Source organism: Carcharodon carcharias, chromosome 19 (genome assembly GCF_017639515.1).
Source record: "Carcharodon carcharias isolate sCarCar2 chromosome 19, sCarCar2.pri, whole genome shotgun sequence".
In the NCBI taxonomy this organism is placed as follows: domain Eukaryota; kingdom Metazoa; phylum Chordata; class Chondrichthyes; order Lamniformes; family Lamnidae; genus Carcharodon; species Carcharodon carcharias.
Window position 1 is genome coordinate 13302558 of NC_054485.1, and position 67513 is coordinate 13370070.

General features: G+C 42.3%; 1 protein-coding gene across 1 annotated transcript; it reads left to right on the plus strand.

Annotated features, from left to right (window-relative positions):
• The first annotated feature begins 26901 nt into the window (after positions 1 to 26901).
• zmpste24 (zinc metallopeptidase, STE24 homolog) lies at positions 26902 to 59207 on the plus strand. Its single transcript, XM_041213446.1, has 10 exons — positions 26902 to 27147; positions 32153 to 32299; positions 39463 to 39549; positions 41433 to 41549; positions 45090 to 45242; positions 48912 to 49053; positions 52244 to 52437; positions 53832 to 53936; positions 56782 to 56925; positions 57202 to 59207. The coding sequence occupies exons 1-10, from the start codon at positions 27040 to 27042 to the stop codon at positions 57424 to 57426; spliced, it is 1422 nt and encodes a 473-aa protein (XP_041069380.1). The 5' UTR covers positions 26902 to 27039; the 3' UTR covers positions 57427 to 59207.
• Positions 59208 to 67513: the final 8306 nt, after the last annotated feature.

The window sequence follows — 67513 nt, forward strand, 5'->3', positions numbered from 1 at the left end:
ATCTGAATGGCAGTACCTCTGGCATTTGGCATTCCCTCAGTATGGCACTGGAGTGTCAGCCTTGATTTTTGTGCTCTGGAATGGGAACTCTCAATGTTTTGACTAGTCTAGAGAGCCACTGCTGACCTATGCAGGCAACACTGGTAAGACCATGTGCCTGGGTGTCCATGGAGACGGAGCACATGGTGTCCTTCAGAAGGCTTGAGGCTTTGGGGTGCTGGAGTGCACCATTACACCTGGAAGTATCACTTTATTTTTTATTCATTCATGGGCTGTGGGTGTCATTGGCTAGGCCAACATTTATTGCCCATCCAGAATTGCCCTTGCATTTAAGAGTCAACCACATTGCTGTGGGTCTGGAGTCACATGTAGGCCAGACCAGGTAAGGATGGCAGATTTCCTTCCCTAAAGAACATTAGTGAACCAGATGGGTTTTTACAACAGCTGGCAAAGGTTTTGTGGCCATCACCAGACTTTTAATTCCAGATTTTTTTTATTGAATTCAGATGTCACCATCTGCCATGGTGGGATTTGAACCCAGGTCCCCAGAGAATTACCCTGGGTCTCTGGAATACTCATCCAGTGATAAAACCACTATGCCACCACCTCCCCTTATTTGATCAGCTAAGCCTCCTGTAAAGATTTTGGGATTTTTTTTGTTAGTGTATTAGTGTTATCCCTTATATTTTTTTTAAAAATTCTCTAATCATTATCACACTACTGCTTGTGGGGAGGTTGCCATGTACAAAATGGCTGCTGTGTTTTCTACATTACAAAGGTAACTATACTTCAAAGGTGCTTAACTGGCTGTCCTGTGTTAGTGACGGCGCTATGTAAGTGCAAGTCTTTCTTTCACCCTGAGTCTTCTCCCTTCTTGGGGTAGACTCCAGGTTGTTGGAGTATGTCCAAGCTGTAAGTGACTTCCTTTGCCTTTTCTGGATCTTCTCATGACTGAAGTGTCCAGTGTGAGGTCGGCACAGACATCCACAGAACTGAGAGATCATGTTGTTGTTGGTGCTTGGTGGAACCCTGACTACAGATAACAAAAATGCTGTTTGATTAGCTTATTTAATCAAATGTAAGAATTTCAAGTTAAACAGGTTAGAAACAGTACTATTCAGGTCCCTGCACCAAGTTCATTTCAAAACAAAGTTGCAGGTTTCATCAGGGGAGCAGTTTTCAGTTTGTACAGAACTGACAAATCTCTTTTTAAATTTGTGTGGTTAAGTGTTCAGTATGTAAAAACCCCTTTCCTGGGATAGGGAAATAAAGAGGGTCCTGGTTAAGAGTCAACTTGGAGTTTCATTGAGAAAATTAACCAACATGTTTGAAAATTGAAGAAAGAGAGACCTGTTTGTCTGTCCCAGAAATGGTTCAGATGGACTCACAACTCTGGCCCCACAACAGTTTTAGAGAAGTATTGGCCTGGTCAACATTCATCCCTTATTCAACATCAAAACAGGTTATCTGGTCATTATCAAATTATGGGATCTTGCTGTGCACAAATTGGCTGCTATGTTTCCTACGTTACTGCAATGACTACACTTTAAAAGTCCTTCATTGATTCATGATGTCATTGGCCAGATTGCAGTCACATGGTTACCAGCGAGCAATGACAACCCCTCTTTGTTACATTGTTGCCATGGAGCAAACCAGGAAATTGCATTCCAACGTTATACACATGGATGGTCAGCTGATTACTGTTGGCTAATGAGATTACCCGAAAGTGATATTTACATCAGAAAGAATTCCATGATTACTACTGACAAGTGAAATTTCTAGAAAGTAAAACTAATATTTGGAAAAGTCATGTGATTGTTGTTAGATTTCTGGAATCTGCATTGGCATGCAGCCAATGAGAGTGCTGAAACGGAGACTTTGATTTTTTTTATGTAATACCTAGACAAATATTGTTTATTACACAAGGTCCTTCAAGATCAATTCTGAAATCATTTTGGAAAATGGTGGAATTACAGATAACATCTGCAAGAGTAATCTAGAGAAACTATAAGATCAAAATCATGAGGGGTCTGGATAGAGCGGATAGGGAGAAACTACTCCCATTGCCAGAAGGGTTGAAGACACATTTAAGGTCATTAGGCAACATGAGGAAACAATGTTTTTTTTACAGCAAGTGGTTAGGATCTGGAATGCACTGCCTGAGAGTGTGCTGGAGGCAGATTCAGTTGAGACTTTTAAAAGGAAATTGGATAATTAACTGAAGAGAAAAAAAGTTGCAGGGCTACTGGGAAATGACAGAAGGGTGGTGATGGCTGAGTGGCTCCTACAGGGAGCTGGCATGGACACGATGAGCCAAATGGCCTCCTCCTGTGCTGGTACCAATCTTTGATTCCTTTAACACTATTCCCTCATTGTCATTGGGCTGGAATCCTGGGACTCCTCACCAATCTGCGCTGTGAGTGCGCGGTCACCAGCTAGAGACAGCAGCGGCTCAAGGAGGCAGATTGGTGCAACCTTCTCAAGGGCAACCCAGGGGGCTGGGCAATGCTGTTCTTGCGAATGACACCCACGTTCCTTTGAAATTCACAGTGTGTGCCATTTTGTCTTTCGCTCAGCGATTAGATCGATTCCTTCTTGCAGTCACGTTTTCGGGCTGCAGATCAGCCATGGCTGATGTGCATTTTGTGACACCGGCCTACGTGCACAAAAAAAAACTGCTTTCCTATTTGGCTAACCAATGGTGCGGAGCTCCCACACGAGAGATAAAGGGCCAGCCAAGTTTTGCATTGTTAGGAGACTGAAAAGCTCACACGATGAGATAGATTTTACTCAGATCAGACAGAGCAAGCCTGAATGAATGTGCTGCCCCTCCAGCCCGATTCAGTTTGCGTGCCTGCCTCCTGTGCAGCCTGGGAGCTGCCTTGGGGATTTGACTCCTGCGGTTGCTGTGGTAACATGCTGCAAGTTACCAAGCTGCAGTGAAATTCAAGTCACCCTTAGACGACTCTGAAGCAATGAGCTGAGGAGGGGGGGGGTGGGGTGGGGGGGTTGGGTTTGTTTGCTGATTAAGTGGGCTCTCTGAAGGGACATTGCAGCCAATCAAAATGCCCTGAGAAACATTTCTCTTTTGATCAGTCAAAGCCAGAAGGCCCCTTGGCTGCTCATCTTTCAGGATTTCACTAACAAATTCCCAGCCTGATGCACACACACTCTGCCTTTCTCTTCTGTTGCAGTTTTAAAGGGAAGAAAATGGCCAGAGGATTCACTCGGCGGTTCCCAGAGGCACAGCAGCCTTATTCAATAGAAACCTGAAATGCTTCTTCCTCCCTCAGATTTGCCCGTGTTACGTGGGGGTCACCCCAATGCCGGGTGGTCATCCATCGGCTTTTGGATTTGGCTGCTAGAGTCAGATGAGATGCCGGGGACTGGCAAGTATGCCTGCACCAGTCTGGGCTCTTCCGTGGCCAACAAAGCCAGTTTGAATGGGACTCAAACCCAGGGTCTTCTGGTTCAGAGGCAGAACACTACCAACTATGCCCCTCGGGCAATCTAAACTGAAATGATAAAACACCTGGAAACACTCAGCAGGTCAGGCAGCATCTGTGGAGAGGGCAACTTAGGACTCAGAGGCCCTCCTCCCTGGGCGCAACAGGCCACCCCTGGTGGAGGGGTTTCTCCCCCCACAGCGGTGGCCTGGCTGCAAAGGCCACTTTTTATTGCAAATTGAAGAATGTGGAAAGAGGGCGCCTCCATTTTGATGCACCCTCTCCCTCACTTACCTGCGTGGCTCCCTGACTCTGCTTTTCAAGCTGGAAGGCCTCTGACCGGCCCTCCAGCTTCGGGTGTCTGTCCACCATCTTTACCTGGATGATGAGTCAACCCCTTGGCCATTTTAATTGGGCTTCTGAAGCCTCTTTGATTTCAGAAGATCCAGCCCAGAGAGCTGTTCTCTTCATGCTGACTGACTGCTGTACACTTCCAATGTTTTTTGTTTCCATAGGAAGAGGAAGAGGTCATTCAGCCTCAGAAACCTGTTCCGCCATTCAATTAGATCACGGTTGATCTATAACTTAACTTCACCTTTGCTCCAGAGCCCTTAATACCCCTGCCCATCAATATTACATTTTAAATTTTCAGTTGTGCCCTCGTCACTACAGCTTTTTGGGACAGAGCATAAGAACATAAGAAATAGGAGCAGAAGACCATTCGACTGCTTGAGCCTGTTCCACCATTAAATAAGATCACGGCTCATTCGATCATGGTCGTAACTCTACTTTCCTGCCTGCCCTCCTCAGAGAGTTCCAGCTTTTCACGCCCTTTGTGTGAAGACCTTCCTGACATCACCCGTGAATAGGCTAGCTCTAATCTTTACGGTTTTAAGGAGATACAGTTCGAGGGCCCGGTCTGTCCTCTCGGGTGAATGAGAAAGATCGCCTGGCACTGATCTGAAGAAGAGCTGGAGTGTCGTGTCCCCCCACCAGTGTCCTGGTCCTGGTCAATACATATCGACGATCCAACACCTAAAAACCAAGGATTTGGCCATTATCACATTGCCGCTTGTGGGATCTTTCTGTGCATAAACTGGCCGCTACGTTTCCTGTCTTACAACAGGGACTACATTTCACAAGCAGCTCACTGGCTGGATAAGCGCTTTGGGACGTCCTACGATTGTGAAAGGCGCTATATAAATGCAAGTTCTTTCGGCAAAACTGGGAAAAACAACCCACCCATATGTGCATCGGAAGCTGCATGAACAATCGTCAACGAATGCAATCGCTGCATTTTGTGTTTCGTATCTGCTCTCTCCATGCCCTCCTTTCCCCCCTTGAGTGCTGCTGGAGACACAAACTGCTACTATGGTGGATTGGGTTTCAGGAGCCACCTATTCGCAAGCAGCTATCCTTCATAAACAAGCTGACCGTGGAGACATCCGCAGCCTTCGCTAACCCTGTACACTTTTCAGTAAAGGTTGCAGGTTAGCGCCCAGGAATGGGAAGCCTGACTAATTTCCCACTCCTTAGCCTAGGGCTATTAAGGCCAATTTTAGATGCCCACCACTGCAATCCTACTAAGATATTTTTAAAAAACTTACTTTTATATAGCACCCTTCATACCTTCAATGTCACCCCAAAGGACTTTACAGCCAGTGAAGTACTGTTATGAAGTGTGGTCACTCTTGTAATGTAGGAATCATGGCAACCAATTTGCACACAGCAAGCTCCCACAAACAGCAATGAACGACCAGATAATCTGCCTTTTTTTTTCAGTGCCGGTGGCTGAGGGTTAAATATTGGCCAGGAGACCGGGCAGAATTCACCTGCTCTTCTTCAACGTGGCGCGATGGGATCTTTTACATCCACCTTAGAAGGCAGACGGGGCCTCAGTTTAATATGACATTTGAAAGACAGCACCTCCAACAGTGCAGCGCTCCCTCTGTACTGCTCTGGAGTGTCAGTCTAAATTTTGTGTTAAAATCCCTGGAGCGTGACTCGAACCGTGTGACTCAGAGGCAAGCGTGCTACCTACTGGGCCACAGCTAGCGCAGCACAGACTTGAGATATAGTTCCTTCCTGCCTGTATTGCTCAATCCACACCAGACTGTGCTTTGCATTTTATTTTTTATCATCTGCACCTGTGAATTTAAATTCTCTTATATATGAGTTTAAAACGAGCCCTATGTTTTTGTAAATGTCACATGCTGTGGAACGACTGGAATTGGCTTACTGCTTGGCTTCCTTTGGGGGATTTGCATAGAAGCACTTTTCAAAATGGATTTCTCTCCTTTCTTCTGCTTTAGTGTGGGTGCTGGCCTGGGAGGTGCTTCCAACTTCCCAGAGGAGGTGGTTGCTCATGCAAAACCTTCCCAACTCACCATTCTTCATGTGCGAGGCAATGTAATGCATCCATAGGTATTTTAACTTTGAAGGACATCAGCGCTGTTAATGAATACAAAACCCTTCTGGCTCAAAGGCAGGTGTGCTACCCCTCAGCCAAAGACTTATTCCAGAGGGAAAATCAGGAGCATGGTGACCTCCATACCTGATTCTTGGATCCATGTTTTTATCGAGTGAGACTGTAAACCTACCTCTTCAACTGAGTTTTCCATCACCTGCCCTAATGTCTCCATCTGTGGTTCAATGTCAAGTTTTGTTTGGCAATTACTCACGGGAAGCACCTTGGGACATAGTTACTACATTAAAGGAGCTTTATAAATACAAGTTGTTGTTGTTGCCTCTGCACTCAGACAGAAGCCTCAAAACATTTCACCCAATAGCTTAGGAGAAAGGAAAAGAAATGAACAGCTGACAGTCACAGACACAGGGCTGGATTTTCAAATAGCAGCAGGTTGGGGCCTACTGCATGCCGTATTTGAAAATTGAAGTCTTGGAGGTCACTCAGGATCCTGACACCTCTGAGATGGTTTGGAATTTTCAAATAGCTGCTAGGGTTGGGGGAGGGAAGAAGGAGGAAGGGAATGGGAAACCTCCTCACTGCCAATTAACAGCCCCTTAAGCTCCTTAAAGTGTTTGCTAAGGGACCTTTGTGTTTACGATTGCAATTTTCAAGCTTTAATTCAACGGATCCAAACAATCTGGAGCATATTAGCGCATTGCAGTCGAGTTTGCTGCAGAGCCATCAGAAACCTTCTCTTCATTGCTTTAAAGCTGATTTTTTTCCTGGAACTTGCGCCACTCAGTGCTCTACCATCATCTAGCCTGTATGGCCTTGCAAGGAGCTGCCTGATCTCTTTGGCAAAGCAGCAGCAGCCCCCAACATGGCTGCCATCTGCCTTTGCCACTGGCACCAGGCAGGCAGCTCTCGCTCAGTGCCGAGCTGTCTTCCTGCCAAAGTAGGGCATTTCAATTTAAATTTAAATTAAAATTACATCTCAGGGATGGGGTTGGGGCCTGCTACCCTGCATTGAAAATTTGGCTCACACAGACACAGTCGCACAAACACACAGACACAAACATACAATCACACACACACACACACACACACACACACACACACACACACACACACACAATCACACACACACATACACTCATATGCGGATATACACGCAGAAACACATGCTCACACACACACACATACTCATATGTAAACAATTACACACACACACACACACACACACACACACACACACACACACACACACACCAACACTCACAAACAGCACATTCTCACTCACGGATATACACAAACACACAGACACTTTCTAGTTACTCATTTCGAGTCACCAGTTCATAATTACAAGTAGGAGCCCTGGCTAATTTATTTCCCCACACTTTGTAACTCATAAGTGATGCAAATGGTAATAATCATACAGCTGCACTGACAGAATGTGGATGGAAACATATTTCAAATGTATTCATTGCTGCTCTGAAGGAATTTTGCACAAAGGTATAGATGTTTGTGGTTCAGGATAATAGATTCTATTCCTTATGACTTTGGCAAATCAGGCCCATGTCACACTTGAATGAGTCTCTCTCTTCTGTCTCTGTTCATATTACTGGCAGGGAGAGGAGTGTTCAGAGCACAGACGGTGCAATCCATTATGCGAGAGCTCTTTCTTCAACATTACACACGGGGGGCATGGAATCTCTCCAAAGCTGTCAGCTTGAGGGATAAGGTGCCTTCTTCCCAGCTGTCACTCCCCCTCCTAATGTCACAGGGTCACCTCTAGGATGTGGCTGTTACCATTCTCTGCTCACTAACTTTATAGATTTGCTTACACGAGTTGAAAATGTAAACGAGAGCTTTACTGCAGCCGTCTGTCGCTTCATTGCACACTATCATTTTCAGCTTAATTTGCAGTTACAAAATATTTATGTCTTACCAGATAATACTAAGCATATAATAAGTGCCATGTAACAAAGACACACAGCTTTTTCGAACCCAAGGACTGGAATGTTGCTCTCTCAACCCACTAAGGGCTGACTGAATACATCATTCATTCTCAGTCGGAATGGCAATCAGGAGAAAAATCATTCATTGCCAGTCCTGAAGAGTTGTTTGCAGATTTTCACACTTGTCCCTCATAGAATAGTGTGAGGAAATGGAAGGATTCGCAAGCTGATTAACAGTCTAACATGCTGCAACATGAACACTCGGCCTGTGGCTGTGACCTTCTCTATACCAGCTGACAGAGTTTTCAGTGGGAGGATTGTATGGGCTCCCACAACCCACACAGTGAAGGGTAGGGGCACCCCACATTCTGCAGACACAAATGGCCCACTGGATGTCAGCTCAGAATTCAGAGCTGGATCTCCAAACAGCACTCACTGGGACGGTCTGTAAGGGGATTCCAACCCTGTGACTGATTGAAGGAGGTCTTGTGGGGGCAGTGTCAGCAGTTCTGGGTCCAAATCCCATTCCAGGACTTGTTGGCCAAGGAAGGAGTGCTCGTGATGTTGGTCAATGGGCTGATAATCAGCCTGGGAATCATTCCACTGTTTCCCAAAGGGAAAAAAGTAGGTGTGAAAATATGCTTTCAAAAAAATCTCAATTAAGATTTGAGTTGGCTATTTAACTGTCTGGGGTAAGCTGTCCAGCAAGCTGTTGATACTAAAAATCTGTTTTTAAATGGAGTAAGGGGACACACAGAGAGTAGACTACGTGGAGTGAGACTTAGACAGGGTATGTAGTTGGGAGTTTGGTTCAGGTGGAAATTTGGTGCACAGGCACCAAGAGGTGCTCCTTTTTCTACTTTATTTTCACCCTCCACCCAATAGTTGGTGAGTTTTATCCCTTTGTCTCCAAGTTAGGTGAGTGCAACTTTCTATTGCTTTACCTGTGTAAATCAATAACTAACTGACTGATTAAATAAATAAGATTGGATAGAAATGGCAGGTCTGGTGGTGTGCCATGACTGCAGCATGTGGGAATCTGTGGAATGCACTGCAATCCCGGACAGTCATAGCTGCAGAAAGTGTCTGCAGTTTAGGCAACCTCAACTCAGAGTTGCTGACGTTGTGTGGCACCAGGGAGGGGGAGAGTTACCTGGACACTTTGTTCCAGGAGGATGTCACTGCCCTTAGGTTAGGCAGAACCTTAGATTTGGTCAGGGACGAGAGGGTGTGACTGTGAATCAGGCAGGTATTGGAAACCAGCATGTAGTGAAGGAGGAGCTTCAACCCCTGACTTTGTCCAACAGGTACGAGGTGCTTGCTGCCTGTGTGGATCAGGAGAAGGACTGAAAGTTGGATGAGCAGACTGACCATGTGCCACTGGTGAAGGATGCCATTCAAGTGTGGAGAACAAAGAGGAAAGTGATAGTGATAGAAGACAGTATAGTCATGGGGATAGATACTGGTCTCTGCAGCCATGACTGGGAGCTACAAAGGTTGTGTTGCCCTGTCTGGTGCCAGGGTTAAGGACATCTCCTCACGGCTGAAGTGGAACCTGGAGTGGGAGGAAGAGGATTCAGTTGTTGTGGTCCAGGTGGGAACTGATAATGTCAGTAGAACCAGGGAATGAGGTTTTGTTAAGAGAATTTGAGGAGTTTGGGTTCAAATTGAAATGCAGACTGTCAAAGACAATCATCTCTGGATTGTTACCTGAGCCACATGCCAATTGGCATGGGTTAAACACATTAGAGAATTAAACATGTGGCTCAAAAAATGGTGCAGGAAGAAAGGGTTTCATGGGGCACTGGCATCAGTACTCAGGGAAGAGTGAGCTATTGGGATGGGCTGGGGCCAGTGTCCTGGCTAATTGTACAACTAGGGCTATGGATAAGGCTTTAAACTTATGGGGGGAGGGTGCGGAGAGTTTGGGTGAAGGGAGATTTAGAAATCCAAAGAGAAAGGTCGAGGCATCAGAACAATATAGCATTGCGGGTAAAGACAAGCAGAGTGGGACAGGAAGGGACAGAGAATTTAACAAAAATTGTACATCAATGAATAAGATAATTAAAGATAATAGAAGTAAAAGAATAAAAGTAAAGATTCTTTACCTGAATGCATGAAGCACCTGCAATAAGATATATGAACTGGTGGCACAAATGAGAGGTAAATGATTTAGATCTAATCACCATTACGGAGATATGGTTACAAGGTGATCACAGTTGGGAAATAAATATTCCAGGGTACACAATATTTTGGAAAGACAGACAGAATCGCATAGGAGAAAGAGTAGCCCTGGTAGTAAATGATGACATAAGGACTTTAGTGAGAAAGGATCTGGCCTTGGGAGATCATGAAGTTGAATCAGTATGGGTGGAAATTAGGAATAAAAGAATAGCAAGAGTCAGAAAAAAACTGATGGGAGTAGTTTATAGACTCCCTAACAGTGATTATACCATTGGGTAGAGCATTAAGCAAGAATTATTGGATCTTGTAACAAAGGAAGTGTAATAATTGTGGGGGCTTTAATCTTCACATAAACTAGGACCATCAATTGGACAATAGTGATCTAGAAGATGAATTTGTAGAATGTTTTTGTGACAGTTTCTTGGAGCAAAACTTTTTTAGATCTACTTTTGTGTAATGAAGCAAGGATAATTAATAATGTCTTAGCAAAGATCCAGTGGGAAATAGTGATCATAATACCATTAAATTTCATATTAAGTTTGAAACTGACATACTCCGATCACAAACAAGAGTTTTAAACTTAAGCAAAACCAATTATATAGGTATGAGGGGAGAACTGGCTGAGGTAAATTGGGTAAACAGACTAAAAGATATGGAGGTAACTGAAGAGTGGGAAACATTTAAAGGAACAATTCAAAATATTCAACAAAATACATTCCATTGAAAAACAAAAACTCAATAAGAAAGGCCCATTTGTGGCTCACTCAAGAAGTTAAGGATATTATTAGATTAAAAGAAGAACCTTACTATGTTGCATAAAAACAGAAGCAAGTCTGTGGATTGGGATTGTTTTAGAAACCAGCAGAGGGCTACCAAAAAAATGATAAAAAGGGAAAAAATGGAATATGAGGGTAAACTAGCCTGAAATTTAAAAACAAATTGTAAAAGTATATAAAAAGGAAGAGAGTAGCTAAAGTAAACATTGGCCCCTTAGAAGCAGAGACAGGAGAAATTATCATGGGGAATGAAGAAACGGCAGAAACATATGCACAAAATATTTGTTCAGTCTTCACAGTAGAAGACACAAATTTCATACCAGAAATAGACACTAATCTAGGGGCTAAAAAGAGTGAGGAAATTAAGGCAATTAATATCAGCAGGGAAAAAGCATTGTAGAAGCTAAAGGGACAAAAATCTCTGGGGCCTGATGGCCTACACCTTAGCGTTCCAAAGGAGATAGCTGCAGAGATAGTGGATGCACTAGCTGTGATTTTCCAAAATTTCTTAGGTTTAGGAATGGTTCCATCAGATTGGAAGTTGGCAAATGTTACACTGCTTTTCAAGAAAGGAGGGATGGGAAAAAAAGGGGATTAAAGACTAGCTATCCTAACATCAGTTGTTGGGAAAATCCTGGAATCTATTATTAAGGAAGTCTTAAAAATGCACTTAGAAAAACATAGTATGATTAGAACAAGTCAACATGGTTTTACTAAAGGGAAATCTTATTTGATGAATTTATTGGAATTTTTTGAGGATGTAACTAATGGGGTGGATAAAGGGGAACCAGCAGATGTAGTATGCCTGGATATCCAAAAGGCATTTTATAAGGCGCCACACAAAATGTTAATAGGTAAGATAAGGGCTCATGGAGTTGGCAGTAATATATTAGCATGGATAATTGGTTAACGGATAGAAAACAGTGAGTGGCCATAAATGGGACCTTTTCAAGTTGGCAGATAGTAAATAGTTGAGTGCCACAAGGATCAATGCTGGGGTCTCAGCTATTTACAATCTATATTAATGACTTAGATGAAGAGACAGAGAGTAAAGTATCAAAATTTGTTGTTGATATCAAGCTCAGTGGGAAGGTAAGCTGTGAGGAGGACATATAGAGGCTGCAAAGAAATATAGACAGGCAGTCTTGGAGAACAAGATAGCAGATGGAGTACAGTGTAAGGAAGTGTGAAGTTGTTCATTTCGGTTGTAAGAATAGAAAAGCAGAATTTTTTTTAAAAGGTGAGAAACCTGTAAGTGTTGATGTTCAAAGAGACTTGGGTGTGCTCATACAAGGAACACAGAAAGTTAGCATGCAGGTGCAGCAAACAATTAGGAAAGCAAATAGCATGTTGGACTTTATTGCAATGAGATTGGAGTACAGGAATAAAGAAGTCTTGCTGCAATTGTACAGGGTTTTGGTGAGACCACATCTGGAATATTTTGTGCATTTTGGACTTCACATTTAAGAAAGAATATACTTGCATTGGAGGCGATACAGCAATGGTTCACTAAATTGGTTCCTGGAATGAGGGGGTTGTGCTATGATGAGAGGGTGAGTAAATTGAGCCTATATTCTCTGGAGTTTAGAAGAATGAGAGGTGATCTCATTGAAACATACAAAATTCTGAAGGGATAAAATCAAAAGAGATAAAAACAAAAAAACTGCGGATGCTGGAAATCCAAAACAAAAACAGAATTACCTGGAAAAACTCAGCAGGTCTGGCAGCATCGGCGGAGAAGAAAAGAGTTGACATTTCGAGTCCTCATGACCCTTCGAACCGAACTGAGATCGGTCGAAGGGTCATGAGGACTCGAGACTTCAACTCTTTTCTTCTCCGCCGATACTGCCAGACCTGCTGAGTTTTTCCAGGTAATTCTGTTTTTGTTTTAAAATTCTGAAGGGGTTTGATAGGGTAGACCCTGAGATATTGTTTCCGCTGGTCGGGGAGTCTAAAACATGGGGGCACAGTCTCAGGATAAGGGGCTGATCATTTAGGACTGAGATGAGGAGAAATTACTTCATTCAAAGTATGTGAATCTTTGGAATTCTCTACCCTGGAGGGTTGTGGATGTTCCATCGCTGAATATATTTAAGGCTGGGATAGACAGATCTTTGGTTTCTCAGGGAATCAAGGGATATGAGGAGCAGGTAGGAAGATGGATTTGAAGCCCAAGATCAGCCATGATTGTATTGAATGACGGAGAAGGATCAACAGATCATATGGTCTACTCCTGCTGCAATTTCTTAATTTTGTATTCTTGTGTTCTTGTGACTCAGAGGTGACAATGTTACCAAACGAAAGACTCCTTGGAGTCATGCAGAGTGATCAAGGTGGCATTCATGTCTGATTCTCAGATCTGTGCTTTTGCAGAGTGAGACTGCACTAGGAGCGATACCTTGAAACAATTAACTCAATACCTTAAGAGAAAGGAAATGAAATAATTAGCTCAAGCTAAGCTGCAAGCAGAGCACAGGATTAACAATTGGGGTCTACAGGAGTCCAGTCCCTTAAGCCCAAAGCCCAGCTGGGATGATAAAGGAAGCATCCTGTTTGACAGAATTACAAGGTCTTGTAAGAATAGCTAGCTAGTGTTATCATGGCTAAGTAGTGGCTAATACCTAGCGTTAAATGGGATACTCAAATTGAAGCATCGTCACAGATCCTGAACTTGTAAATGTGGTATTACCTCTTGATGCTAATTAATAACACAACAGAAGAGGAGGACATTGGTGGGAGTGCAGTGAAATTGTGATGAGTCAAATTGGAATAACACAAAATTCTGGCTATGTCGATGTTGTCAACCATTCCTGCTGGCAGAATAGCAAAACCCATATAATGATCTTATTGAATGGCAGAGCAGGCTCAAGGGGCTGAATGGCCTACTCCTTCACCTAAGTCCTATGTTCTGAGAATAGACGAACATTTTTCTTTCCAGATTCAAAGACCAATGATATATTCAGATCCAGATGAATCGAGTGCCTCTGATAAGCCAAAATTCCGCACTGGTAACTCCGGATTAGCCAAACTCATCTAAGCTTATCATATGACCGTGCTGACCAATCAGAGTGAAGTTAGACCAAACAAGAGCGTGATATCATGGACTGCTGGGATAGCCATCATTTGTCATCAAGATCTCCCTGTGAAAGGATGTGCAAAACCTTCGAGTATGGCTAAACCTGTGAGAAAATTAAAAGTCTTGTCGATTGGAGAGAAGGTGAAGTTGATACAATAAGGGGCAAACGGACATCGCGAAGGAGTGGGAGATTCCACCATTAACTTTGTCCATGATTATGAAACACAAGGCAAACATCTTGGAACTGTTCACCAAGCAGGCATTCTCTCCAGCAAGGAAGAGGGTGAGAAATGGCTGCCTATTGTAGATGCAGTAAGTTGTTCAACTGAGCAGCCCGTGAAGGCCGCTGTCCCAGAAGAGTCTGATGATTGCCCACTCACTCGCCCTGTTTCCCTAGCCAATGCCCTAAAGCACCCATGGAGGTGCTCCAGGATTGCACACTGCAGCACGCGAATACCAAACACATATTTGACTGCAGTGACAACATGGTGGACTGTATCACACTTGTCCGAAGACAGCACGCTAAGCAGAGAAAAATTACCGAGTTTTCCCGGACCTAACTCCTGAAATTTTTAATGCAAAGCTCCAACCTTTTACAAGGTGAGGTGCGAACAAATTGAATAAAGACTTTCTCACACATTTACTGCTTTATCGTGTTTGAAACTTTTGTTTTTGCCAATAGACCGCGTTTGCAGGCATATCGGGTGACATAGAGATGCTATAAAAAATCTGGAATTAAAAGTCTAATGAATACCATGAAACCATTGTCGACTGTCTTGGTACCAGGTAAGAAGCCTTTTAGTTCTCAAGGGCAACTAGGGATGGGCAATAAATGCTGACCCAGCCAGCGACACCCACATCCAATGAATGAATTTAAAAAATTCATGTGGGAATGAGGACTCCTCAGCCACCCCGAAGATCTGCTTATCACAAATTTGTGGCTTGATCCCCTGGGATTCCACTCATCAGGATTTTACTGTATTAGAAAATGCCAAAATTAGCTAAAGTAGATATCGGGATGGAATTTAATACACAGAAGTATAGGGTGATGCAATTTGGCAGAAGGGTTGGGAAGAAGCTATATTGACTTAAGAGTGTGCAGAGACAGAGAGACCTTGGGGTTCATGTGTACACATCTTTGAAGGTGTCAGGACATATTGAGAGAGTGGGTAGCAAAGCATATGGGGTCTTGGGCTTTATGGTGAATCTTTATAAAGCTCTGGTTAGACCAGAACTAGAGTATTGCTTCCTGTTCTGGTCACTATACTTAAGGAAAGATCTGAGGATCCTTGAGCGGGTCCTTGAGAGGATGTAGAGAAGATCCACCCTTGGATCCTATGGTTTGGGTGGATCAGTTTGATACCAGGCATTGCCCTTACTACCTGAGGCAAAGTGGTTGGGTGGCTGGGACCAGGGTTTATTAGGATCATACCATTGGCCATGACATAACCTCTCTAGTTATATAATTCTTATGTCACAATTGTCCATTGAAAATGGGGGTGGGGTGGAAGAGGATCCAATCAGACTTTAGTATTGATGAGGGGCAGGGAATACAATATACTGATGGTGCATCACAAATAGCACTTGTTACCTCATAATTCACTACTGCTTGTACTGTTATCCCCAGAGCTTTCTTGGTCAGTGGCAGGATCTTACTCATGCAGCACATACAGTTGCTGCTTACTGTTTCTCCAGGTTTCAATGGCCGCACTGCTTTCTGAGTTTTTCTCCTCCAGGCGGAATGCTCATCCTGACCACTGTGAAACTACTGGATGCCGAGCCTGGCAAAGGGTTCGGACAGAAACCATCCCAAATGACTTCACTAGCACATCCTCCAAGTCCTGGTGTGCACCCCATATTTCACAGGAAACTGATTTAAGCTTTATCCTCGATAATTTCCTAGCCCGAGCCTTCCTGGTTGCCTGCCTAATTGTCTTGATATGTTTCTTCATTAACTTTATTAAGAAACGTAGGATCCAGGCTATGTTAATGGTTAGTTATATAATTAAAGAAGCATGCATTATATTTAAAAATAGCTTTGTTAAGTAGATAGTTAAATATATTGAGTAATGGTATCGCAGGTAAGACTTTTTATATGTAGCATTTCTTTATGTAGATTATTATACTATATACCTGTGTTTATACAGATTACTCCCTTGCTCTTGCATTCATGGAGTCACAGTCATGTATAGTCTTCAGGTGACGTGACATTAAAAGATGTACATATATTATCCGGTCACCATTTCAAAATCCTACTATGTCTTTATTGTTATAATGTTAAAAATTCCAATCTTCAAATCTATAATGGAAACTGCCTGTGTAAACCTGCTGTGTTGTAATTACATCTTCCTGCCAGTGATGGTGCTGCAGCCACCACTGGCAGGAAGCTGGAACAAGAGTGTGACTGGTTTACATTGGTTTGTATATTACAGACAGATGAAAATTTGGAATTACATATATTTTATATGCAAAATGCCTGGAACTGCCAGATCATGATTGATTTCTGAGAACTTTAAACCAAAGGCTACATTTCTCCACTGTCACTGAGCACAAAATTTCCTTTCCCAGGGTCAAAAGTATTCGCCAGAACTGCAGACCCTCCAACTCAATGTGGCCGATGTCACCAAAAATTCACCAGTTGTTTTATATAGACATTGGAGAAATAATCACAATTTTTTTGTTTCTCTCAAACAACATAGCGCAAAACAAAACTATTATTCTGATATGGCCTGACTTTGTGCTTAAAAGAGGGGAAGAACTAATTGTGTTGAGTTTCAGAAAAAATGTTCCTATGTGAAAAGCATAGATGCATTTAAGAGGAAACGCAATAAACACAAGAGTGAGAAAGAATAGCAAGGTTGAGATGAAGAAGGGTGGAAGGAGGCTTGTGTGTATTGTAAACACTGGCATGGACCTGTTGGGTCAAATGGCATGTTTCTAGGCTTGAAATTGTATGTAATTGCATGTAATTTAGGAACATGTTTTTCAAATGCCTAGTCATATAGAGGAAAGTCTGATACCAACAGACTACATAAATTCCTCTTTAGTATATTTTTTTTGTCCTCCCCTCCTGAATGTGCTGGCTGTTGCTGGAGTATAGCTCCACATGAATCAGCATCTCACCCAAATGGTCATCCTTCCTATGTGAGCCTAAACACAATCTACACACTATTCAATCTTGGGGGTGGTGGTGGTTGGTGGTGTGGGTTTGTGTGGGTGTGGGGGAGCAGGGCTGAACCTGATCCTATTTTTCCCTGATGTCCACCTACTTTCAGCAGGGGGTTGCTGAGCAGCCATGGGGACTGTGAGAACCCTGGCTGCTTTCTTTTTAAAGGTCACTAAGGCCAATTGCAGTGGTCCAACTATTGCCCTGAATGAGATCAGCCTAGGGAAGAGGTTTCAACCTGGGACTTCAGTGTTGTGTGGCTTATTACCACTACACTACAGTGCTTACCTAGTGAGTCATTGGGGAGCCAGTCACATGGGTTCTGTCCATCATCAGCTTGAGCTGTACTACAATCTTTTGCTACTGACATTGCCCTCTCCTGACTGAAGAAAGGTCTTTGAGTGGATTTCTTTGTGATCTACTAGACAAGTTCCTTATGTGATCCGGAGGCTGCTCCCTGTTAACTATTGATGTGTTTGTTGCAGAAAATGTGGGAGAAATATGCATGCATTTTGAAAATAGGATCCACCTCCAGCAAAAAATACTTGAAAAGCGAGAAAAAGAGGAAAGAAATCAAACGCTTCCGCAGAGGTCTTGCCATCCAAGAAAAGATCATGAGGAAGCTCCAGCAGATGGAGATGAAAATCCGAGATATGGAAGAGATGATTATGAAATTTGCAAAGAAGATGACTCGCCGAGTAACTGGCTCAGAATGTACCAGCCGTTCCTCCAGCTGTGTCTGTTCACGTTGTCACACACCCAGTGTCTTCAGCACTGAGCTGGACTCTCACCACACAATCTGAAACAAACTCCAGTAAAACAAATAATTAAAAAAAAGAAATCACCTTGAATAAAACTTTCACCCCAATCCATCAAGGTGTAACGCAACGAAGCACTAAACAACCTACGATGTATTGTATTAACACAGTAAAGAGCTTCATATTTGAACATGCAAAATGTTGTATCTTGTTTGTTATCGACATTGCTTCTCAGCGCTCTCTGTAATGGGTCTGACTTTTACTCATTCAAAACTCATTCAGTTAGAGTTGAAATCGGGCCCAGACAGGAAGTAAACCGCCAAATGTGACTTGGCCATTGACCTTTCTTGGCCCTTCTACAGGGAAACATCTTCTGTGCATTCAGCCTCTTCCTCCTCCCCTCGCCCTTTTTTTTTCAAGAATTTTCTCGCTTCCTTAGCATGAAAGTGGGCTGCACTCAGCCATTCAGCACTGGAGAAAGCCATTCAGCCTATCCCCCCTGTGCTGGCTCTTCAAAGGAGCTCTCTAATTATATGCCCTCCACTGCTTTTTCCCTACAGCCTTGCAATGTTTTCCCACCTTCCACAAGCCTTTCAGGCAATACATTCCCAATTAGCATTCACTGCGCAAAAAAAAAACTCTCCATTTCCCCTCTTTTCTGCCAAATACCTTAAATCTGTCTCCTCTGGTTACTGACCCTCCTGCCAACTAGTGGAAGCACTTTCTCCCTATATACTCAATTACATCTCTCCTTAACTTTCTCTGCTCTAGGGGAATAACCCTAGCTAATTCCATCTCTCCACATAACTGAAAGTCCTTCATCCCTAGTGCAACTCTGATAAATTTCCTCTGCATCTTCTCGAAGGCCTTGACAATATACAGGTGGAGTCTTCACCCACATAATAAGAACTTGGTTTCCTGTACCCTTGTGCCTCTACCTTGTTGCAAATGGGGAGTCAAGACCAAGGGCTGAATATTACAGGAGGTGGAGGGTGGTGGATGGATCACCCCCGCCAGAAGCAAAGTCAGCTTAAAGCCAACCTGCTCCACACCAGTCTGCCCCGCTGCCATAACATGCTGTGCATGCTGTGGGCTGGCTAAGCAGGGGACAGTGTGGGATCTTCTGCCTTTAACTGGGGAGCAAGTCTCACCCTCGGGAGTTGTTGGTCAATTGGATTGACCAGCAGCTCCATCAGTCCCAGCAGTGCCAACTCATTAGTTGCCGGGACTGCAGAGGAAGCAAAAGGAGGCCCAATGGAACCTGGAAACAGCTAAACCCCGGGTCTTGGGCAGGGAGGGTTTGGGTTTAGGGGGGCGATGGGTGAGGATGGTGGTTCTAAGGCAGCAGGTGAGTAGGAAGAAAGGAGGGCATTCTATCTGTGAGGGTTGCCCTCCAATCCCCAAAGGACAGCCCCCAAAGATAGAACCTTTCCATTTCTTCCCACTCTTTGAACAATTTATTTAAAATATCAGGCCCAACTGCCCATGCCAAACATTTTATCGGGGTCAGCTGGCTTGTTAACAAGCCTAATTGACCCTTGATTATCTACTTAAAACAGGTGGGCTGCTAATTTTGTACCACCAACTGAGCCATGTCATGGCATGGGATTTCTTTTACAAATATAATGGACAGATAACATCACATTCAAAAGATGATGTCTTCAGTGGTGAAACCAGTATTGCACACAAAATACCTGCCTAGATTACGTAGACTTGAATCTCTAGCCTTCCAATTCAGAGATGAAGGTGCTATCAACTCAACCAAGCTGATGTTGGATATCAGGTGGTCATTGACCATGTGCTATCAGTGGCAATGAAGGTGATGGCTGAACTCATGTTCGAAGTTGTTGGCATATTTACACTGACCAAAGAAGCCTTGGAGAGTTGTTAGTCAGCAATATTTGATCATTTCTCAATTCTCTGTCGAATCGCTGGAGAAAATATGTCACTTTCTAACACCTTTGTAACAGCCATTGAAAACATAAAAGGCAACATAATCTTAAGGCCAGTGCCGATTTTACCAATATCTCAGGCTCCCTTTATTATATCCATCTATAAATTTTTGAGAATGTACACATCTGCCTTTAGAAAGAAGGCATAATTCTGCTAATGTGTAAACAGGAAGTGATGCCAAGTATATAATCTGGTGGCTGTGCCAGCCAGTTACCCTTGCAACAGCCTCATTTTATGCATCTATGCCAAATGCTAGACTTGGCAAGAGGTTTAGGAAAGAATTAACTGACAAATGGTTGCCAGCTAAGACATTAGCACACTGGTCTCTGTGTCTCTACTCAGCATCTTGTTAATTTTACTCCATGGAATATAGAGATGAGCACAGTGAAATCAAAATGGACCGATATTGTCCTTTGAGTGAAGAAAATGATGATACTTGACTCAGGTGAAAATATTGATCTGTATAATGATAAGCTGAAATTCCAAACCCATCGGAACCCGAACATGTGGAATGATGGTATAAAAGAATCTCCTGTGGCTTGCTTTGGCAGCAGGTAATAGGCTGGTGACAAGTACATAAGAATGAATACTCGGGAGTTATAGTTCTGTGTAATTTAATCAAGAGTTTCAAGAGACATCAAAAAATGTGAACCTGCCATGTTACAAGTGTCTGGGTAGATAGGAAGTAAGATGTGGGTTGATTGGGTAAGCATAGGACAGTGACCTCCATGGTGAATGGCCTACCAAAATGAAATGTCTAACCTCACCACAATGAATGACCATTTGGGTTATCGAGGAGGGGAGGGCAAGAAATAATAAAAACACAACCAGGTGGTGTGTGAAGCCAATTGCACTAATCACAATATCAGATCTCCTACATCCCAGACCTGTTAACATTACTAAAATCAAAGAAGGCTTGTTGCTTATATACTAGAATCATAGATAATTTATACCTTTTTCTGTCTGTCATCTTATAGAGGAAGTGGATACACATGCTATGGCTGATCACCCACCTTTGAGAGTCTTGATTCCTTGTCCAGGTTAAGTATAGTTAATTAAAATGTCATTGGGTAAATTTATATATTGTGCAAAGACCACTCAACTAAAGGAGTACCCTCTGTGCATCTGCTACTGCATTATGATATGCCCCAGACAAGTACTGCGGGGAATTGCTGGAATATCGTGCCCTTTTTACATTTTATTTTTATTTATTCATTTACTGGATGCAGGCATCACTGGCAAGGCCAACATTCACAGCCCAATCCTAGTTGTCCTTCAGAAGGTGGTAGGGAACCACCTACAGTCTATGTGGTGATGATATTGCCACTGTACTGTTAGGTAGGAAGTTCTGGGATTTCCGGGCACAACTACTATCAGATATGGAATAGAGGCAAACTTGGAACAGTGGAAGGATCTGAATGGGATGGAAATACTACTGACTAACCAGTGAATGCCATCAGACCCAGGACCTATTAGAAACATCAAGGAGTAATTGATATTACAGAAAAAATGAATAATGAAATGATGGGGTGTGCAACAGAAAACGGGGCAAACATATTGATTTTTACCATCAACCTGTAAGTCTAGAGAGAAACTCTAGACATTGGTTATTTTACTCTCTTCCTGAGGGAAACTTGAAAAAAAAACATTAAACACATAGGTAGGAGGAAAGGAAGAACAGCCAAAATCGCCGACTGCATTTGACTGCAAGTCCTTATTGTGAAATTGAAACTAGAGACATCTTTATCTTTGAAGGGGCTGAATCAGAGAGGTCAGATTATCAGAAATTATCCAACTGGCTTCTGGAAAGCCAAAGGTAAATATCCTCCTATATGTTTTTTTTCTGGCACAGGTTGGGGAACACGGAGGAACAAGATTATTTTTTGGGAGATCTGCTGGACGCGTTGCAAACCTGCACTGGCACCGACTGTCAGTTTATCATTTGTTCCATTGCCTTCAAATGCCGCTCCATGTGTAGACTCGCCTCAACAGAAAGTACAGGTGTGTTTCTACGTTCCGTACAGACTTCATCTGAAGAAAATTTGGTATTTCTGGGTGATGCAGAAAGTAACTTTCTCAGATCTCTTTTCAACTTCTCTACCTTACTCTCCAAAGGCACATTATCAATGGAATCTATCAGAAAAGATACGAGGAGAAGAATTTTACAGAAATACCTTAGCAATACATATTCTTCAGGGACGTTACACTGTTATTGGTGTTTTCACTTTCTAATGCCAGCAATGCCCACTTCCCATGAAAGAATAAAAATACATGAAATGAATGAGTGTTTAGATCCAAAATATCAGCACAATATTAGATATTTTAATGAGATTGTCTTACTTGACTTGCATATAATCAATGATAAAAAGCATTCCTCCAATATTTGTCAATAATGCATTAAAATTGTACATCGATGCACACTTCATGTGAATGTTCCCATTATATAAACTTCTTTGTCTATATGTATACCAGACTACCCCCAGCGTGCACAAAATATTGGGATAGACAGATAGCACTAGTGTACAGAATACTAAGTTAATAGGTGGAGTTGGAGTAAGGGAGAAAGTCGTGAAGTCTAAATCAGGGTTACTGTTACCAGGTGCATGTATGTGATTGCACGGAGTGTAGTAAATAAGATTGGGGAGTTACAGGCGCAGACTGCCTTGTGGAAATATGATGTTGTGGCGATAACAGAGACCTGGCTCAAGGAAGGGCAGGACTGGGCATTAAATAATCCCAGCTACAAGGTGTTTAGAAAAGATAAGAAAGGAAGAAAAGGAGGATGGGCGGTAGTATTAGTTAAGAGGAGCATTGCAGTGCTGGAGAAAGAGGATGTCCCAGATGGTTCAAGGACAGAATCAATTTGGCTACAGCTAAGGAACAAAAAGGCTGCAATTACATTGCTCTGTGTAGTCTATAGGCCGCCAAATAGTGAAAACGATGTAGAGGAACAAATCTGCAGGGAAATTACAGAGAGATGCAAGCATTATAGAGTAGTTATAATGGGGGACTTTAATTATCCAAATGTAGACTAGGCAGTCATAGTGTAAAAGGTGGAGAGGAGAAAGAGTTCCTAGATTGTGTTCAGGAGAATTTTCTACAACAGTGTGTGTCCTGTTCAACAACAAAGGATGCACTGTTAGACCTGTTCCTTGGAAATGAGGTGGGCCAAGCAGATCAAGTGTCAGTGAGGTAACATTCAGGAGGCAGTGATCATTGTATTGTAAGGTTCAGGATGATGGTAGAAAAGGACAATGTGCAATCCAGAGTTAAAATAATTAACTTGGGGAGAGCCGACTTCAATGGAGCAAGAACAGAGCTGGGCTGGATAGACTGGAACCAAAGGCTGGTGGGAAAATCTGTAGCTGAACAATGGGCTACCTTCAAAGAAGAAATGGTTCGGGCACAGTCAAGGTATGTTCCCTCAAAAGGGAAAGGTAGGGAAAACAAATCCAGAGCTCTATGGATGAAAACTTTGATACAAATTAAGATAAAGAAGAAAAAGTGTGCTTATGGCAGGTGTCAGGTAGAAAATACAACTGAGAACCAAGAGGATTACAGAAGGCAAATACAGAAGAAAAAACAAATAAGTAAAGCGAAGGGGGATCATGAGAAAATATTGACAGCCAACATAAAGGGGAATCCCAAAGTCTTCTATTGGCACATAAGTAGTAAGAGGGTGGTAAAAGGAGAAGTAGGGCCGATTAAAGATCAGAAAGGGGATTTACAATTGGAGGCGGGGGGCATGGCTGAGGTGTTAAGTGAATATTTTGCATCTGTCTTTAACAGGGAAGCAGATGCCACCAAAGCCACAGTGACAGAGGAGGAAACTCTGTCACTAAAAATGTTCAAAATTGATAAGGAGGAGGTGTTGAATAAACTGTCAGTACTTAAAGTTGACAAAGTATCAGGCCTGGATGAAATGCATCCAAGGATATTGAAGGAAGTGAGAGTAGAAATTGCAAGGGCACTGGCTATAATCTTTCAATCTTTCCTAGACTCAGGGGAGGTACCAGAGGACTGGAGAATTGCAAACATTATGCCCTTGTTCAAAAAAGGTTGTAAAGATAAGCCCAACAATTACAGACCAGTCAGTTTAACTTCAGTGGCGGGGAAGCTTCTAGAGAAAATTATTCGGGATAGAATTAGTAGTCACATAGAAAAATGTGGGTTGACTATGAAGAGCCAGCATGGATTTCTAAAGGGGAAATTGTATTTAACTAAATAGCTGGAGTTTTTTGAAGAGGTAACAGAAGGGGTCGATGAGGGTATTGCTGTTGTTGTGGTGTCATGGACTTTCAAAAGGCATTTGATACAGTGACACATGTGAGAAAAGTTATAGCTCATGGAATAAAAGGGACAGTAGCAACATGGTACAAAATTGGCTGAGTGATAGGATACAGAGGGTAATGTTGAATAGATATTTTTTGGGCAGGAGGAAAATTTGTAGTGGAGTTCCCCAGGAGTTGGTATTGGGACCTTTGCTTTTCCTGATCTAGATCTTGGTGTGCAGAGCACAATTTCTAAGTTTCCAGATGATACAAAACTTGGAAGCATTGTAAACTGTGTGGAGGACAGTATAGAGCTTCAAAAGGACATACATAAGTTGGTGGAGTGGGCAGATAGGTGGCAGATGAAGTTCATTGCAGAGAAGTGTGAGGTGATTTATTTTGGTAGGAAGAACATGGAGTGACAATATAAAATAAGGGTACAATTCTTAAGCATTTGCAGGTGCAGAGAGACCTGGGTGTCTTTGTGCATAGATCATTGAAGGTGGCAAGACAGGTGGAGTGAGCAGTTAATAAAGCATGCTGGGATTTATTAATAGGGGCACAGAGTACAAGGGCAGGGAGGTTATGCTGAATTTATATAAGACACTAGTTAGAAACACTGCAGTTACGCACGGCACACCAAGATCTAGATCATTAATATATATCAGGAAAAGCAAAGGTCCCAATACCGGCCCCTGGGGAACTCCAGTACAAATTTTCCTCCAGCCCAAAAAATATCCATTCAGCATTACCCTCTGTTTCCTATTACTCAGCCAATTTTGTATCCATGTTGCTACTGTCCTTTTTATTCCATGAGCTATAACTTTTCTCACAAGTCTGTTGTGTGGCACTATATCAAATGCCTTTTGAAAGTCCATGCACACCACATCAACAGCAATATCCTTATCGATCCTCTCTGTTACCTCTCAGCTGGAATATTGTGTACAGTTCTGGGCGCCACACCATAGGAAGGATGTGATTGCTTTGGAGAGAGTGCAGAAGAGGTTTACAAGAATGGTGCCTGGGATGAGAAACTTGAGTTATGAAAATAAATTGGAGAGGTTGGGATTGTTCTGCTTGGAGAGGAGAAGGCTAAGAGGTAATTTTATAGAGGTCTTCAAAATCATGAGGATGTTGGACAGAGTGGATAGGGAAGAACTGTTCCTGCTCGACAAGGGATCGAAATGAGAAGACACAGATTTAAAGTGATTTGCAAAAGAAGCAAATGTGAAGAGAGAAGAAACTTTTCCACGCAGCGAGTGGTTCGAGTCTGGTGTGTACTGCCTGGAAGTGTGATGGAGGCAGGTTAGATCGAGGCATTCAAGAGGTCAACAGATGATCATTTGAATAGGAACAATGTGCAAAGGTACCAGGATAAAATCAGGAGGATGGCACTAATGCTCATTTGGAGAACTGGTGCAGACATGGTGAGCTGAATGGCCTCCCTCTGTGCCATTACAATCTTAAAAAATTCATTCACAGGACGTGGGCTTTGCTGGCTGGGTAACATTTATTGACCATTCCTAATTGCTCTTGTTCAGAGGGCATTTTAAGAGCCAGTTACATTGCTGTAGGTCTGGAGTCATATGCAGACCAGGTAAGGACAGCAGATTTCCTTCCCTGAAGGACATTAGTGAACCTGATGGGTTTTTACAACAATCGACAATGGTTTCATGGTCGTTATTAGGCTTTTAATTCCAGATTTTTATTGAATTCAAATTCCACCATCTGCTGTAGTGGGGTTCAAACCCAGGGTCCCCAGAGCATTACCCTGGGTCTCTGGGTTACTACTCCAGTGACAATACCACTATGCCATCGCCTCCCTGATTCTGTACAGTAGAATCTGCCAATGAAAACTTGTCACACTGTGACTATGGCCTCCTACCAGTCACGGTGCTTTAGCACTTCAGTTTTATATCTCCAACATCCTCAACCCATGGTGGTCCAGCTAATTCTACTTCCCAAATTGCTATTTTGTCTGTCTTATATAACAATAACAGCTATATGACTTCCAGATAGAGTCTTACATCCGCTCTGCTCTAATTATCCTCTGCCTTCTGATTTTCTGCACTAATCTTCTTCACCGCACTAATCGTCACTTCCAGTGAGTAATGCCATGTAAGATTGTCTGGTAACATGTTGCACATGGGGGGAATTTTTCACATTTACCCTGCCCCATCACGCTTTTCCCATAGCAGCCCTAAAGGTATAAAACAGAGCATTCACACTTCACCATGAACACTGACACAGGAGATCTGTTAGCAACCCATATATTTACACCGGAACAGAAAGCAGAACTTGAACGGGAGCAGTTCTGTGTCTGCTGACCCCAGCAAATGGTTTAGTTTATCTTGAAGGATGAATAAGGTGAAACACTTGGGGTGTTTTGTCCAGCTCATCCCTGCCCCTTGCTGCATATGTTCCCTCCCTTTCCTTTAGTGTGGCGCACCTGGGGGACCCTGGAGAAGGAAGGCGTGGAGTCCAACAGCACCCTTGAGTCCTTTCCACTACTGCTGGCACCACAGGGTATATTGGACCACAGCTGGCAATATTTAATTTGTTTAAGTTTCCTTTTGATTTATGATTTAGGCTTCCCCTCTGAAAAGGTGGCATTTTTCTTCGTTTAGTTTGGTTTGGATGACTTTTAAGGTAACCCCACTGTCTGCTTCTGCGTCCCTTTTGTGTGCAAGGGCAAACTCTTGCCTCTGCAATGGAACAAAATTTCACAGCGCACCAACTTCCTGTCCACCCGGACCCATTTAAGTGTAACTCAGCCGGCAGTAAGGTCTGGATCAGTGAGTGAGGTGCAGAGAGAGAGGGAAAAAAATACAATAAAAATCCAATTAACAAACCGGGGCAAAACAGCGAGTAAAATAATTCCGGGAGGGAGGGAGGGAGGGAGAGAGAGAGAGAAGAGCTGTTTCTGTAGAGACTGACTTTTATTTTCTCTAGTAAGGATCGAGCTCTTGTCAAAAGGGGAATTTAAAGAAAAGTAAACAGTTTTCTCAGTGCCAGTGACAGTCGGAAGTGGCAGGGGAATCATGATTCACTTTATTGCACAGTTAAGCACCGAAAACCAAATCTTTTACTCGGTGCTGCTCTTTTCCTGGACCGTGTATGTATGGGAGGCCTACCTGGCCCAGAGACAGGTAAGTGGGAGTCACATTAACCACCACCACCCCCCTTTCCCACTCCCCCAGTAATGGAGACACATGGGTGGGGTGGGGTGGGGAGAGTCAGACACCAAACGAAGAGCAATCCCTCACTTTGGAGGATCTCAGCGCATTGCTTCCACGCCCTGTTTTATGTGGAAACAAATCCCCCCCCCCTCCCCACCCTTCGGTGAAACAATGTGTCAGGCAGTTTGATACATTGTATCAGGCAGTTTGAAACAATGTAACAGTGCACCAATCCTGTAAGAAAAATGGATCTTCAATTTTAACATCTCCTTACCAAATCAGTTTTGGTCCTCCATTGTACATTTGCCCCTTTTGTTCTTAAACATGTAAAGACTTGGTTACAAGCTTTTGTTTTAAATTTGAACACTTATAAGTTTGAAATTAACATTCCCCCTCCCTGCCTTTTGACTTTTGAATAAGCTGGAAAGTGAGAGATTGGTCTTTGCCCCTCTTTCTCTCCACACACACACACACACCCATCCCCAACTCCTTTCTGTATGCTTCAAGTAAAGTCAATTTTGTGTCAAAAGCATTCCACTGCTGTGCTATCGGAAAACATTTGAAGGGTGAGAAAGGATGGTGGGGGGAGGGGGTGTGTGTGTGCTTAAAGGGAATATATTGTGTGTGATCAGAGAGTTATGGTACAGAAAGAGGCCACTTGGCTCATCAAGTCCATGCCAGATCTCTATAGAGCTATCCGGTCAGTCCCATTCCCCTGCTCCATCCCCGTAGCCCTGCAAGTTTATTTCCTTCAAATGCCCATCCATTTTCCTTTTGAAATCATTGATTGTCTTTGCTTCCACCATCCTCCAAGGCAGTGAGTTCCGGCTCATTAGCATTCCCTGTGTAAGAGAGGTTCTTCCTCACATTCCCCCTGCATCTGTTGCCCAAAACTATAAACCTGTGACCCCACCCCTGTCCTTGTACGAGCAGCTGTTAATAACTGAAGCTTCAGCCTTACATGAATGTGTGTCAGGTTTAGGATCACTGAGGTTTGGTAATCTCTTAATGACATCTTTCATTACAATCGGTTGTGGTACTTTGAATGCAATTTTGTGCTAGTTTCCATGAATGCATACATCTGATCGGGAAATTAAGACACTTGTGTTAAATATCTAAAGAAAACATTGTTAAATCAATGATGTAATATCTGACACATGTAGTTGGTGACGCTGTGGGAAAGGGGAGAAGCCCCCCAGTTATAAGAGAGTTGTAGTGAGGGGGCTGGTGATGGCGGAGAAAGATTTATTTTGGCTGACTTATATCATATGCACCCTGAAGTGGGATATCAGAGACTGCAATTCCAGTCAAAATGATAGTTTGTCAGACAGATGATTTACATGATGCACTGGCAGTCTGTTAGACACAGATGTCTGTCTGCAGTCTTCAACGTTCCAATGGAGAAGTGAAGTCCATCAGTATGGGTGCATTTTGGGTGACTTATGTTTCAAACTGACTTTTCTCCATCTTCAGAGCTCTGAAGAAGAGTCATACAGACTTGAAACGTTAACTCTGTTAATCTCTCTACAGATGCTGCCAGACCTGCTAAGTTTTTCCAGCATTTTCTGTTTTATTTCAGATTTCCAGCATCCACAGTATTTTGCTTTTAGCTTGTCTGTAAAGCCTTTTGCACAGTCAAAGTACATGATACACTTCCCATCTTGTCTTGTATATTTTTTAAAAGGTGTGAAACTTCTGCATGTTGATGTTCAGAGAGATTTGGGTGCTCTTGTACAAGGACCACAAAGTTAGCATGCAGGTACAGCAAGCAATTGGGAAGGTGTTATGGCACAGCAGTTGGTAAAGGCTGAGTAGTTTAAATTCCAGAGAGAAACTTGAAACAACTGTCATAACCTATATATTCAATTGGTATGTTTGAAATGCAGCTCTGAATTCAGGAATAAGACCACTGAGCCTCAATAGGTTTTTTTTATATAAAACTAAATTAAACGTTTATTTACAACAAATTAAACAGATACACATGTCTACAAATTACTGTCATAAAAACTTTTAAACAAATCCCCAAATTAATCACTCCCAGATAAATCTCCACCAATGCAATGGACACCAGGCAAAGCACGTTTGATCATACAAATTCAAAATGAGTTTCCTTGCAATTTGGTTCCTTTGCAGACACAGTTGGAGGCTTACCAGGCTGGTTAGATCTTAAACACCTCTACCTCACACACAATCTCCCTTCCCTCTTTATATCTAGCTTCCCTTTTGAATGTAAATTTTCCATGGTATCACTAGGTTTTTAACTTCAGATCTAACAATAACATTTTCATCCCACTAATTTTATTAGTAATATAAACATATTGCTTGGCATCTCCCAGCTAGGTGCAAGATTTTACTCCCACTCTTGAATGCTTTATTTAACAAATGCAAATGTACACTTTGCCTTTTAACTTCCTTACTGTTTACCCAATTAACATCTCAAACTACTATACATAAAGCACCCAGACTAGCTGGCTTTAATCCAATTAAGACACACACAGTCAAACACATAGACACAGACCCCACTACAGTTCAATTTTAAAAATAATTTTCAATAACATGACATTAATATCTCTTCATGACTGAAGGCAAATGGCATTTATTGCAAGAGGATTGGAAACAAGAATAAGGACGTCTTGCTACAATTGTATAGGGCTTTGGTGAGACCACAACTAGAGTATTGTGCAATGTTTTGTTCTCCATATCTAAGGAAGGATATACTTTTATTGGAGGTGGTACAGCGAAGGTTCACTAGATTGGTTTGGGGATGAAAGTGTTGTCCTATGATGAGAGGCTGAGTAAATTGGGCTTATTCTCTGGAGTCTAGAATAATGAAAGGAGATCTCATTGAAACATGCAAGATTCTGAAGAGGCTTGATAGGGTAAACAGCGCAAGATTGTTTCCCTGTTTGGTGAATTTAGAATAGGGGGCGCAATCTCAGATAAGGGTGGTGATCATTTAGACCTGAGGTGAGAAGATTCCTCCCCAGAGGGTTGTGAATGCTTCATCGTTCAGTATGTTTTCAGCAACTTGTATTTATAAAGCCTCTTTAATGTAATGAGATATCTAAAGGCACTTCACAGGAGTATTATAAAACAAAGTATGACATGAGCCACATAAGGAGATATTAGGGCAGATGGTCAAAAGCTTGTTCAAAGAGGTACGTTTTAAGGAGTGAATTAAAGGAGAGGTATAGGGAAGGAATTCCAGAGCTTGGGGCCTGAACATTGAAGGCACAACCACTAATGGTGGAACGGTTAAAACTGGGGATGCAGAGGAGGCCAGAATTAGAGGAGCACAGATATTCCTGATGGTGTAAGGTTGGAGGGGGTTACATAGATGGGGATGGACCAGGCCATGGAGGGATTTGAAAACAAGGGTAGGAATTTTAGAACCAAGACAAGAGAGGCAATGAAGGTCAGTGAGCACAGGGGTGATAAGGCAACAGGACCTGCTGCAAGCTAAGAAATGGGCAGCAGAGTTTTGGATGACCTCACGTTTACAGCGAGTAGAATATGGGAGAACAGCCTGGAGTGTGTTGGAATAGTCAAGTCTAGGGCTAATGAAGGCACGAATGAGGGTTTCAGCAGCAAATGAGCTGAGACAGGCGAAGTCACGCAATATTATTGAGGTGGAAATAGGTGATCATAGTGATGGCACAAATATAAGCTCGAAAGCTCATCTTGGGATCAAATGTGACACCAAAGTTATGAAAAGAACCAAAGACATTGGCTTCAGTCTTACTAATGTTTAATTGGAGGAAACTTCTGCTCATCCAGTATTTGATGTTGGATAAGCCATCTGATAATTTAGCAATGGTAGGGAGTTGAGAGAGCTGGTGCTGAGGTAGGACAGGTTGTCATCAGCATTCATGTAAAAACTAACACTGCTTTTGGATGATGTCGCCAAGGGGCAGCATGTAGATGAGCAATAGGAGGGGGCTAAGGATAGATTTTTGGGGGGGGGGGGGGGGTGGGGGGTGCGGCCAGAGGTAAAGATGCAGGAGCAGGAAGAGAAGCCATTGCAAGTCATTCTCCAGCTAGGATTAGATCGCTGAGTATGAAACCAGTGTATGTAAGGAAGAGAGACAGATTTTTGATCTCTCAGGGAATCGAAGGATGTGAAGAGCAGGTGGGAAAGTGGAGTTGAGGCAGAAGATCAGCCATGATCGTAGTGAGTGGCGGAGCAAACATGATGGGCTGTAAAGCCTATTCCTGCTCCTATTTCTTATGTTCTTGTACCTGTAAAGGCTAAAAGCAGAGCCACTGCTTGAGAAGGAGATCTTCCCCCACAATCGGAGAGCATGCTACTTGTCCTCCACTGCTGATTCTATTCGGTCCAACATGGGTTTGGTTATGACACCAAGTCTCCATAAACAAACTGTTACATATTTCTTTTTGTAGCTCATGTCACAATTAGAAATTAACCCGATCTTTTTAAGTTGATTATGAGTTACCTAATTTCAATCATTGGGTGTTGAGGACACTTTAATATTGGAAATCCTGAGTGAATATATAGTGAAAAAACAAATGTAAAGCATTTGATGTGTATCGGTCAATTTAAAAATGTCTTTCCTAATGTTCAGTGAATGATTGCATTGATTGTTGTTGTCCTGAGTCACAACAAATCAGAAATATCCCAGATTCCCAGAATCTCGCTGAGTTAACTGATCTTAGCCAAGGTACAGTTGTCTGCTGCATCCATGGGTGAGGGAAAGGGGAAATAGTCAGGATTTCTGCTCTTGAATACTATCGAACGATCCCTGCTGAAAAGTGGGTTGGACTTGTGTCTCTGTGGTTGATGGGCCTGCTCACACTCAGCATCCAGGCTTATGAATGACCACTTTAGTAAAGCATGGAATTCTATATCAGTATTAGTCACAGAGAGAAAGGGATGAAACTGGAGGACGGAGGGGGATTTAATACGTTTCTACTGCAAACATACATGTGAATTGTGTCTTCCTTTCCTGCTCTTTAGCGCAAGACGTACAGAGACACCACACTGGTCCCTGAAGAATTGGGGAAGATCATGGACTCTGAAACTTTTGAGAAATCTCGTCTGTACCAGCTGGATAAAAGTACTTTTGGATTCTGGTCTGGTCTTTATTCTGAAACTGAGGGAACAGTGAGTAGTGCCTAGTATCCCTGAAACTATTGCAGATACATTTGTAAATTGAAATTTTAGTGGCTGATTTCAAAGGTAAAATGAAAGATAGTTTCTTTCATGTGAGGTCTTAATTTCCTGATGTCAATTATCTCTCTTTGTCCTCACACTTTTTAAAAAATAACTTCATTTGCGCTGTCCATTATTCCTGGAACCCAGGGTATAGGAAAGGCATGGGAAATTAGTGCCACTCAAAATGGATCATTAAATCTGGAATGAGGTACCTATGTGCTTTAAAGTATTTATATTTAGCAGTTGTAGCTGTCAAGTGTTTGGTAAAACAACTTAACTTGAGGTTTTTCACATAATAGAATGCTTTTCTCTTTTTGTAGTACAGTAGGAGTTGAGTTTGATGGGCAAAGTGTGGTGTGTGTGTGCGTGTGGTGTGTGTGTGTGTGTGTGGTGTGGTGTGTGCGTGTGGTGTGTGTGTGCGTGTGGTGTGTGTGTGTGCGTGTGGTGTGTGTGTGTGCGTGTGGTGTGTGTGTGTGCGTGTGGTGTGTGTGTGTGCGTGTGGTGTGTGTGTGTGCGTGTGGTGTGTGTGTGTGCGTGTGGTGTGTGTGTGTGCGTGTGGTGTGTGTGTGTGCGTGTGGTGTGTGTGTGTGCGTGTGGTGTGTGTGTGTGCGTGTGGTGTGTGTGCGTGTGCGTGTGGTGTGTGCGTGTGGTGTGTGTGTGTGTGCGTGTGGTGTGTGTGCGTGTGGTGTGTGTGCGTGTGGTGTGTGTGTGTGCGTGTGGTGTGTGTGTGTGCGTGTGGTGTGTGTGTGTGCGTGTGGTGTGTGTGTGTGCGTGTGGTGTGTGTGTGTGCGTGTGGTGTGTGTGTGTGCGTGTGGTATGTGTGTGTGCGTGTGGTGTGTGTGTGTGCGTGTGGTGTGTGTGTGTGCGTGTGGTGTGTTTGCGTGCGTGTGGTGTGTGTGCGCGCGTGTGGTGTGTGTATGCGCGCGCGTGCGCGCGTGGTGTGTGCGTGCGCGCATGGTGTGCGCGCGCACGCGCGTGTGTATGCGTGTGGTGTATGGTGCATGTATGCGTGTGGTGTGTGGTGTATGGTGCGTGTATGCGTGTGGTGTATGGTGCGTGTATGCGTGTGGTGTATGGTGCGTGTATGCGTGTGGTGTATGGTGCGTGTATGCGTGTGGTGTATGGTGCGTGTATGTGTGTGGTGTATGGTGCGTGTATGTGTGTGTTGTATGGTGCATGTATGCGTGTGGTGTATGGTGCGTGTATGCATGTGGTGTATGGTGCGTGTGGTGTATGGTGCGTGTGGTGTATGGTGCGTGTGGTGTATGGTGCGTGTGGTGTATGGTGCGTGTGGTGTATGGTGCGTGTGGTGTATGGTGCGTGTGGTGTATGGTGCGTGTGGTGTATGGTGCGTGTGGTGTATGGTGCGTGTATGCGTATGGTGCGTGTATGCGTGTGGTGTGTGGTGTATGGTGCATGTGTGGTGTGTGGTGTGTGTGTGTGGTGTATGGTGTGTGTATGCGTGTGGTGTATGGTGCGTGTATGCATGTGGTGTGTGGTGTATGGTGCGTGTGGTGTATGGTGCGTGTTTGCGTGTGGTGTATGGTGTGTGTGGTGTATGGTGCGTGTATGCGTGTGGTGTGTGGTGTATGGTGTGTGTGTGTGTGGTGTATGGTGTGTGTGTGTGTGTGTGGTGTATGGTGTGTGTGTGTGTGGTGTATGGTGTGTGCGTGTGGTGTATGGTGTGTGCGTGTGGTGTATGGTGTGTGCGTGTGGTGTATGGTGTGTGCGTGTGGTGTATGGTGTGTGCGTGTGGTGTATGGTGTGTGCGTGTGGTGTATGGTGTGTGCGTGTGGTGTATGGTGTGTGCGTGTGGTGTGTGGTGTGTGCGTGTGGTGTGTGGTGTGTGCGTGTGGTGTGTGGTGTGTGCGTGTGGTGTGTGGTGTGTGCGTGTGGTGTATGGTGTGTGCGTGTGGTGTATGGTGTGTGCGTGTGGTGTATGGTGCGTGTGGTGTATGGTGCGTGTGGTGTATGGTGCGTGTGGTGTATGGTGCGTGTGGTGTAGGGTGCGTGTGGTGTAGGGTGCGTGTGGTGTAGGGTGCGTGCGTGTGGTGTAGGGTGCGTGCGTGTGGTGTAGGGTGCGTGCGTGTGGTGTAGGGTGCGTGCGTGTGGTGTAGGGTGCGTGCGTGTGGTGTAGGGTGCGTGCGTGTGGTGTAGGGTGCGTGCGTGTGGTGTAGGGTGCGTGCGTGTGGTGTAGGGTGCGTGCGTGTGGTGTAGGGTGCGTGCGTGTGGTGTAGGGTGCGTGCGTGTGGTGTAGGGTGCGTGCGTGTGGTGTAGGGTGCGTGCGTGTGGTGTAGGGTGCGTGCGTGTGGTGTAGGGTGCGTGCGTGTGGTGTAGGGTGCGTGCGTGTGGTGTAGGGTGCGTGCGTGTGGTGTAGGGTGCGTGCGTGTGGTGTAGGGTGCGTGCGTGTGGTGTATGGTGCGTGTGGTGTATGGTGCTTGTGGTGTATGCTGTGTGTGTGTGTAGATTGGAATTTGCAGTGGTGAGTTGCCTGGCTGACTGTCAGTCAGAGTAGTGTTTCCTATAGGACTAGGCGGGAGAGTGATTGGACAGAAGGCACACTTACAGATAGGTAATATTTCTCTGCTACCCTCCCAGTCTCATGTTTGCCTAAAGACAAAATATAAAAACATATCCTGCCCCTTCAGAAAATGTGAAATTTGTGCCTTTGTCCCCATACACTTTTCAAAAAAATTAATTACTTTGATTAAAAAAAAATTGCAGTGCAGATAACTTGTCTTTTTGAAATGTGGGCAGGTTGTGAAATTTGATCAAAAATTCCATGGAAAATGGGGAGTGGGAGGAATAATCTAGGTATGAATTCATGGAACTCCTTGCTGTGTGTGGATGTGAAGGAGAAATGCCACTGAAGGGGCCTTGGAAACCACAGTTGTCATAGTTAAGAAAAGAGGTTGACAGTGGGATCTCTTCATACAGAGCAACAAAGATTTAACTTAAAGACATTAAATCTATTTTCATTGGGGGAAATATCTGCAGGGGAGAGGACATGGTTTTTTTAAACTGAAATAAATTTATAATGAAGCAAAGTATTTTGCACTCCATACGGGAGAGAGAAACCAAAGGATTTGATTCCAAGCCATACCTTGAGCAACAGCCTTGAGGGAGGATGTTCTTTTTGCTAGTCATTGCAGAATTGTAACTTTGTTCTTATATTCAAATTTACAATTTCACTGCAAATAGCGAGCCATTGGTCTTCCTAAAGCAGTTCAGAATTTTGCTACAAAGATAGGAAGTTGACAGTCTTCTTTGGAATGAGCCAAACTCTATTGAAACCGGCCCCAAGTATGCTAATTTGGAGCGATTCGTAACGGGTTAGAAACACAAACCAACTCGATAAGGTTCTTTAGGAACTTCTGATAAAGCAAACGCTTTTCAGGCAGAAAACAAGTAGAATAGTCATGGCAAGATTTACATAAATGTATACCTAGGCCATTATGTCCCAACTTCATGCTTCCATGGTCAAATCAAAGCTCTCTGTGTATATTTTTCAGATGTGGGTGTTGCTGGCTAGGCTGATATGTATTACACTTGTTACAACTGAGTGGCATGCAATAAGTGTCAACCACATGTTGTCCTGTTTAGGCCAGACCAGGTGTGAGGAACATGAATGAACCATTTCGCTGAGACAGAAGGTGGCAGTGGTATTGTCGCTGAGCTAGCAATCTAGAGGTCCAGGCTAACGTCCTGAGGACATGAGTTCAAATCCCACCAAGGCAGCTGGTGGAATTTAAATTCAGTTAATAAAATATGGAATTAATAGTGACCATGAGATTATCATTGATTGTCATAAAAACTCATCTGGTTTAGGGAAGTTAATCTATACCTGTGACTCCAGACCTACAACAATATGGTTGGCTCTTAACTGCCCTCTGAGCAAGCCACTTAAAGTAATGGAAGGGGAATTAGGGATGGGCACCAAGTGCTGGCCTTGACAGTGATGTCCACATCCCATGAAGAATAAAAAAAAATTTGGGTTTTATCACAATTTCTACACCACCTCCCCTCCCAGGGCCAGCCCCACAAATGATCTGTTTTGCTGGATTCAGTTTTGCAATTTGGGAGGGATTTGAACCCATCATCTCAAACCATCACACAAGCCTGAGATGAGAGCTGAGCTACCTGAATCTTCAAAGTATTAAGTTATTTGTGCTGAATATTTCTTGTGGATCGGAAACCTATCTAGTTAATTCCCAGCAAGCTGTCCTATTGTGTTATACAAGGCAAAACATTGTTTACAAAACACTCCAACAAGATGACAAGCTAACAGTCTGGCCAACAGCAAACGCTTGAATTGTAAGCTGGAAGTGCTCAAGTTGGAAATTGGCACTTAGTAGATTTGCAATTAGAATCTGCCTACAATGATCACTCTCTACATTACAGAATTGCCTGGGCTTAGAACATACTTCATTGTCTGTGAAGTGTTTTGTGATATTCTTGAGGTAGTGAAAGGTGATTATATAAATGCAAACCTTTCCTCTTTCTTCCTTCGAATGGTCCCTCATGTCTGAGGCTAATATATTGGCCTTTAAATGAACAGTAACTTCCATTTTGAGTGTGACATTCTGAAATCTATTTTACAAACAGTAAAGGAGCAAATGTGAAACCGCAGACAAAATGTTAAGTGCTTGCACACATTGCTCCCAAAATAACACAATATTGAAACGATAGTCAACCAATAGAAACAAAAACAAAAAATGCCGGAAAAGCTCAGCAGGCCTGACAGCATCTGTGGAGAGAGAGAGACAGAGATAATGTTTCAAGTCTGTATGACTCTTCTTCAGATCTGCAGAAGAGTCATATGGACTCGAAACGTTAACTCTGTCTCTCTCTCCACTAATGCTGTCAGACCTGCTGAGTTTTTTCAGCATTTTTTTGTTTTTGTTTCAGATTTCCAGCATCTGCAGTATTTTGCTGTCAATAGAAGATGGATATAACTGTGGTATACGTTTTGGTTGGTTTATTTGGTTTGAATCCTGTCTAATGCAAAGTGCAGTATAAGCAAAACTATCCCACTCACTACAGTATGTGGAAAATTGCCCAGGTATGTCCTGTACACAAAAAGCAGGACAAATCCAACCCAGCCAATTATCAGTCTACTCTCCATCATCAGTAAAGTAATGGAAGGGGTCATCAACAGTGCTGTCAAGCGGTACTTGCTTAGCAATAACTTGCTCACTGACACCCAGTTTGGGTTCCGCCAGGGCCACTCAACTCCTGACCTCATTACAGCTTTGGTTCAAACATGGACAAAAGGGCTGAACTCCCAAGGTGAAATGAGAGTGACTGCCCTTGACATCAAGGCCGCATTTGACCGAGTGGCATCAAGGAGCCCTCGCAAAACTGGAGTCAATGGGAATTGGGGAAAGCCCTCAGCTGGCTGGAAGATGGTTGTGGTTGTTGGAGGTCAGTCATCTCGGCTCCAGGACATCACTGCAGGAGTTCCTCTGGGTAGTGTCCTCAGCCCAACCATCTTCAGCTGCTTCATTAATGACCTTCCTTCCATCACAAGGTCAGAAGTGGGGATGTTTGCTGATGATTGCATAATATTCAGCACCATTCATAACTCCTCAGATACTGAAGCAGTCCATGTCCAAGTCCATCAAGACCTAGATAATATCCAGGCTTGGGCTGACAAGCCCAAGTGTCAGGCAATGACCATCTCCAACAAGAGAGAATCTAACCATCACTTCTTGATGTTCAAAGGCATTGCCATCACTGAATCCCCCGCCATCAATATCATGGGGGGTTACCATTGACCAGAAACTGAACTTGGCTATCCATATTAACACTGCGGCTACATGAGCAGGTCAGAGGCTAGGAATCGTGTGATGAGTAACTCACCTCCTGACTCCCCAAAGCCTGTCCACCATCTACAAGGCGCAAATCAGGAGTGTGATGGAATACTGCCCACTTGCCAGGATGAGTGCAGCTCCCACAACACTCAAAGCTTGACACCATTCAGGTTAAAGCAGCCTGCTGGATCGGCACCACATCCACAAACATTCACTCCCTCCACCACCGACGCACAGTAGCAGCAGTGTGTACCATCTACAAGATGCACTGCAGGAATTCACCAAGGCTCCTTCGACAGCACCTTCCAAATCCATGACCACTACCATCTAGAAGGTCAAGGGCAGCAGATAACTGGGAACACCACCACCTGGAAGTTCCCCTCCAAGTCACTCACCATCCTGACTTGGGAATATATTGTCCTGGAACTCCCTCCCTAACAGCCCTGTGGGTGTACTTACGCCACATGGACTGTAGCGGTTCAAGAAGGCAGCTCACCACCACCTTCTCAAGGGCAACTAGGGATGGGCAATAAATGCTGGCCCAGCCTGTGAATTAATTAAAACGAATTTGATAATGAGTAATGATTGGTATTCAAATTTGCCCACTTGATCCAATGGGATGTTTTTTCCCACCCATGTAAATAATATTTTCGCTTCTCCTGAATGTGTGCTTTCTCATGCTGTAAGATATTGATCTTGCTGATCATTCTTCAGCCAGGAAGTGTGATCACCAACGATATTCAACCCTGAAAGGAGGGCATTGCAACTGAATCTGTTATTATCTATCCCCAACTTGCATTCTGGCAGCAGACCTGATGGGAGGCATGAGAGGGAACCCTGGTTGCTTTTTCACTCTCTTGCCTAGAGACGCGGATACTGAGTGCAGTTGTGGCACTGTTGCTCCATTTGAGGGCAGCTGATTAATGTTGTATTTTGATGAAGAATTTACCCTCCCTTAATACCAAATGTGAAGACATTACATATTCTCTTGGGTTTGACCCCAGAATAGGTCAGTTTGCATGCTGACTGAAAATTGAATCTTGGAGCTTCTGGTCCCTGTGGATCTGTTACATGTTGCTCTTACTAACAGCCCTCAGGGAACTCTAGCTTTATTTCAAATAATTTTGCACTTGTACTGTTAGAATGTTCTGTAAGCCTCCACGTCTGAGCACAGTGAACTTGTAACCATGGCTCGTTTGCTACACGTGTTATACCGAGGTTGTACTTGGTACCAAACCATCACCGGTAATAAACATTCGCTTTAAAGCCATTCTTATAAATGTGCTGCTCCCTTTACAGCTTATCCTCTTGCTGGGTGGAATTCCCTTTCTATGGAAAATATCTGGACACATCATAGGACGTTTCAGCCTAGGACCCGAGTATGAGGTAAGTGCTCTGTATCTTAGAATAACAGTTTTCCATTGTTGAATCATTTTGTGATGATTCCAGCAAGTAACATGAACCAAAATGAAATGTCGTCTATATCTAGTTTGTATAATGTGATTTTGACACTGATTTATTTTCTTTTTCTCCTTAAGTATTGCATGCAGATAGCTTGCAGCAATCATTTTAATTATTTTCAGGACTGTAAACTTAAGTTTCCTTGCCAGAAAAGGAACAAAGATTAACACTGATGCTGTTCAGTCAGGTTGTTTTGTAAATTCCTTTTTTGAGTTTTATTTTTCTCTCTTCACTCCCTCTCCTTCCCAGTGCTCTCTTCAATTTCTCCATTAGTTAGGAATGAGCAAGTGCGTGAACATCCAGCTATTTATATTGCTCAGTTTTAACTAACAGCATCTCTGGACAAAGAAGGGTGAGATCATTCTATTTGGTGGTCTCGAGTGAGGTGGGGGTGTTGGGTGGGGAGGGGGTGCAGTGTGTTAGGAGGGAGGTGGGTGGACACGGTAGTCTGAAGATTTTTTTTTATTATGGGATGTGGGAGTCCCTGGCAAGGCCAGCATTTGTTACCCATCCCTAATTGCCCTATGAACTGAGTGACTTGCTAGACCAATCCAGAGGGCAGTTATGAATTAACCATATTGTTGTGCATCTGGAGTCACGTGTAGGCCAGACCAGGTAAAGATGCCAGATGTGTTTTTACAACAATTGATGATAGTTTCATGGCCACCATTACTGAGACTAGCTTATTAGCAGATATTTTTATTATTAATTGAATTTAAATTCCACCAGCTGCCATGGTGGGATTTGAACCTTTGTCCCCAGCATGGCTATACCACAATGCCACTGCCTCCCCTATACATAAAACATAGTTTCTATAACTTCAGTTCCAATGACTGATTTCCTATTCCAGGTTAGGTTAGAGAATTTGTAAATTCTTAACATTTAGCACAGGCTTCTTTGCCAAAGCACCACTTTTAATTGCAATTTATTTTATTTTTAACTCAGCAAAGCCACAACTTTTATACTATCCTTTCATTCAGAAGATTAAAATTGAAGTTGTGCCAATCATGTTTTACACTCAAGCTACAGTGGCCACCACTGCTCCTCATCTCCACCTGAGGTGAAATAGAATGATCTTTCCTCCTTGCTTAAAGATCTAGTTGACCAAAAACGGGCAATATGAATAGCTGGATGGTCACAGCCGATTTATCATGTCATCTGCTTCATTGTAATTTGTGAGATCCTGTTATGTGCAAATTGGCTGCAAGTTGTGAATCTCCAGAACAGAAAGTTGGGGCTGGACCTTAACACATACTTGCGATAATTGTTAATGCAATGCAATCAACCGCTATTCCAGGAAGTGAGTAATTTAAACTGGTCGGTCTCATTCCTACATGTAATAAATTGTGAAACATTTTAAAATTGTCACATTTTGCATTTTTTCCTTCGTCTTTTTTCTCTCAATCTAAACTGCCTTTCTCTTTCTGCAGTCGATTTGACTCGACTTCATCCACTTTCCGTCATCTTTCTTAATCCTTAAATCCGAGATGCCACTTGGCCCTCGTTGCATTGTTATAAGTCCACACATCCAGCAAGTTCCAAAACATTTTAGCTGAAGGGTGCAGGAAATAGCCAAACTAACGATGTGTACTAGTGAGATGGCCTACTGCAACAACATCCAGCCTATTGTTAGTACCATCTAGTGAAAACATATGGAAACACATGCAGCATAAAATGGTCTTTTCCTAAAGTTGTGTACAGATTGTGGAGTATTTCGTATTAGGAACACTTCCTTCTTTCATCATTGTGGTACAACTTGTGCTTTTTAAAAAAAAAGTTGCCTTTATATTTTTCTTTTCTGTTAACAGATAACTCAGTCCTTGGCATTCCTATTTCTGGCAACCTTATTCAGTGCAGTCACAGGTCTCCCCTGGAGTATCTACAACACCTTTATCATTGAGGAGAAACATGGTTTTAATCAACAGGTTTGTAGTTTCCCGAATTTCTTTAAGAGCATGAAAAATAATTCTTGGAACAGGCTGCAAATGGCGCATTTGGATTATAGTGCAGCAACGTATTAAGCATTAAAGTTTTTCAAATGAAATAAATAGTAGGATGGATACTGTCTGTTCTTCCAATCCACCGAAAAGGGGGCCAAAATATGATCTGTATTAAAATCATTTTTTTAAAAATCACTAACTACAAGTTACAGATTTTTAATCTTAATATTTCTTTGGGGTTTGGTGTCACTCCTGTAACAGCAACTGAAAACCAGGATGAGCCTTTTCCAACTAGATATCTGGGGGGTGCATGTAGAAGATTCAGGGTTTGAATGCCCAACCCTCCCACTGTGCTGCAACTTATTGCAATATTTCACATACTGCTATGTGAGCCATTCAAGGTGGAAGAATATACTCTCAGACCAAACATTAAACTATAATCCACCAAAGTAAGTGAATATAATAAACAGGTAAATGATCTGACATTAGTATAGATTATTTACTTACAACAGTTACTTCATTCCTACCAGTAACAAAAAGAACAAATGTGCCTCCCCTACCCTAACTCTGAACATGTAACTAACCTGTGAAAAAATGATTGTTTTCTCCATGTTTATCCACGATTGTGAAATCCTTCAATAGTTCCACACTGTCTCTGCTATTCATGCAATGCTGCCCAAGAGTATTCAAATATCCCTGAAGATAACCTCGAATGCTGGACATTAGCACTCATTTAGCTGGTTAGCCATTTGGGGGATTCAAAAAATGTTTGCGCTCACAAAAACGGCTGCCAAAGAAGCACGCGTGGCGAACAACCTCTGATGATACTTGTAATTGAATAGAACGGCTCCTCCCTGGAAGACAGATTTGATTTCTCCCAAACGCTTCAGTTTCCATCTCATGGTCACCGAAGCAACTGAGAGGACGCTTACTAATCCGTGCTGACAAGCAAACTGCTGCATTTCAGTGCTTTTGACATGTTATGTAAAGCTGTAATGTATATGCAGAGACAACTAACAGTAAGCAATTTTAATTCTGTGTTTGCTGTGGCCAGCAAAACAAAAACTAAGATAATCCATAAAAACAACAACTTACATTTATTTACCAGCGTGTGAATTAGGAGCAGGAGTAGGCCACTCGGCCCCTCGAGCCTGCTCCACCATTCACTAAGGTCATGACTGATCTGATTGTGGCCTCAACCCCACATTCCCAGCTACCCTGTTAGTGCCTTTAATGTAATGAAATGTTCCATGGATTTTCACAGGAGTGTTATCAAGCACAACTTGACTTTGAGCCACATAAGGAGATACTGTGCTAGGCCAGTCAACCAAAAACTTGGCAAAGAGGTAGGTTTAAAGAGTCTTAAGGAAGAGAGGGAGGAAATTCCAGAGCTTAGGGCTAAGGTAGCTGAAAGCTTCATTGTACCACAGCATGAATAGTGTATCCATTATTAATTGAACTTGTTAATTTAGAAAGTAAACCTGCTCTGTCCCAGTAACTGTTGAGGTCAAGGTTTTTTTTTAAGAGGAGGAGTTTAACATTTTTCCTTCCATTGCTTTTTTTCAATAGCTGTGAACTCACCTAGAAAATACTTCCATGACTGGCAGCCTTCTGGTACCCAATACTGGCTATTTTGTCTAAGCTTAAATTAGTTGAGCATCAGGCCATTCACCATGGGTGTGCTGATGTTGAGCCTGATTCTGTCCGCACTGTCGGGGAAGAACCCCTCTCACTGTCTTTTAGTTCCCTCCCTAGTCAGGGGCCACTGAAGCTAATTGCATTCACTCCATCACTGCTCTAACCAATGGCCAACCCTGCATGTTACAGGGATTGAACTGGGAACTCTCTTGCCATACCAAAGCATATTACAATAGGTGCTGGAAATCTTAAGTAAAAACAGAAAATGCTGGAAATATTCAGCAAGTCAGGTAGCATCCATGGAGAGAGAAGTAGAGCTAACGTTTCAGGTCTGTGAACTTTCACAACTGGTCTTCATGGCTTAGTGACACGCTTGGATAATCCATTTATCCATTGAGCCATTAACGGAACTTGTTTCTTTTCTTATTAAAATGTTTTAATTGTAATTTTCATTTAAGTTTGCTAATTTACTCTGCCTTTCTGAATGAAATATTTCTCTTCCCATATATCCAGCCTGTAGAAGCTGAACGAAAATAGCCACCATGTCTCCTTTACCTACCTTCCTGGCCCCTCAATGCCCCTCTGGGAGAGCATCCGACCATGATGGCATGGGGGAAACCTTGCCAAATGGGGAATAAAATGTATGAAAACTCGATTCTGTAACTCTCTGGTGCTACGTGTGGCAATCGATGGTTTTTATGTTGCAGCCTGGATCTTGAGAGATTGATCTAGATAGTTCAGATGTTTTCCCTGTAAACTGGTTGCAATACAGGCCTCATTATTTCACAGTCGCAGATTGGCTGTGACCCTTTGGCTCACCTGCATGTGCTATGTACTGTAATGTAAATATGCTAGAGCAGTTCTCAGGGTTACTGGTGACAGCCTGGCACAAAATGCTATCAATCCTTTTTTTTCAGAAGCACCACCAACATGTTTAGCTTTTGGCTTCTCCTGGCTGTAAAAAAATAATAAAAAGCAGCTTTAAGTTCAATGGCCAGGACTTTTGACTGAACTTCTAAATTAAGTTAATTGCGGTTAAGATTTTGTCCATCACTGGGTACGGTAAGTTTCCTGAGGGTATTTTTAATACTTGGTCTTGGTTACCTTATAGAAGTCATAGAAAATTTATAGCACAGAAAGAGGCCATTCAGCCCATCATGCCAATTGGTGAAGAGCCTAATCTGGCCTTTCTGCACCAGATCTGTAGCCTTGCAGGTCATGGCTTTTCAAGTAAACATCAGGCAGTGAGATCCATTTTCCTGCCACCCTCTCTGTGTGAAGAAAGGTTTCCTCATCTATCTAATCCTTCTATCAATTACTTTAAATTTGTACTCCCTGGTTTTTGACCCCCTCTGCTGATGTAAATAGGTTGTCCCTATTTACTCTATCTAGGCCTCTTATAGTTTTATCCAAACATTATCTAAATTAGCCAGGTACTGTGAAAAGTCTGAGTATTTGGGGACACTGAAACCAAAATGAAAGTATGCAGAATAGGGGGGTTAATGGGGTGGCTGGGATTAGGGTGGTCATGATTTGATCTGTGAAGCTGCCCTGTTGCTAATTATATCAGAGGAGTCAGAATTCCTTCCCCAGCTTTCTAAATCAAAAACTCCCAAGGGTTTTCAGGTTGGATTGTGTGGAATTCTGGGACCACTATGGCTCTCTTTGATCCGGACAGGAAAGACTAATTCTTTTAAGGCCTGTCTCAGCATTGCTGCAACCATATACATTTCTTTCATTTTTCCCCTAAACTTTAAATGCTGATAAATATTCCTAAATGGGCAATAATGTACCCAATTGTGTGACAGTGTAACATGTGTTTTAATAGACTTTCTATGCTCAGTGTGGTAATGCTGACATGTAACAAGTTGCCTTTAATTTTTGCAGACTATGGGATTCTTTTTTAAGGATGCCTTGAAGAAATTCGCAGTAACACAGTGTATTTTACTCCCTGTGACCTCGCTCCTGTTGTACATCATTAAAATTGGTGGGGATTATTTCTTCATCTATGCCTGGCTTTTCACATTAATTGTTTCTCTGGTGAGTATACAGTGATACATACTTCCCTTATTTTTAATTCTGCTTTTCATCCCCTCCTTCCGATCTGTCTTCCAGTTCCCTTTTCCGTCCTTCCCTGCGGTTGTGATTTTAGGCTTTAGAGAAGCGAGGGTTGCTCTCCATAGAGAGGAGAAGGTTGAGAGGAGATTTGACTCAAGTGTTCAAAATCAGGAGTCTGGACAGGGTGGATGGGACGAAACTGTCCCCTTTGACAGGAGGAGGCAAGAGCCAGAGGACAGCAATTTAAGGTATTTGGCAAAAGAAGCATTGCCAACATTAGGTAAAATTTTTATTATGCAGTGAGTGGTTTGGATCTGCAATGTGCTGCTTAAGACGGTGGTGGAGGCGGACACAATTGGCCCTTCAGAAGGGGATTGGATAAGCACCTGAAGAGAAGAAAGTTTCAGGGCTACGGGAAAAGAGCGAGAAAGTGGGATTGACTGAGTTGCTCTTGGAAAGAGCCAGCACAGATACAACAGCCAAATGGCTTCCTTCTGTGCTGTAACCAGTCACTGATTTTAACATCGAGATATGATTAAATAGATACCAGAAACCTTCCCTTTTCATGGTCAGAGGGCATTTCTTGTGAGCCTATGCAGTAAGCGACAAAGGGTTACTTTAGCTTTTGGAGGAATTGGTTGGAGGACTTTGGGTAGTTGCTTTCTTCTCCTTTCTCCTGCAAACCACCCCCCAACACCCTCCCATTCCCTTTCAACCTGCCTTCTATTCTTCAATCCCTTGCCAAGGGCTTTGAGACCAATTCCACTGGTTCTTTCTAATTGTCATGATCAGCAAGCTGGACAGGGACTAAGAATCATACCCAGAACACCTCCGTTTTGTATCACTTGGTATCTCATACATGGTGCAACCACCTACTGACTTATCAAATCAACTGACTTCTGATTTACTTGTAAATTTCCTTATATGCACTTCATTCTGTTTTGATATTTGATGCTCTGTTTCATAATTGATTTATGTTTAATTTAAAAATAACTGGCTAAAACTTGAATGGTTAATTTAATAAAAGGGTGTAAAACTCTTGCGGACAGGGAGATCAGCTTCAGATTTTTTAAGGTGAGAGATAGCTGCAAGGGAATGGAACATTTTCTCTCACTGCTGCCTGCATCAAGAACTGTGGACCAGCTTGAAGGTGAATCTTTGTCATGTACCTTGATCTCATAGAATCAACTCCAGGACTTCAGCATATCGTTCAGGACGATACTGCGACGCTGCATTGACTGGGTGCTGCTTTGCAATGGGATATCCTAAGGTCTTGGCAGACACTATATCATAGAATTGCTCAGTGCAGAAAGAGGCCACTTGGGATTAAATTGGACAGATATTATCCCATGTCTCAGCTCTTACCCCACAACCCTGCAAATTAGTCTTCTGTATGAATCCAAGTTCTTTCTTTCAAACATCCAGTTACCATACCAGTTAACCTGATATGTTTAGAATGAAGTTTCTTGATTAACATTAAACTATTGGTCGTCTTGTTCTCTCATTCTACCTAGAACTGTGCTTAGATTTCTCAAACTCGCTATGCCTGAGAAGCTCAAATAAACAGTCAGAGATTTGTTTTATGGATTGAATTAAGTTTTATTGATGCTTTTGAACAAAACTCTTGCGGTAGCCACTCCTTGGCCTACATAGCCCCAAGTTTAAACTCATCACTTGTTCAGTCTTTAATAAAGAAAGAAAATTTGGTGGTTATAACTTTGAGCCTTCACCTTGACCCTGAAGTATTGCAAAAGATATGCTTGCACGTTTTTGTCTTTGTGACTTTTACATTGCTGTAGAATGCGGTAGTGGGTAGAGTGTCTCCCCCATTGGTTTAGTGAGTTTATCTGGTAAGCACTGAACCATTGAGGCGAGGAATGTCTGTCATCCAAGCCCCAGTATTGATTCCTGTGATGGTGATGGTAGGGAACACTACAATGGTCTTCAGTGACCCTGAGTGGGCAAAAGAGAGGCCAGCCAAAATTCCTGCTCTTAATCAGTAAGCAGTGACTTCTGTTGGGGTTGATGTCAATTGACATTGAATAAGCACAATGTTGAAGAAGAGCCATGAAATGACAAGAGCAGTTGTCAAGAGGTACATAGTAAAACAAGGTCTACAAGGTGATGCTATGATATGATAGGCTGCAATACTTGTTGCCAATTTCACCCATGCATAATGGCCACGCGGATGAAGATGGCTGTCGATTGTGGGACCGAACCCTTTTGAGGCACCACCTTCTGGAGGGGAAAGAAAGGAACAACTTGCATTCATATATAACCTTATCGTGTCCTCATGACACTCTACAGTCAGTGAATTTTGACATGGGTCAGGATTTTTCCTATGGCGGGCGGGCGGACCTGGGCGGGAGCCGGCGGGCCGGGAGCGTGTGGGGGCGGGTGCAGAGCCGATCGGCTCCGTGCTGCCATTTTAGCTGGGCGGGCCAATTAAGGCCCATCCAGTGTAAAATGTGGCTGGTAATGCTCAGTGCCACTTGTGTGGGCAGCACGGAACTGCCTCAGGGAGATGGAATGGATATTAAAATGATTAAAGAATTGAATTAAAAATTTATTTAAACGTGTTCCCTCATGTGACTGCGTCACATGAGTGGAGACCTGTTTTCATATCAGCGAAAATTAATTAAATTAATAAAAGCTTCAGCGAATGTCATCCCGCTCGTTGATGAGGTTTCCTGAAAAGCGTGAAGACCACTTGGGCTTCCTGCCTGCCCACCAACCTGCCCACCAACCTTAAGATTGGACGGGCAGTGTTCTCAAGTGGCTCAATTGATTTCTTAATGACCTCATTTACATTTTGGCAGGCGCACAGCTGACTCCGGTGCCTGCCCGCCGAACGCGATATCGCATGCCCGAGGTCATCGCACTTCATTTTACGCCTCGGCGTGTCGGGCCCCGCCCCCTCACGCCGACTGGAAGATTCTGCCCGTGCACTTTCTGTTGTGTAGAGAAATGCAGCAACCAGCGAGCACACAGCCAGGTCTTAAACTGCAAAGGGATCTATTTAATTAATATCAAAAGGAGAAAATGTAGTGTGAAAATTTTTAACGTAATGGACCTAATATATCAAGTAATGAAAAAATTAACTTGTAAATCGATAAAATGCACAAAAATAGCTTTGTTATTTCTCGTTCCCTTTTGATCATTTTTCATTTTTTAGTATTTTGGTTGAGTTCCAATTGCAGATTAGAATGAACACTGTTGCCACATTTTCAAGAAGAGTGCTATATTTTTCATACTGCTTTAAATGTTTTGAGCAATCATTTTCACTTTGGGTGGTCAGGAGATTTTTGTAAGTGTTCCAGTGATTGTGGCTTATAATCAGAATTTATCCGCAGTGGATGTTGAGATTGTAATTAGAATCAAAGAAGCATTACCTGTAAGACATGTTCCTTCTCTCACAACATTGCTGGGTTGAAGGTATTTTTACATCCTGTTATTTGTCACAAGCATATTGATAATCTACCGTTTCCTCTTTCTGTAACCCATTTCCAAAATATTGACAATGCATGGAAGTTTTGTTTAGGAATATTATTGACTATAAATGCTTTCGTTGAGACTAATGTATTATTTGATATCAAACGATTCACATCCGTGCTATGATTCTAACTTTATTCCCCCCTCCATCCTTTTTAGGTGTTGGTGACTATCTATGCTGATTACATTGCACCACTGTTTGATAAGTTCACTCCCCTGCCTGATGGGGAGTTGAGGGAGAATATTGAAGAAATGGCCAAGAGTATCAGTTTTCCTCTAACCAAGGTTTATGTAGTAGAGGGTAAGGCACTGTGCTAATTGATTCAATGCATCTTTTCTGTAGCATTTTGATCACTGAGACTTAAAACTGCAGCTACTTCATGTCTCCACTGAAAGTAGCCTGTCTAAAAAGAATATACTTCTGCTTGCTGAAACCCTCCTGGTTAACTGAAGTGGAATAACAATACTCAGCTCCTCTCCAGTGTGCAAATAAATAAACCTGAAAATGTGTTTATATCCAGGTGAACTTCTACAAAAGAAAAATACCGTGGACGCTGAAAATGTGAAATAAAAATGTAAAATGCTCATAACCCCCAGCAGGTCAGGCAGCAACTGTGGCGAGAGAAAAACAAGAGTTGTTGAAGGTGGATGACCTTTCATTAGGCTCTCCAGAAATGACATTGTCATCAACAACCTGAAATGTTAACTCTGTTTCTCTCTCTGTTGTGGCTCAGTTGGTAGCGCACTCGTTCTGAGTCACAAGGTGCCGGGTTCAAGTTCCACTCCAGGACCCGAGTGCAAAATTTAAAGGCTGACACTCTAGTGTATTATTGAGGGAGTGCTGCCTTGCTGGAGGTGCCTTCTTTCAGATGACACATTAAACCCGAGGGCCCATCTGCCTGTTTGGATGGATATAAAAGAACCCATGGCACTATTTCGAGGAAGAGCAGGGGTGTTTTCCCTGATACCCTGGCCAATATTTATCCTTCAACCAACATTGCAAGAAGCCGATTATCTGGCCATTATCACATTGCTGTTTGCAGGAACTTGATGTGTGTAAATTTGCTGCTACCTTTGCCACATTGCAACAGTGCTGCACTTCGAAAGTACTTAACTTGATGCAAAGTAGTTTGAAAGGCCATGAAAAGTGTTATATAAATGGAAATCTCTTTTTTTCTCTGCTTGGATGCTGCCGAACCTGCTGAGTGTTGCCAACACTTTGTTTCAGTTTTTATTTTAAATTTTAAAAACGGTTAAACGTTTCTTAAAGGATTCTAGTCCTGTGACACTGCAACCCTTGTGATTTTTTGAATAATTATATAACATCCAGCCTGCCCAGGCTTTCAGTGACCTCCCTAAACAGAGTCTCAGTTGGCAGCATTTGTTCAGCAGCGTTTCTGTTCCCTGTGGACCTAACCAACTTTGCGCTTATGTTTTCTACATCTACTGGACCTTGTGAACCAGTGAGATTCTCGAATCTTGCTTTATGCATATCTCCGTCTCTTGAAGGCAAGGAGAGTGCTGATGAGATGGTGGCAGTGGCTGCTGATATCACCCCTGCAGTGGAACATCCACCTTGTGGTAGATGGCATTTGCAAAGGCTTGAAATGGAGCCGCTGCTCCTGCCAGGCTCGAAAACTCAATGGACAGAATTTTACGAGTTCACGAGCGGGGGTGGGGCCCACTCGCCAGTGCATAAAATGACGCACGGTGATGTCGGGAGGAACCCCCGACGTCGCCATGCCCGATTTAAATTTTCAGGAAGGCGGGAGCGCAGCCAAATCAGCTGCGCGCTCACCGACCTGTCAATCACCAATTGAGGCCATTGACAGGGTCAATTAAGTAATTAAAGGACCTGCCCCTCCAACCTTAAGGTTGGTGGGCAGGCCAGGAGCCCCGGCGGGAACTAGAAAAAACATGAAACCTCATCCACGGGCGGGATGAGGTTTCATGTAGGCTTTAAAAAATTTTAATAAAGATTTTGTAAAAATTATGGACACGTCCCAACTCATGTGACATTGTCACATGAGGGGACATGTAAGGGGAAATTTTATTTTTCTATTTTTGTCTCTTTTACATGTACATCCGATCTCTCTGAGCCTGCACTTAGCCTCAGGGAGATGAGTGCGCTCTTTTGTGCGCATGCGTGAAAGAGTGCACTCTTGATTTTGAGATCCCCCCCTCCTGCCAGCACAGGGAGCACATAGCGCTTCTGTGCGGATGTCACGCTGGGCGGGCCTTTATTGGCCCGCCCATGTAAAATGGCGACGTGCCTCCAATCGGGGGCGCTGATCGGAAGTGCGCTCACCCATCAACATCCCCTCCGACAGGGGGAGAATTCAGCCCAATGTTTGGTTTATGCTAAAATGAAAGCAATATATAACATCCTTCTTCCCTGATCATTTGATTGTCAGTCATCCTCTCTGGTACCATGCCCAAGTAGACATATTTCACCCATACCCTAGTCTGTAATTATTGGCAGAATCATGAAGCTCTGACTTGTATATTAATGATTTAGAGGTTGGGACAGTAACAAAATTCTTAAAGTTTTCTCATATCAAATTAAGAGGCCCATCAGCATGCTTGTTTCACCAACTGAACTTTCACAAAGGCTGGTACTTTGATTGAGAGACATCCAATAACTAACCTCTCAAATTTCTGCACTCAAGAACATTCCTCTTCTCTTAGTATAACCTTCACATTATCCACACTCCTTTTATGAAGACAGATGCAAAGTACTTATTAAATATTTTTGCCAGGTTCTACCTTACATGAAGATTGCCCTTAATAGACCTAAGCTTTTCCCTAACTAATCACTTACACTTTGTATGTTTATAAAATGTTTTAGGGAGTCAATTTAATGCTGCCTGCTAATTGCTTCCCATAATCTCGCTCTGCCTCTTGTATTAACTTCTCCAGTTCCCATCTGTACTTACCATAGACTTCTGCATTATTAACTGAATCCTGCTCCTGTCAATGTCATAAGCCTCCTTTTGCTGTTTTATTTTATCTTTTATTTCCTGAGTGATCCCTGGTACATTAGCTTTGGATGTTCTACCTTTTCTCTTCAAAAGAATATGCCTGGTTTATACCTGCACTGTCTTATCCATGAATGCCCTCCATTGCTCCATTACTGCTTTATCCTGCAATTGCCCTTTCCAATCTACCTGTGCTAGGTGCCTTCTTAAATCTTTGAAATTAGTTCTTCTCCAGTTGAGTGTCTTTACCTGTTGCATTGTGTGTCTTTTTTCCCCATAGTGCCCAGTTTGATCCAGAACTCTTAATTAGTTTAATTATCTTTGACTAAGAATTATAGTCAATATGGTTCATTTAGTGAACAGTCCAAAAAATGCCCATCTAATTGTAAATTCAGGAAGATTTATCTTTTTGACTACATAACCTCTTGGAAGTTTCATGTAAAAATAAATTCACTAAAGCAAATGTTTTAATGCTTAGTAATAAAAGGTATTAATCTTCAATGTATTGAATAGGATCAAAGAGGTCATCGCACAGCAATGCGTATTTTTATGGCTTTTTTAAGAACAAGCGTATTGTTCTGTTTGATACGCTCCTTGAAGATCACTCCCCATTAAATAAAGGAACAGGCGATGAGAACGTTGAAATGCAGCCGGCTGCAGGAGATGGCAGTGAAACTGAGGCAACTGAGACCAAACTAAGACCAAAGGTAAGCCTGCTGGTTGCATTATTCATAATAGCTATTAAAATGATTTAATTGTTTGTTCTTGGGACATGGGCAGCATTGATGAGGCCTGGGGGGAAATAATGGCCACACACAAGTACATGCTGATTCTGCCCTCGCCTGCCTTGACCATGCAGCAGGGTATAACCAGGGTAGGTGATGGAGTTTGGGATGTTGGCTCAAACACATGACTGATCCACGGACAGCCCAACCAACTCGGGCACTGGGATATTAGTTTTCAAATGATTTTGTTTGAGCATTGCTGAAAAAGAGATCCTGTTGAAGCTTTTTGTCTTGCACTCATCAGGACAGATGCAAGAATACCAAATTTCAAAAGGGAACATCAATTTATACTGCATGAGAAAAAAGGTGCCGACTGGTTAGCAAGTGGGTTGTGATTAGTTGAGGCATTGCCACGGAGAATGCACTAGGGAACAGTTATTCCCCAAACCTTTGTTTAATTAAAAAGGCACACGTCTGGACATTTCTGTTTGCAGAGGACAGGGCCCTGCATATAAATATATGTAGCATAGAGCAAGCATAAGTGTGCTACATTATGACCCTGAATGAAGATAAAAATAACGATATGGTTGTTAGTGTAATCCTTAGCATACTTGGGATTATTCAATAAGTGTCCAATTGTGAATCATATCTAATGTTGGGCACTATGTTCTGAGTTTGCAAGCATGGACTGGTTTTGTACAGTCAATATTCTGCCTGTTGCGAACAGTCGAAGGGATGTGCTATTTGAAAAGACCCACCAGTCATTGGGACATACGGCATCACTGGCATTGAAATTCATATACCACATTACTCATTTGTGTGGTAGACAGAATATCATTTTGGCTTGATGGCAAAATTTTGATAGTGGAGAATACCACTCAAGTTGCTACTCCATAGTAGCAGCATGAAACAGTTCACTTTCACCTGTTGCTCAAATTTTTGAGACATCGTACCCTCCCAGGATAATCTGGGGTAGACTGGCCATGTTTCAGGACCTAGAGTGGCAACCTTGGGTCCATTCATTGAGCTTGCATGATATACAGCGAGCAATGATCTGATCAGAGTAACCATTATCCCGCAGGATAGCTTTGATGCAACCTATTTTGGCATCAAGCTTGCATAGCGAGCAAATGGCTCAGGCTGTATTTACGAGGTTGCCGATAAGGCCAAACTTATAGCGTGTGAAGCTGTAGGAATCCCAGTGTTTACATTAACCTATGAAGGTAGGCCTACAGTATACTGTAGTAGAGAACCCATTAGTGGATTTCTCAACTAGCACGTTGAGGAAAGTTGGACTGCTCCATTTCAAAGATGAATTTCAGTGTGGCCTGAAGCTCATTAAGGTGTGTTTGATATAATTTATGCTTTTGTTTCAGAATAAGAGGCAAGGCTGCAGTAACCAAGAGGTTCTAGCAGTACTTGGCCATGAGCTTGGGCACTGGAAGCTGGGCCATACTGTGAAAAACATCATTATTAGTCAGGTAAAACATGGTTCTTTTTATATTTGTGTGTATATTTATATATTTGTGTATTTTATATATCTACATGCAAAATATATAAAAATACACACACGTCCATAATGAGCATTGTATTTGTGGGTGATGAAGGATTGGTTAATTAGGAGTAGGCACATGGATGTGGGTGTACTGAAGTGCAGCGTACAACAATTCATTGTGTCCTGTGAAGGGATATTTTCCCCCTTATTCTGGAGGTACTGGTTTGCTGAAATAAAGTTCCATGAGCATTTGGTGTCTCCTTGGTCCTCCTTCATGTAGCCATTCTTCAAGAGGGAGTCTGGGCAGCAAGAATACAGGTAGGTTATTTGACCATCGAGGGCGTCCCAATCCATTCCACCTCACACTGTATAGATTTCGATGTAACAGTCAGAAAAAGGAGCCCATACTGGTGAAGCCACTGAGGGGATCTTCTACTTTCATAGCTGAAAGCAGCCAACTCAACACAGAATCAAAGATCTTCTGCTCCATTTGCATTTGTGGGGACAGTAATTTTTTTTAAAGATCTAATTTATTTTATTAAATTGTCAGACGTGTTCAGGGGAGAACAAAAGTAATTTTTAATAAAATTGGCATTAGGTTCATGGGATATATCCTCTTGGGAAGAGTTCAAACTTACATAGAGTCATGCGATTTATGCTGGCTGCAGGTGAATGTGGAAGAGTTATAAGAACTTTTAGGAACAAGCAAATGTCATTCTGCCCAAGCAAACCGATGTCTGTCTCTCTCCAAAGGCCGACACTATTTGCCCAACTTCTCACCATCTCCCTCAATCCCTTTTCTCTCCCAGTTCTGCCCTGTTTGTTTTAATGGCCTTTCTTCTTATGTTCACTGCCATTTGAACACTTCACCGTAAGACTGGCTAAACCAGTATAGAGCGGGATCAAACCTAGGTTTCAAATACAGGAAATACTCTGCAGGTCAGGCAGCATCTATGAAGAGAGAAAGATAGGGCTAACATTTCAAGTCAATCTGTCAGATGTTGCCTGACTTGTTGAATCTTTCTGGCATTTTCTGTTATTTCAGATTTCTAGTATCCAGCTTTTTGGTCAAACCTGGGACTTCAGCTCAGTTTCATTGTATTTTCTCACTGAGCTACTGTGGGGCTTAGGATATCTTGGAGGGAAGGGAGGGGTGCAGGAAAGCACTTCTAGACTAAAAATGCTTCCCTTTTCCCCATGATAAAGTTTCTGAAATAAGTTTTATCCAGACAAAGAAGTTCTTCATTTTAAAAGACCAAATTCCAAAACCAAATGTAATTTAAATTGCAAATTTCCAGTACCACTTGTGTAATCAATGGTGTAATCAATACATGTTTTTCATTATTTCTGATTTCCATTCTACTGCCTTTAATTGAATGTAGACTTGTAACTATTTGTGCATAAATGCAAATCTTCAGAATTGTCTCACATCAAATTCCATTTTGTGCCAAGGCTATTTAACGGGTAATGCACGTATAATAAACATGAATTAAATTACAACCTGAAGTCCCTTCGAGAATGGGCTAAAATGCAGATCTTTGCTCTTCTATACGACCTGCACAGGTCACAATTGCTGCCTTAAAGTTTTGTTAAGTACCAGGATGTGAGGAGTGTGCTGTCAATTCCAGTCCCACTTCTCCACAGGCTGCAACAATAGTTTAAATGTTGTAATTCCCTCGCCAAGCTGGCCAACTGTTTACCTTTGAAATTGCTATACCTAGCATAAAAAGACTTTAATTAGGCTTCTTTCAACAACACAGAATAATTGATTTATTATAAAACAAACTTCTTTTAAAAACAAGTTGCAAAACTGGTTAACGTACAGACTTGTAATTTGGAAGTGTAACAATTTTGCCCTTTTTTACAAAGCAGATATCCCAACACCCATGCGCTTGCACACACACAGGGCAAAACAAACATGGTCTCTGCAGAGACTGGAATATGGGAATGTTTCTTCAAAGAATGAAATTCGAAAGGTCTCGACTCTGTTGATCTAACAGAATTTTGTTCACAGTAGATCTGGAAGTTCTTTAAGATGGACCCTTGCTGACACACTGCCTTTGATAACTCTTGCTGGTCACAACTTGCGGACTTTAAAAATATAGTTGAGTTATTCTGATAATTTTCTGCCGGATGGTTAACTTGCTCTGAACTGCTTGTAACACAAAGAGGGGAGAGAGAGAGTGAGTCTTCCTGTTGACAAGGCATGCGCACACACAGACACCGTCCCCCCTGACTCAGTTCAAAAAAGAAAAAAAATGTTCAGAGAACATTTCTCTCAGGCCAGGCATTTTCAACCATTCAGCAAGAGTCTTTTAAGGTAACAGCAAAATACTGTGGATTGCTGGAAATCTGAAATAAAAGCAGAAAATGCTGGAAAGACTCAGCAGGTCTGACAGTATCTGTGGAGAGAGAAACAGAGTTAATGTTGAGTCTGAAGAAGCGTAATATAGACTCGAAACATGAACTCTGTTGCTCCCTCCACAGATGCTGTCAGACCTGCTTAGTCTTCCCAGCATTTTCTGTTATTATTTTATATTAGCACGAGTCTTTAGCCTGGCAACAGCAGTTCTTCTTTAACTCAGATAAACAAAGTAACTCTTCTCTCACCAGGTGTCCCTGCTGGACATCTAGCTGTTGACCTGTGGTTTTTTTTTAAATGGCAAGTTCACAGTCTAGAATTAAACTTGTAGACTTTTAAAAACAACTCAGGAGGGAAGAGTGTCCAAAATTCAATGTCCTTCCAATTTTCCGAAAAGCGGATTCTGCACAGTGTTTGTCCCTTTAATGTTCGGGCTTATCAATGTGTAATGCTGATGCTTTTATTTCAGGTGAACTCTTTCTTCTGCTTTTTCCTGTTTGCTGTTCTCATGGACAGAAAGGAGCTTTTCTCTGCCTTTGGTTTCTGTGACACCCAACCGACTCTCATTGGATTGATGATCATCTTCCAGTTCATTTTCTCCCCCTACAATGAGGTAATGTGGAGCTATCTTGTGGTCTTTATTGATTCAAATCAGTTTCGTTGCTACCAAGGGACTCACTCATTGCAGCAGTACCAGAATGCCGTAGGAAGAAATTGTACATAAGCTAATAGGTTTCTTGTGTGACATTGAGTTCATCACCATATGTGAGCACAGGGACAGGGCAGGCTTGTCATGTCATTCAAGCTATGAGCAACTGTTATCTTTAAAAGAAACTGCTTCTGATTAAACTTGCACCTGACATTTGGTGAATTTGTTTTTTTAAAATAGGTGCTATCCTTTAGCCTGACTGTACTGAGCAGAAGATTTGAATTCCAGGCTGATGCATTTGCTAAGGACCTGGGAAAAGCCACGGACCTGTACTCTGCACTGATAAAACTCAACAAGGATAACCTAGGTTTCCCAGTTGCCGACTGGCTGTATTCCATGTGGCATTATTCCCACCCTCCTCTTTTGGAGAGACTCCGTGCCTTAAAGGACAAGAAAGAGGACTGATAGAACATAAAAGAAGGGAAAGGAACTTTCATTCATCTTGAAGAAATTGAATAGTTTCTTTTTTGTTCAATTATTTTTAATTTTTCATTCCATGAACAGTGCAGATTTGTACTGGATGTTTGTATTATGAGAACTGGGTTAGGGTCTGAGTGCATTTAGCTGACTGCCAGCAGTACAGATCAATGTAATATTTTAAGTTGTGTTAAGAATACACTGGGACTTGAATTAGTTTTTAATTTAAAGTGTCACATGCCTAGTATAATGTGGTACAAGTATACAAGTGAGCCAGTATAAGTCACACCAGCGCAGATATCTAGTGTTACATATCTTTGAATCTAAGTTGCATCATATCTGAGTCTTGTCACAAGTGCTCTTGGAAACTGCTTCATGTACATCACATTCAAAGTTAAGGTTCAGCTCATTTATTTCAGTGCATCCTCTAGCAAATATTTGCTACTGCTTTCGATATCTTCCGTTCCAGAAAACTGTGAGATAACATCTTATTTAATCACTTTAAACAAAAGTCCTTTTTTTAAAAAAAAGGTCTCAAGTTTTCTAAACGATACTTATGAAAGCTGCATTTGAACCACTACCCTGAGGTACAGTTTTGAGAGGCCTTTGGGGTCTGGGACAGAAGGGAGTAGTAGAAGAAAAAATGTAAATGCCACTGGTCATCAAATGAGCTCTGTTTAGAAATGAAAAGAGGAATGAAAGTAAAGTTGCTTTCCTTCTCTTCCCTGCTGCATTTTGAGTGTGTTGTGGGAGGTATTGATTTTTGGCAAGCTGCCTGTCAATTCTCAGGCTCCCTGATAGCTCGGTTGGTAAAACATCCTTGACTATACAGAAAAGGGGTTAGCTAGCAGTGCCACAATTAGCCTTTTACTCCAGAATTAGGAAGGGGCATAATTAGACATTGATTCTCCTGCACTCCCCTCCTGGAAGGGTATGAGAGTGGATGTTGGAGAGACGATCAACTACTCTGCTGACACTTGCTGTCTAGTTTCAATGAGGGATGATCACGAGAAAGGTACTGAACATTACCTATGGAACTCTACCCCACTATGAGCCAATGCTTTTAGGAAAGAAATGGGGAAGTGAAAGGGATGGGGAGAAAATCCAATCACTGAAAATTAATTACAACTGTCAAACCATGCTGGATTAAATAGGTAGCTGCAGGTTTTAGCTGTAGTTTTAATTTTCAGTTTTCAGACCAAAATCATTTCTTGTGGATAGAGTTCCTTTAAATTGCTTATGCCTATTTCAACAAACATAGGATATGAGGAAATATGCACGGTTATAACCTCATTTGTAGATTAACAGTGATCCTGTTTTTGATGTTTTCTAATTCGCATGGGGCAAAATTAGCTCAACCTGGTTACAGTTTTAGCATCTCCTCCCCCATCCCGGGTTGTGAATACCCCTAATTTTATGTCAGTTTTTAATTTTATTGCATCTGGGAGACTTGAATTCTAGCGCACTTTGACTGTGGAAGTTTATATTATGCATTTTTTTTTTCCTCATTTGGAAGTGACTGTACAGGAAGCAAATTGACTGAAATGATCCTGGTCTGTATCTTAACTGGCATGTGGAAATGCATTTTTATTTGGTACCTGTGAAGTAATTTGCCCATTACTTTATCTTTCTGTATTGCCCAGAGCATCTCAATCCATGTCGGTTATGTTGATATACGCAACAGAAGAGGCCAAGTGCGGTTGCTGCTAATTGTATTCAGTTGTTAAATGACCAGTTCCAAATACTAAAATAAATGTTCACAGTGTGTACAGTTTGAGGGATGGAAAAGGTTTATGCACACTTCACTGGATGTGACATTGCACACAGTTAGTTGGCACCACCTGTGTGTCCGCGCTGGGTTGTGAAACATCATAGTTTACAGTAGTAGTAGTTTCATGAGATGGGATGGAAAAGGCTTACTGACCTTCCACTTGCTGCTGTTTGGATCTCCAAACCAGCTAAGTAAGAAAAAATTGCCTGCAGGGTTTTTTTCCGTGCCCTTCTTTTCATCCCTATTATTCTTCCATTCCAAGTGGTGCTGCCCATTGCTTGTTGGAGCCCCCCACTACCTCGCCCGAGATTCCTGTTTTTCATGTGTGAGCTCTGAGTTGAGCATTCAAATGTTGGAGAGAGCATCACTGCCGGCCCCATTCCAGCCCTGACCTTTTCACCCCCCTGGGTCAATCTGCAACAATTGGTACTAGTTGCCACCCCAACCAGCCCAGGGTTCTGGCACTTCTATCTCTGCCCATTGGAGACCTGCATAGCTAGGGCAGACCACCCATCAAAGTTTGGCCTCCCCTGGTTTGCACTTCTCAGTATTCCACTGCATAGCATGTTTTATCCACAGAACCAGTGGAGATAGCTAAAACACTATCACTTGGGTGTCCCGTAAAACCCTGGAACTTGGGGCAATTGCAGATTTTCTTTTCAGGTAAAAGATTTGGACATGAGGTTTGTCATTGTTCTCTGACTTGGCCGTAGGCTCAGCCCTCTGCTTGTGGTAGTTTGGTTCAAAATCTGGAATTTGGCCTGTTGACTGTGTAAAATAAATGATCAGAAATATGTCACTATTGCACAGTGAACAAGCCATAATGCTACCTGGATCATGGGAAATGAAAGAATTATTGCACATCCTATCTTGCACTCCAATCATCAGTGGGCAATAGTATAAGGCAGGAAGTACTATTTAAAATATAAAAGATAGGTAGGGAAGGGGTTAAAGAAATATTTCAATGGTCAGTGATTTTCCCATGAGGCTAATAGGATCTTTCACACTGTGTAGGTGCTGTTTAAATATTGGAATCCTGTGTGCTGGTGTTTTTTTTTTAATCTTTAAAAAATTCACAATTTGTAAAATTAATATAATGAAATAATTGGCATGTTTTGGAATTGTGAAACCAATCCTGATCTTTAAAAAAAAAGTGATAAATTTAAGTTCCACTGTGGTGACAACTTTCAATAAATGGAAAAATTGTGAGGCCATAGACAGAGTGATTTTGTGACTTGGATGTTGTAAAAAACGACATTCCAGCAACCGCTTTACCTCTTCAGTGCTTCTCTTTTGAAACATGTTAATTGGTCGAAGTTGCACCCCAGGTTTGTAGGTCAAAGCCACCTCACGAAAATGCAACTTTTATTTTAATAGTAACAATTTTCCCCAGTGGAGAATTTGCAAATTATATTGCATAGCTTTTGCCTTTTGAGTACGCCCCTTTCTCCCCCTGCTGCCTCTGGCTACCACCACCCCCACAGCCAGTCACTTTTACGTCACCCTATGCCACCGGTGAAGCTGACTTGCTATTGTGTAACTGTTAGGATGTATGCAGTAGTGACTTGAGTGAAACTTTTTGAGAGGTCTTGCGTCTTCCTTTCCTCTTCTAAACTCTTTGCTCGTCATTTTCCTGGGTGCAGTCTGACTAAATAATGATAGGACTTCACCAATCGAGCATGTTCTCAGTCCCATGTGGAAACCCGAGGCCTTTCACTCTGTGCTAGTGTGTTAGTGCATCATCTAGCCTGTTCGTTTTGTATGGAATAGTCTGAACCATTGCAATGTGCTCGTTATGCTGTCCCTGGAAGTCTACAATGAGCAGTAGGTCAGAAATGGGTACCAGAATTTGGAGAATTTCTTTTAAGTTAAAATTCATGTGGACCAGGTTATTTTCCAGTTTTCAACAATGATGACTGGGGAGGGGAGCAGAGGGGAGTTCTCGCAGTTTATCACTTCAGTGAGATTCACCTCTGCTGAGGATAAGAGGACACAGGAGTTGATAGGGTATGGATTTGCAATTTTAAATGTTGCAGAGTTTATCCTCTACCTGGACATTTTCTGGTGGTCAAACTACCGTAAGCGGTCTTGTGTGGAGCAATAAGCGATCTCCATGTTGCCCTTTTTAAATTGAATTACATTTCCAATTATTACAATTTTAAGTCTTAAAACTTCTTTTCTACCTACCAGCTCTGCTGCCAGTCACCCAAACATGCACTTTTCCCCTCTCACCTCCCTGAATGTATTGATTGCTGGGGTGTTTATCCAAGAGCTCTATTACTCAGAAAATAACCATTATTCATATGTGAGGCTTGACTGTGTTGCTTTGTGTTAGTAAGAGTAATGAGGACGGCTAGGTCCAGTTTTGTTTTCCAGTGGAAAACATGACTACTTCCAGTCAGGGGGTGGTTGCCAATGGTTGTTAAGAATGGACACCTTGGCGTTTTTCTCCCCCTCCACTACTCAATCAGGGACACTGAGGTTTATTGTAATGTCCCTATTGCTGTGCTAATGAGGTCTAATGACTCAACTGGGAATAGGAATCTAGAATCTTTAGTTCATTTTTTCACTCTGTAAACTTACTGAGGAAGCTGGAGAGCTCAGGAAGTTAAATTTAGCAAACCTGAAATTATTTTGGATTTTACATTTATCTATCATCAGCCAAATGAAATTGGCTTAAGATGTTGGGATGAAAGTTGTGATTATAGAAAGTTTTGAATAGCTTGCAAAAGAACCTGCCTTTGAAACTCTGGAGGCATCTCCCACAATAGTTTATACTACAGAAGAACTGCCATAATTACCAACTATATTGACCAGTAGAATCGTCATCCTTTTTTGTGAAGCTAGTTTGAGAAATGGCTAAACTTTCTCACCAATAATACTTGTTTCCTTGGCTTAATTTGCCCCATACAGACTTCCCATACATCAATCCAGATGGAGATGCACCACCCAATGTGTCTCCAGGTAAATGTACTGTCTGTTGCAAGACCAAGCCATACAGACAGGGAAATACCAGGTTCTATCTACAGGTGTAGAAGTTGCAAGTGGTGAACTAGTCACTGTGTTAGGTTAGGGGACGGTAGAAATGTACATCAAGAGGATGCTACTTGGCCCATTGTGTCCACACCAGCTCTTTTACTAGATCAATCATGAACTAATCCCACTGCCCAACCTCTCACCATCCACTATGCTATAAATGTTTATTCAAATTAACCTTAAAATGTCCTTAAAAATTTGTCTCAACCTCTCCCTGTGGTAAAGCTTTCCATGCTTTCTACTATGTAAGTTTCTCCCTACTCTTAAAGAACTATAATTTGATTTTTTGACATTGAATTTCCAATCAGACGGCATAGTTTTTCCCTCATCACATTGTCATAAACTTGATTTTAAATAAACCTTTATTAGATTTCCTCCTAGGCTTCTCTGTTCTGGTGAAAATAACCTAAGTATCTCAAGTCTCTCCTCATAATTGTTTCCGATGCAGGCATTGTACTTGTGAATCTACAATGTGGGTTCTCCATGGCTTTAATGTTCTTCCCATAATCTGGTGCCTAAACTGCACACAGCACTCTTAACTATTACCAAATCAATGTTTGGTACGCAATCCTTGTTACTTTTTTAAACTTTTGTATGTAAAGCTATTGGAAAATTGGCCAGACTTCTCTACACCTCTTTTGCGTCCCCTTCCAGTTGTGCAGTTACGTTTCTAGTTGACCTTTACCGGAAATTATATGTTGATGTCAATGAGGACAGGGGAACTGATAGGGTTGATAGAAACTATTTCCGCTGGTTGGGAAATCTGGAACCAGTGGGCATTGTCCAAAAATTGGAGCCAAATCCATCAGGAATGAAGTTAGGGAATACTTCACACACAGGATGGTAGAAGTTTGGAACTCTCATCTACAAATGCCCATTGATGCCAGATCAATTGTTGATTTTGAATCTGAGATTGGTAAGTTTTTGTTAACCAAAGATATTACAGGATATGCAACAAAGGCAGATACATGGAGCAGCTAAGATCTCATTGAATAGTGGAACAGCTTGAGGAGCTAATGGGCCTACTGTTCCAATGGATATAGAATCATCCAAAGACCATAAAAGCTCCAAAGTAACTGTTAGTCATTCGTAATTTTTGGACACAATAAAGGAATTGAGGGATATAGGGAATGGGCGGGAAAGTGGAATGGAAGCAGACAATTAATCACAATCCTCTTGAATGGTGGAGCAAGCTTGGGGGTTGTGTGGTCTACTACTTGTTTTTTTTAATGTTCTTATGATTATGCTCAGTTGCCTTGCATAACCTTCCAACAGCTAACTCACAACTGAGAAAAGGACGGATAGAATAAGCTACTGAAGAGTACTTGTGGAACAATATGTAGTCAAGGAGCAGATACCTTCAGATGACATAGTTTAAAAAAAATAGTGGAAAATTATGGGAAACTTGAGATTTAACCCAAGGTAAGTGACGAAGGGAGAGATATGTTCGACTGCCAATAGACCTGCCTCAGTGGTAATGTACTGCAAATTGACACATTTATATAATATTCTTCTCCTCACTCTTTTATCCCTTTGCCCATCTCTTAACTGAGAGGTAGAGTGCATTAAGTGACACCAAAAATATTTTAATGGAAATGCAAATAGTCATTCAGACAAATTTCAAAGTGGGTTATGAGTAAGAGGGTGGAACAATATTGACTGGAAGGGCTACATAAGGCAACAAACAACACAGAAAATATAGCTGGCAAAGGGGGAACAGGAGAAACATGGATAAAAACTTGAAGAAGTGAATGAGGTGCAAAAAGAGAAAATTGAAAAGATGTAAATTCAAGAATACCCAGTGACTAAATGGTTATTGTAGTGGGTTAGTGATCTAACTTCAGGCATAGAATCACAGACACTTGTCTCAGTGTCACCGGCCTAGGGAAGGGAGACTTACTTAAGAGCTTTTACTGGCTAATTTTCATTTCTTAAAGTCATGTTTAACTTTCTCTTAACTGGACAAGAGTTGATTGTAATTGGGTTTGACTGTAATATTACTCAGTGCAAACATTGCTAGCCAAACCCAGGAAAACACGGCCATTTTGGTTTTTGGATAGTGGGATACAGATAGTGATATGGCAGTGTAATGGTTATGATACTTGATGAAGAAGTAATAAGTTCAAATCCCATTGTGACGTTGAATTCAGTAAGGCTGGTAATTTGTGGGTGCGCACACACGCCTGGTCTGGCTCCGTCTCTTATCGCATGGCTGATTCTTGATGCCACTTATAAACAATTAATACAAACAAAGGTGCAATACCCCCTTGTCAGGCCAACTTCACGCAAAGAGTAGTAGAATTCTGGAGCTTGCTACCCCCAAAATGCTTTTGAAGCTGGGGGTCAACTGAAAATTTTAAAGATGAGATTGATAGAGTTTTGTTGGACAAGAGTATGAAAGGTTATGGAGCCAAGAAGGGTAGATGGAGTTAAAGCACAGATCAGCCACAATCTAAATGAATGGTGGAATGGGTTTAAGGGGCTGTATGACTTCCTCCTGTTCCTAAAACAAATGATGGGAAATAAATGCAATAATGTCAGTTGTAGCTCAGTGGGTAGCACTCTTAACCCCTCAGAAGGTTGTGGATTCAACCTTCAGACTTAATCACAATTATTTAGGTTGACAGTGCAGTACTGAAGGAGTACTGCATTACTGGAGGTGCCATCTTTTGGTTGAGACATTACCGTGAGGCCATGTTTGCTCTCAGGCAGACGTCAAAGAATCCATGGCAATATTTTGAAGAACTCGGGGGTTATCCTGTGTCCTGGCCAATATTTATCCCTCAATCAACATGACAGAAAAAAGGCTATCTCATCATTTATCTCATTGCTTTTTCTGGGAGCTTGGTGTGTGTAAATTGGCTCCTACATTACAATAATAGCAACATTTAATTGGCTGTAAAGCACTTTGGGATGTCCCAAAGTCACGAAAGGTGCTATTTGAATGCAAGTTTTTTTTACACATCCTGAGGAAAAAAATTTCAAAAACATTGAGGGGTTCTTCTATGAACTCTGACCGTCTTCAACTCAAATGCATGCCAACAAACACAATTCAGATGCTCTGAGGTTAGGGTAGGTTATTTTAATCACTATTAGATATTTTCAAGTTTGTTCTAATATTTAGTACAATTTCTTTGTAGTGTTTCATCTGTCTGATCCAGCCATACTAACATCTGTGCCAGCTGTACCAGTACTGGCATTGTTACAATAGGAACATGCACAACAGAAGTTTTTGTTGTGGCTGTGAATATGCTTCACTTTCCTCTTTTTCTTAAGGGAGCCGAGAATAGCTTTTAATAAGCCTATCTTCAATTCAACCAGCTGCATCTTTTTCAATATAACCTTCTGGATGGTGATTCCATAATGCAATCTTCTTGTTTCGTCTGCTGTTAGAGGGTTAAGCTTGTAACGTTTTTCCTGAGTTGGAGAAAGTAAAATGGTCAGTGCAAACCAACATACCAAAGGGAAAACTATTTGATATTTAAGTAGCATTTTTTCACGAACCAAATATATTCAGAATTGCTTTTACTTATAAACTATTTCTAAGCTATTTCTTTGCTCCTCTAATTCTGCTATCTTGAGCATCCTTGATTTTATTCCCTTCACCACTGGTAGCCATGCCTTCAGTTGCCCAGGCCCTAAGGTCTGGAATTCCCTCCCTACACCTCTCTGCCTCTCTACTTAGCTTTCCTCCTTTAAGAAATTCCTCAAAATCTACCTCTTTGACCAAGATTTTGGTCATCTGACCTAATATCTCCTTATGTGGCTCAGTGCCATATTTTATAATGTTCCTGTAACATACCTTGGGATGTTTTATTACATTAAAGGTGCTTTATAAATATGCTGCTGTTATGACTGATGCTCTACAGGGTTGGTACCTAAAAACATTAGCTACTTTCCTTGACATTTGATAATTAAAAAAAATCTTTATCAAAAATTTATTGCAATTTTATAATTTTATAACTTGCTCTCCACTTCATTCATAAAGACACAGAATCCCACCAAGACATAGTTCCATCATCACCAACAGCTTACTGATATACGAAAAGGGGCCAACTTCATACGTAGGCCCCCAAGTTGAATGTTGGTCGGTTATTCAGCCAGTTTGGGGGGTGGGGGGGGTGGTGACGTTAGCACCTCCCACTCATTCACCCTGTGTTCACACAGGTCCATTTTAAAGCAGGTTAATTTTAAACTGGGACCAGTAAGCCCATCTACTTTTCCCCCCATCTAAATTCTTTGGCCAATGCTCATGCCACCACTAGTTCTAAACTTAAAAAAAAAATGACCTCTCAGGAAGGTCATTGACCTGAAACACTATCTCTGTGTCTCTCTCGACTTATACTTCCGGATCTTCCGAGTATTTCCAGCAGTTTCTTATTTCCGTCACCTGCAGTATTTTGCTTTTGTATTTGTTTAAAAGTGATGCTTTAAAGCATAGTGTATTAATAAGAACATAAGAAATAGGAGCAGGAATCAGCCATTCAGCCCCTTAATCTGCTCCATCATTCACTACGATCATGGCTGATCTTCTGCCTCAACTCCACTTTGCTGTCCACTTCCAATTCCCTTGATCCCCTGAGAGACCAAAAACCTGTCGATCTCAGCTTTAAATATACTCAACAATGGAACATCCACAACCCTCAGGGATAGAGAATTCCAAGGATTCACAATCCATTGGATGAAGAAATTTCTCCTCATCTCAGTCCTATACGATCGGCCCCTTATTCTGAGTCTGTGCCCTGCAGCCCTGGTGTTCTGGATTCCCCAGCCAGGGGAAGCAACTTCTCAGTGTCCACCCTGTCAATCCCCCTTCAGAACCTTGTACATTGCAATAAGATCACCTCTCGTTCTTCTAAGCTGCAGGTCCCATGCAGGATTTCTTTTAAAAATGGGTTTCAGTGGTTGGGATGTCAATGAGCTAACCTTGTTGTCTCCTCATGGAATGTAAATAATAAAAAATATTGTCACCCTGTTAGCGTCAATGATAACTTCCTCCCTCTCATTGTTTTGGAATGTAACTGGACCCAGGCATTTGCAAGAAATTTACCAAGTCTTCCCTTTCCAGCTGAGAACAGTGCATGATAAAGCAGGGGGTGGTCAACAGAATTGCTCAAAGGTACAAACCTACATAAAATAGTTCAGCAGGTATAAACCATCTGAAGGCACTATGCAATTTACAGGAAGTCTAGAGTACCATGATCTTTGCTTCCTTTCCTACAAAAGTCAAATCATTTTACTGATTAAGATGTTACGATTCAAGTAATG

Bases quoted from the DNA above. Each gene is read 5' to 3' on its own strand.
- zmpste24 (XM_041213446.1), top strand. From the start codon at position 27,040: ATGATTCACTTTATTGCACAGTTAAGCACCGAAAACCAAATCTTTTAC. The intron at 45,243-48,911 runs GTGAGTATACAG...CATCCTTTTTAG, and splicing joins TCACATTAATTGTTTCTCTG to GTGTTGGTGACTATCTATGC. The intron at 56,926-57,201 runs GTAATGTGGAGC...TTTTTAAAATAG, and splicing joins TTTTCTCCCCCTACAATGAG to GTGCTATCCTTTAGCCTGAC.